Genomic DNA, 72,089 nt, shown 5'->3' on the forward strand with positions numbered 1-72,089 from the left:
CAGTTCGATCCAATAGGGATGTCCTTATTCCAGCTTCTTTCCTCATCTCCTCATTCCTTAACTTTCCATCTTGGTCTTCTGGATGGTGGATCTAAGAAATTTCTTCTCTGATGCTTGAAACCTTGATGATTCTCTTCTTGTGAGGGTACATGTTTCAATACCATAGGTCAATATTGGTGTGAAATAGCTATTAAACATCATCAGTTTGGACAGTTTTGGAATCAAGTCATCCCATAAAAGTGATCTTACTTGTTGGTAAAATCCATATCCTTATTGCACTCTGTTGATGATTTCATTTCTGACCAAATTATCACTAGAGATTACACTTCCAAGGTCAGGAAAACTGTCCACACACTCTAGATGGTTGTCTCTTAGTTTTACACTTGCTGGTTGTCCATCTCTGTTGACCGCCATCACCATTGTCTTGATCTTGCTGATGTTGAGGTTATATTTCTGGAACTGACATTTCCATTCATCGAGTCTGATCTGTACTTCCTCTTCAGTTTCGCCCCATATCATGATTTCATCTGCAATGGCAAATTTATTCAGTTCACTTGACTTCTTCTTGATGTTCTTCATTATAGTATCCATAACAGTGATGAATAGTAGTGGGGACAGTGCACTTCCTTGCTGAACTCCATTATTTGTCTCTAACCATAATGATCGTCCTTCCCCAATTTGTACACAGCTAGTACAGTCTTTGTACAACATCTGAATTTTTCTTATTCGTCCTTCAGGCACATTCTTTTTCCTCGGGCATTCCCAGATCTTATCTCTTACAATACTATCATAGGCTTCTTCCATATCCAGGAATACAATGACCAGGTTCTTGCACTTCTCCCAACACTTTTCCATCAACATGTGTGTGCTAAAAATTACATCTATTGTTTTTCTCCTCCGGCTGTGATTCTATTATAGTTCTCAGTCTCTTTTCTATAATCTTCTCAAGTATTTTCATCCCATGAGACAATAGGGTTATTCCTCTATAGATGGTGGGTTTTCCACAGTGAAAATAAATATCTATTCAGCTTCAAGAAAAATTGCTGAATGCTACACATACATAGTTAATACATAGTTAACAGTAGAAATTACTGCATACTTATATGTTGAAGTGTAGGTGGTGGTGGTGGTGGTGGCGGTGGTAATGCGTTTGTTGGTGAACATGTCAGCAAGGCCTTTACTGCTCATACTAAAATTATGTGAGGTGAGTGTGAATAAAAGCACTAAAAAATAAAATTTTAACAACAGTTAAAATACACTACCAGCCATTAAAATTGCTGCACCACAAAGATGACATGCTACAGACGCAAAATTTAACTGGCAGGAAAAAGATGCTGTGATATGCAAATGATTAGGTTTTCAGAGCATTCACTCAAGGTTGGCGCTTGTGGCAACACCTACAACGTGCTGACATGAGGAAAGTTTCCAACCAATTTCTCATACACAAACAGCAGTTGATCAGCACTACCTGGTGAAACATTGTTGTGATGCCTCGTGTAAGGAGGAGAAATGCGTACCATCACGTTTCTGACTTTGATAAAGGTCAGATTGTAGCCTATCATGATTGTGGTTTATCATATCATGACATTGCTGCCCGCATTGGTCAAGATCCAATGACTGTTAGCAGAATATGGAATCAGTGGGTTCAGGAGGGTAATACGGAACGCCATGCTCGATCCCAACAGCCTCATATCACTAGCAGTCGAGATAACAGGCATCTTATCTGCATGGCTGTAACAGATCGTGCAGCCACGTCTCGATCTCTCAGTCAACAGATGGGGACATTTGCAGGACAACAACCATCTGCATGAACAGTTTGACGATGTTTGCAGCAGCATGGACTATCAACTCTGAGACCATGGCTGCAGTTACCCTTGACGTTGCATCACAGACAGGAGCGCCTGCGATTGTACACTCAATGACGAACCTGGATGCCCGAATGGCTAAACGTTATTTTTTCTGATGAATCCAGGTTCTGTTTACAGCATCATGATGGTTGCATCTGTGTTTGGTGACATCGCAGTGAACGCACATTGGAAGCATGTATTCGTCATCACCATTCTGGCATATTACCCAGCATGATGGTATTGGGTGCCATTGGTTACACATCTCGGTCACCTCTTGTTCACATTGATGGCACTTTGAAGAGTGGACGTTACATTTCAGATATGTTACGACCAGTGGCTCTACCCTTCATTTGATCCCTGAAAAACCCTGCATTTCAGCAGGATAATGCACGACCGCACATTGCAGGTCCTGTACGGGCCTTACATGTCTCGGTCGCCTCTTGTTCGCATTGACGGCACTTTGAACAGTGGGCCTTACATTTCAAATATGTTACGACCTGTGGCTCTATCCTTCATTTGATCCCTGCAAAACCCTGCATTTCAGAAGGATAATGCACGACCGTACGTTGCAGCTCCTGTATGGGCCTTTCTGGATACAGAAAATGTTCAACTGCTGCCCTGGCCAGCACATTCTCCAGATCTCTCACAAATTGAAAACATCTGGTCAATGGTGGCCGAGCAACTGGCTCGTCACAATACGCCAGTCACTACTCTTGATGAACTGTGGTATCGTGTTGAAGCTGCATGGGCAGCTGTACCTGTACACACCATCCAAGCTCTGTTTGACTCAATGCCCAGGTGTATCAAGGCCGTTATTATGGCCAGAGGTGGTTGTTCTGGGTATTGATTTCTCAGGATCTATGCACCCAAATTGCATTAAAATGTAATCAGATGTCAGTTCTAGTATAATATATTTGTCCAATGAATACGTGTTTATCATCTGCATTTCTTCTCGGTGTAGCAATTTTAATGGTAAGTATTGTATAAAGGTGCCCCCCCCCCCCCCCCCACCACACACACACACACACGGAAATCATTTGTGTTAGATCTAAAACTTATAATAAAAAGTAAAAAAAAAAAGAGAAACAACTAAAAATTACAACAGGTGGCTGTGGGTTGCTCATTACTGGAACAAAAATTATGTCCCATCTGCCCTGCAATACACTAAAATTTCCAGTCTAAATGCTTAGGATAGAATACAGACACCACACAAAATTTTCAAAAACTTTTGCACACTTGTCTCATCTTCAACTGAAATAGAGGGTTGATCCCCAAATAGATGCTTCTACCCTCAGGAAGCCACTCTTCCTCCCACAGTTATGTGACTCCTTGACTCAACAGCAAAACTGCAGCATGCAGAAGGATGGCACATTTTGTCATGTCATGTACCCTATAGGCCTCCTTGGCTGCTTGGTCTGCTTGCTCATTTCCCCAGACTAGATTTCCATGTGCCCTGATACCCAACAGAAAGATACACATTTTCCTCCATATTGGAGGAGGAACAGGTGCATTTCTTGGACTTCTCTACAAATGGGACTTCTGGGGACAACTTCCCATCCTTATATAGTCCTCCCTCTCCCCACTTAATTATAAATACACAGGTGGTGATATCCTATCTGTCTGCTTTGAACAAGAGAACTGTTGCAACCTAGGCAGTGTTTTAAGTGTGGTTGTCTTTGCCATAACTCTTAATAATATAGTACTGAGGGTTACAAATCCTGTCCAGTGTTTTTCTTTCATGGACAGCTTCTCTGTCTTTTGTTCCTCCTCCAGTGTTGCAACCCATTAGCTGTAGCTATCTATCAGAAGGGCAGAGGAATGAGTGGAGGTTTTAATGTTCTAGCTGAGAAGCTTGTTTCTGTCCACTTTAAGAATTCACATTCTGTTTTAACTTTCCTGAGTTGAGAATAAGGGACACTATCATCAATTTTAAAGACACAGTTTGGTTTCTCTGCCTCACATTTGATTTTTAGCTTACTAGGTTACCACACCTTAGTGATCTAAAAGCCCAGTCATTAAAAGCATTGAATATTTTAAAATTTATTGACCATAATTCATGGGGAACCAATCGAATTTGCATGCTCCTGTGTTACTGAATATTCATGTGTGCTTGGTTTGATTATGAGTGCATGATTTATGGGTCTGCATTTTGAAAAATTTTGAACATTATACACTCCTGGAAATTGAAATAAGAACACCGTGAATTCATTGTCCCAGGAAGGGGAAACTTTATTGACACAATCCTGGGGTCAGATACATCACATGATCACACTGACAGAACCACAGGCACATAGACACAGGCAACAGAGCATGCACAATGTCGGCACTAGTACAGTGTATATCCACCTTTCGCAGCAATGCAGGCTGCTATTCTCCCATGGAGACGATCGTAGATATGCTGGATGTAGTCCTGTGGAACGGCTTGCCATGCCATTTCCACCTGGCGCCTCAGTTGGACCAGCGTTCGTGCTGGACGTGCAGACCGTGTGAGACGACGCTTCATCCAGTCCCAAACATGCTCAATGGGGGACAGATCCGGAGATCTCGCTGGCCAGGGTAGTTGACTTACACCTTCTAGAGCACGTTGGGTGGCACGGGATACATGCGCACGTGCATTGTCCTGTTGGAACAGCAAGTTCCCTTGCCGGTCTAGGAATGGTAGAACGATGGGTTCGATGACGGTTTGGATGTACCGTGCACTATTCAGTGTCCCCTCGACGATCACCAGTGGTGTACGGCCAGTGTAGGAGATCGCTCCCCACACCATGATGCCGGGTGTTGGCCCTGTGTGCCTCGGTCGTATGCAGTCCTGATTGTGGCGCTCACCTGCACGGCGCCAAACACGCATACGACCATCATTGGCACCAAGGCAGAAGCGACTCTCATCGCTGAAGACGACACGTCTCCATTCGTCCCTCCATTCACGCCTGTCGCGACACCACTGGAGGCGGGCTGCACGATGTTGGGGCGTGAGCGGAAGACGGCCTAACGGTGTGCGGGGCCGTAGCCTAGCTTCATGGAGACGGTTGCGAATGGTCCTCGCCGATACCCCAGGAGCAACAGTGTCCCTAATTTGCTGGGAAGTGGCGGTGCGGTCCCCTACGGCACTGCGTAGGATCCTACGGTCTTGGCGTGCATCCGTGCGTCGCTGCGGTCCGGTCCCAGGTCGACGGGCACGTGCACCTTCCGCCGACCACTGGCGACAACATCGATGTACTGTGGAGACCTCACGCCCCACGTGTTGAGCAATTCGGCGGTACGTCCACCCGGCCTCCCGCATGCCCACTATACGCCCTCGCTCAAAGTCCGTCAACTGCACATACGGTTCACGTCCACGCTGTCGCGGCATGCTACCAGTGTTAAAGACTACGATGGAGCTCCGTATGCCACGGCAAACTGGCTGACACTGACGGCGGCGGTGCACAAATGCTGCGCAGCTAGCGCCATTCGACGGCCAACACCGCGGTTCCTGGTGTGTCCGCTGTGCCGTGCGTGTGATCATTGCTTGTACAGCCCTCTCGCAGTGTCCGGAGCAAGTATGGTGGGTCTGACACACCGGTGTCAATGTGTTCTTTTTTCCATTTCCAGGAGTGTACTCCGTGAAGGAATTATGCTGGCCACTGGACCTTTAGAACCAGCCTCAAACTGAGCCTCTGCACTAGTGAGCCACTACTTAATGTCAGCCAGAAATCATCATGGTGTGATAAACCTATTAGACAATGTCACTGCCACAGATGCCTGCATACCACACTGTTGCTCAGTCACCAATGGACAGTCTTTTTACTAACTGACAGAATGCAATGGGATATGCATGAAGGAATGCCTTTTAGAGATGAACATGGCTCATTTTAGAATTTTACATGAAGATTGGAGTATATCTCAACCTTGGCTCTTGAGAAGGCTAAGAAATACTTTATATCTGGCAAATTTTAAGAAAGATTGCACTCCAGATTCGACATTTAAATCTATGTTTTATAATGTTTTAGACAGGCTTTGTGGTTTTATAATAATGTACATTGATGGCTTGAAGCAAAAGTTTTCCTATGGCTTCTCATCCGTGTATTCAGGATTAGCCTTCCTAATGAAATACCATATTTACTGGCACTGGGGTAGATGAGACATCTTCAAAGCAAAAAGTTTCTCATTTGCTCCAGTTCCTTATTGCTCTGTTGGCATTGCAACAGAGTAGTAGGACCACAGGCCTTCTTGATGTCCAAGAATATACCTATTAAGAGGTACCCATGTAGGAAAGCCTATTATACAGCCAACCCCAGGAGGACCAGGTATCAAAGGTGGAGTGATACTTCCTGAACCCAAACAGAAATTGACTAAAGACCTGTCTGGATTCTAACATCCAGAAAAGGCAGTGGTTAAACATTTGACCCAAGGTCATCTCCACACAGGTAGTGAGGATAGCACTATAACTACTTGAGCATGTACAGCTCCTTTCCATGTTTTAAGAGTGGAATTAAAATGGTTTGTCTGCATGAGTCAAGAAAGTGTGCTAAAAAGGGCAAGGTGGATTACTTTGCTTTGCCCCATGAGGTGCAGTTACATGCTGTAGTGGATCGTATCATGATCAGACGATGTGTCACATGCTGCAGATTATGAAAAATTCCAATCCTACATGCGAAAGGGGCAGCTGTACTCTTCATCATTGGTGAAACTGAAGTCTCAACTGCCTCTCAGAGACTTTCTGCAGCACCAGAAGCTTGGATTGTGATTGGCAATGGTGATAACTCTGGCAAAATATTCTGCCAGTGTCTGGGCAGTGTCTCATGGTATGGTCTGGAGATTCCATTCCACATTACAGTAGCCACCTCTCACCCCTCTCACAGACTTTCCTGATGGTTTCCCATACGCTTGTACTTGTAGTGGAATGGCTATGATATCTTCTTCCTCTCTCTGATGATTTGGTGGCATTTAGCCCTCACTACCTGAAAGGATGCAAGGTTGTCTACATGGAGCCATCTGCCTGCCCCTAATAGGAGAGTGGTACTTGTTGACCCACCAAGCAACAATTCACATTTTTAGTTGGCCTGAGGGCTGTGAAACGAATGTTTCAGTGGTGTGGTGGATTGTTACGGTAATGCAGTATTAAAACAGTGTCTCTGTCAACTGAGTGTCACTCCCATCTCTGCAGAAGGAACACTTTTATTGGCTGACATGAGCTGCTACTTGAGAGGCTTCACTAGACACTGCCAAGTGGTGCTATACATGCCACCAGAGGATGGTGAATTCAGGTCATCTCACTGCCTCCAATTATGATTAGTCCACATGTCTTTTTAAGCTGCCTCACTCAGAGCTCCATCTCAGATTGTCCTCAAATTACTTTCAGATTATCATTGGAGCACTCTCTGAATCACACTCAGCATACAGGTAGCACTGCAGTGAGATTTTACAAATGTAGCACAATGCCAGCAAGACTTTACAAACCTAGTTTGATGTTTCTGCTAGTGAATAGTGATGACCAGGACTAGTGGAGCAGAGAAATTGCAGAGAGACTACAGGATAAAAGCTATATGAACTTTATATTGAATATATTGCAAATAAATATATTTACTTTACAATCCTTCTATAATGTTTCAAGTATTTTAGAGTGTTCATGCACCTCATTACACTGACGGACACAACAAGCATTTCTGGTAATGATTTTGTGATGCGGGACTACTTTGACACGTGGAAGTTTTGTTATCTTTGCATAATTAACTAACCAGAAATCAATTTATGGTGCAGGAGCCTGCAAATACTATGATAAATGCAACAACCTTTCTCTTCAGAATGGTGTAATTTTAATGCAGACTCGTAATGGTCAAACATGAGTCATGATTCCCACATCTTTGCAGCAAAATATTTCAGAACTATTACACAGAGGATACTGGGGAGACATCAGAACTCAGCTCAACAGCTAGCACACCAGCACTGCATATGGCTCAGGCTTAACAAGCAGATGACCACCCACTGTCATGCAGGCACAGACAATCAGGCAGCACCACACCTCAATTTTTTCAATTGGCCTCAGCCTTTCAGTCCTCGGCAACATATGCACAGTGATCATGCTGGACCTTTCTGAATTATTGTCAATGTGCACAGTAGACATCAATTTGTAATTCCAATGAATTTGACAGCTATCACTACAACAATAAAAGCACGCACTTCTGTCTTTTGTTTACAATGTTTGGACAAAATATCATTTCAGACAATGGTCCACAGTTTTTTCATTGGAATTTCTGCAATTTTGCCAAGAGAATGAGGTTCATCATATCCAAATGGCAGCATTCTCTCCTCAGTCGAACAGTGAAGCCAAATGTTTCGTTCATGCTTTCATGGATTAGATCCTCAACCTTCATATTTTGCAATAGAGAGCAAAATGATTTGTTGTTGTTTTTCAGCAACTGCCACACAATACCTTTTCATAATCCTTTAGCAGCAGAATCTCTGATAGCCTGATTCAGATGCCAACTTCACAACAAAGTTCTTCATGAAAGACAATGTTTGATCATGCCTCACAATCGGAAATCTGCCATTGTCACTCAGATGATTGGTCGAGCTCTTTACGCCATTCATGTCAAATCAGGCACCCACCAATGGCACAAAAATCAACTATGTTTTTTGTGATTATTATGACACTGCCATAGAATTTCACATTTCAGAAATGCTTTTTGCATCCCAGATAGTTGCCCTGGGCAGCCCTTGCGACTGCCTGACATTCGGGCACATTTGACTCTGATGTAGAGGTTGACCTCTGCCTGCCCATGAAGCCGCTGCACAGAACATATAGTGTGAGCATTAATAAAACCAGCAAACTGCAGGGATGCATTCCTGATTGGAAATGGAGGAAAAAATGACCTATGAACACGTGGCTGGAAATGGACAGTACGCTGCATGCAATGACAACAAATCATCCCACTGCTAATGAGACAAATCAACCATTTCCCAGGGATTGTCTGTAGCCCACAGATGACAATTATGCAGATTGGTGATGCCAGTTCTGCCAAAGGTTGCTTTGTTGCTAAAGAGGACTGGTGACAGAAATCCCATAATTGTGATGGTCTGGTGCAAAATCCATCAAAAAAACCCTTCTTGTAGAGGGAAATCCACTGCTGATAATCCTTGCACTCACTGCAGGTGATATGGATAGTAGCAGTTGTCATATAGGATACACATAATCATGCTTTGGCATACACCATGTTGGCAGGCTACTTGCCTGGAGCTTGTACTACAGTTCCTCTCAATATCCTGTTGAATCCGGTTCTCCAAATCTGGTGTACACACAGTCCACCACCTCTCTGCAGTTCATCTGTCTGAAAGGATGCATGATCACACAAACACCCAAAAGGAGCTTTAAATGTTTTATTATGTGGCTTGTGTCTGTGAGGGCACTCGCTTTGATATAGCCATGCTGTCTCTTGACCATTACCTTATGCTTCACCTTACCGACATGAATACTGGACCATTCTGCTGATTACAATATGCTGCAACGATCACACAGCCTGCAACACTCACAGAACGCATGGCATGTGGTCAGAGAAACTTTCATTCATCAGTGTCATATAATGCAGCAATGATGCATTTGCAGATACATCTTCACAGAACCTTTTTCCCTCCATTTCCAGTCTAGATCGGTTCCTGCAGTTTGTCAGTTTTATTAATGTTCACCCTGCATATACAGACACACACACACACACACACACACACACACACACACACACACACACACACACACACTTGCACATCTGTAGTGTTTGCACTACCCTTGCAAACTTGGCAGTGAAGCCAGTTCTTAATAATGGAGATTTGGGTCTCTTAATACTTAATAAATGGTCTTTATTATGTGACTCACTGTATGGCAAATAATTTCAAGATTGTCAGGTAATATGTGTATATGATACCCACTAAGCATAATTTAGAGTTATGGTGAGACATAAACAGTAGGAAGAAAATTCTGTTTTGATAACTCACTTAAACGTTTCTGCAGTAATTCCAGAAACCTTTCGTGATATCAGAATAACTGCTGCAGATTTATTCCCAACACATGAGGGTATCTGATTCAGGTGCAACTCATTACATAATGCTGTTTCATCTTTCACAGCACATGTGCAACCAGATATTGTCTTAAATATTGAGAAGTTTTCTATTACTTCTGGAATCTGGTACCTGCAATGACGTATTTAAGAAGCAAATAAATGTTTGAACACTGTACACTTGTGTGTTACAAACAAATTAACAAGGTAAATGAAAACTTAAATAAAAATAAGTAACTTCACACAAGAATGACAGTAAAATTACATACAACAATAATATCCAAATAACAGGACCTAATTAAAAAATATAATAACCACAATCCCAATAACAATCAACTTCCTCATTCATTGACATAATCCTTCAGTATGTATCTAATCTGTTATCTCACAAACAAAAATTACTTTAAAATCAAATAAACTGCTGCCTGATAAGTAGTTATTACTATTTTAGAACCCTATTCAGAGAAAATACTATAGCTAAGAGTTATGAAACTGTAACTACAAAATATTCCCAACATGTTTATTCTGTGAGATGTCAAAAGCATTTGATTGCACAGTTCACTGTGTTTTCATAGAAAAGCTCAAATATCATGGCATCACACAACTGGCTGGTGAATGGTTTTCATCCTGTCTAACCAAAAAATGCAGAGTATTGCATTAAGAAATGCAGAGAGTGTATCTATGAAGCAGCTTCGTAGTTTGTTTTTGAAAAGATAATATATCTGATCCAATAAGTCTCTCCTGACCCAGAGTTCTGGGCAACTTTTCTAAAAACTCCCCATTTCCTGAACCTCACCAGTTCTTTTCCTTCAATCCTCTTCTCTCCCCCTCAACCCTTCTGCCAGAAGAAGCAGACACTGGCTCCAAAAGCTTGCAAATTTCCTTAACATTTATATGTGTGTTCCCCTGTTGCTGCTGGGTGAATAGATTTTTGTGTATCCAATTTCTCTATAGTTTATTTAATAAACTTCGGGAAGTGATTCCTCACAACAAAGGGAACAAAAACTTTCACAACAAGATATGCCTGAAAATGGATAATGAGTCTGCAGTGAAGGAATTAGTACTGATACATTACGTTACACATTACATTGTAATAATTTATAATTTAATTAATGCAATTTGCCACCACTGATGGCACTGAGGAACAGTATTATTCTCCAAGTTTCAGGTTGTGTGGTTCCAGTTAAGTCAAGAACATCTTCATCTACATCTACTCTCCACAACCCACCATGAAGTGCATGGCAGAGAGTACACCCCTTTGTACCAGTTATTAGGGATTTTTCCTGTTCCATTCATGTATGGAGTGTGGGAAGAATGTCTGTTTAAAAGTCTCTGTGTGTGCTGTAATTAATCTAATCTTGTCCTCATGATCACTATGGGAGAAATATGGAAAGGTTTCAGTATAGTCCTAGAGTCATAATTTAAAACTGCTCCTTGAAACTTTGCAAGTAGTCTTTCCAGAATATGCTATGTGTATTGCCAAGAGGTTGGTTGGTTGGTTTGGGGTAGGGGACCACACAACATGCTCATTGGTCCCATTGATTTAGAGAAGGATAGTGAAGGAAATCAGCCATGTTGTTTCAAAGGAACCATCCCAGAATTTGCTTGAAGTGATTTAGGGAAATCACAGAAAACCTAAATCAGGCTCGCTGGATGCAGATTTGAATTGTTGTCCTGCTGAATGTGAGTCCAATATGCTAACCACTGCACCATCTTGCTCAGTGTATCTTCAAGAGTGTGCCAGTTCAGTTTCTCCAGCATCTTTGTGATACTTTCCCATGGTTCACACAAAACTGCAACTTTACTGCTGCCCTTTACTGTATATGTGCAAAATGGTGCATTATACATTCCAAGAGCAAGCCAAGATGGTTTTCATTTATGGTCAAGTCAAGAGAGGGTTTGTCAAGCCACTTACCCTGGAAAAGACTTTTTATCCATTTTTTGCCATGTGTGTGGCCATGAGTCCTTTCAGAGATATGAATTACATGGACAGCTGGTGGAAGTTTGTGCATCAGCTTAGGAACACAACATTGATACCAACTCCAGTACGAACACCATGCATGTGGATTGCCAGTCTGGAGTAATCCAAAGAGCAGTCTTGTGCAACCTGTGTGAAAATGATACTGTCTTGCAATACATGTAGGGATAAATGGTGGTAAATTTTCCTCCACAAGAAAGATTCTGTCACTAGCAAATGTGACAGATAACAATCAAAATGGAATTTCTGTCATAAGTTCTTTTTACTGATGCAGTAACCTTTGGGAGGGATGTCATCTTAAACATAACCAGTCATCATCCATGTTCCACAGAAAATTCTTGGAAATGGTTAAACTGCCACATCATTAACAGTTTAGAATCAGTGTTTGAAAAGGGATTATTGGTGACCAACAACCTGAACATTTGTTTTACCACAACACCTTAAAGGAAATTTGTATATGGAATTCCTTCCTCTTTTCATGGAGAATGTGTCTTTGGCAAGGTAAAATGGCTGATGCATGATGGAGCACCACCCCACTTCCACATCACCATCTGTCAACACTTCAACAACACCCTCCCCAGGATGAGGAAATCACGTGCCTGGCCACCCCGATCACTGGAATTAAGCCCTTATGATTTTTACTTATAGAGGTATCTGAAAAGTGTAGTGTACATTGAACCAGTTGTTGATGTGCAAAACCCTTGAACAGTGTGTCCATGTAGCCAGCATCAGCAACCACATATAACAATCAAAAGAGTGAGACAGTCCATAATGTGATATGTGAATGCTTCAGTTGCTTCCCATGTGTAAAATTTGAACATGTTTTGTACCATGGAAGAAATTAATACCATGTTAAGTATTGCAGCCCAAGGTGTTAACTTTGAACATTTTCTGCACCATGGAAGAATTTAATACCATGTAATGTACCAGTACTGATGACTTTATTGCTGACCCTTTTCTGGTCATACTACATTGATATGAATATCTTTGTTCCATTTGCTGTCAGAAATCATCTCCCGAAATTTTTCCCTTTACTTAATAAATAAATACATGACAGGGTGACTCTTCTTTTACAACAGTCTCAAACTTCGGATGCCATGCCCTTATTGTGTTCCAGTCAAAAAGAAACAATCTGTACAAAATGTTGCCTCAATAAAATAACTGTGATGCAATGACCATGAAGTTCTGACATGTTTATCCAGAAGGCCACCCGTTTTTAGATAACATTTTTGTTAGTTATTTCATTTGCAATCACTTGAAGACTCCAGTAACAGAAATTAACATGAGTTTCATTATTTTAATCAACATTATTTTCTTTGTTTCCTGTGGTTTGTGATTTCCTACTCAATAGTTAATACAACAATACACCGAATGTTTTCGGTGTGATTTATGTTGTGTGAATTTTCATAAATATTATTAGATAAATTTATACATTTATTATTATATGTGCACTATTATTATTATTTAATGAATTTATTTTATAACATCTGTATTTTTATAATGTCATAGGATTGGCTTAGGCCTATGTATTTTGCAATTAAAGATGAAGTTGTGTTCTATGGATGGTGTTCTATGGACGATTTTTCAATTAGTTTCAAACAATTTATGCCTCTGGTGCAAGGGGCTTCTGAAATTCCTGGATTTATAAACAAGCACCAGCTTCTTCCATTAGTTCCTTATACAAACTAAAATTTTTTTTTCTGTCTCTCTTTGTAGGATATGATTCCAAACTACCCTGAAACCACACAGCTTTAACGTTTTTTTGTACAATTTAGTTTACAACAGAGGAATGTGCAACATTTTTCTTTTAGTGTTTCAAAAAGATTCAATTTTTTCCTAAAAATGTTCAAATTCCTACCAGAAGAGCTGACCATGACAGTGATAAGTTATTCATATTCTATGACAAATGGAAAAGTTTACAGAAAAATTGACTAGAACTGCAGACATATATATAATGTTTTGGAGCACAATGAAAAAAGAAGAATATAACAGTTTCCTAATGTTCTAACCCCAAAAAGAATAGCGGGCCTCCATCTTTTGTGCTTATCACTATGGAAAAACATTTTGCCATGAATGATTCAACATCAAGCAATGAGATCAACATCAAGCAATGAGAGCAGTGATGCTAGTGACACCACACAAATATTATCAGCCAATGTTCAGCAAAAATCAATTGCTGCAGCAATAGTTCCAACAAGGCAAGTACTTTATTTTATTCATCATACTTTTTTTTGGAAAGCCTGTGCCTATGTCATTCATGATTTAACTTTCAAATTAGATACACTGGACAGAAAATAAAATGAAATGATCATGTGGCATTGCTGGGTGGGAGGACATGTTCGGGAAGTTTGGCCGCTGGGTGTAAGTCTTATATCAGGAGACACCACATTGGGTGACTTGTGCATCAGTGATGATGTGATGATGATGATGATGATGATGATGTTATAGTTCTGGGTGGAGATTTTAATTTGTTGGATATAGAGTGGGAGACTCAAACGTTTATAATGGGTGGCAGGGACAAAGAATCCAGTGAAATCTTTTTAAGTGGATTATCTGAAAACTACCTTGAGCAGTTAAACAGAGAACCGACTCGTGGCGATAACATATTAGACCTTCTGGTGACAAATAGACCCGAACTATTTGAAACAGATAATGCAGAACAGGGAATCAGTGATCACAAAGCAGTTACTGCATCGATGATTTCAGTCGTAAATAGAAATATTAAAAAATATAGTGACAAAAAGCAGATTTCAGAGTACCTGACAGCTCGAAACAAAAGTTTGTCTCAAGTCCAAAAAGAATAGCGGGCCTCCATCTTTTGTGCTTATCACTATGGAAAAACATTTTGCCATGAATGATTCAACATCAAGCAATGAGATCAACATCAAGCAATGAGAGCAGTGATGCTAGTGACACCACACAAATATTATCAGCCAATGTTCAGCAAAAATCAATTGCTGCAGCAATAGTTCCAACAAGGCAAGTACTTTATTTTATTCATCATACTTTTTTTTGGAAAGCCTGTGCCTATGTCATTCATGATTTAACTTTCAAATTAGATACACTGGACAGAAAATAAAATGAAATGATCATGTGGCATTGCTGGGTGGGAGGACATGTTCGGGAAGTTTGGCCGCTGGGTGTAAGTCTTATATCAGGAGACACCACATTGGGTGACTTGTGCATCAGTGATGATGTGATGATGATGATGATGATGATGATGTTATAGTTCTGGGTGGAGATTTTAATTTGCTGGATATAGAGTGGGAGACTCAAACGTTTATAATGGGTGGCAGGGACAAAGAATCCAGTGAAATCTTTTTAAGTGGATTATCTGAAAACTACTTTGAGCAGTTAAACAGAGAACCGACTCGTGGCGATAACATATTAGACCTTCTGGTGACAAATAGACCCGAACTATTTGAAACAGATAATGCAGAACAGGGAATCAGTGATCACAAAGCAGTTACTGCATCGATGATTTCAGTCGTAAATAGAAATATTAAAAAATATAGTGACAAAAAGCAGATTTCAGAGTACCTGACAGCTCGACACAAAAGTTTGTCTCAAGTACAGGTAGTGTTGAGGATCAGTGGACAAAGTTCAAAACCATCGTACAATATGCATTAGATGAGTATGTGCCAAGCAAGATCATAAGAGATGGAAAAGAGCCACTGCGGTACAACAACCGAGTTTGAAAACTGCTGCGGAAGCAAAGGGAACTTCACAGCAAACATAAACATAGCCAAAGCCTTGCAGACAAACAAAAATTATTTGAAGCGAAATGTAGTGTGAGGGGGGCTTTGTGAGAGGCATTCAATGAATTTGAAGGTAAAGTTCTATGTACTGACTTGGCAGAAAATCCTAAGAAATTTTGGTCTTATGTCAAAGTGGTAGGTGGATAAAACCAAAATGTCCAGACATTCTGTGAGCAAAATGGTACTGAAACAGAGGATAACAGACTAAAGGCCTAAATGCTAAATGTCTTTTTCGAAAGCTATTTCACAGAGGAAGACTGCACTGTAGTTCCCTCTCTAGATTGTCATACAGATGAAAAAGTGGTAGATATCGAAATAGATGACAGAGGGATAGAGAAACAATTAAAATCGCTCCAAAGAGGAAAGGCCGCTGGACTTGATTGGTATACCAGTTCGATTTTACACAGAGTACGCAAAGGAACTTACCCCCTTCTTGCAGCATGGTACTGTAGGTCTCTAGAAGAGTGTAGCATTCCAAGAGATTGGAAAGGCCACAGGTCATCCTCGTTTTTAAGAAGGGACGTCGAACAGATGTACAGAACTATAGACCTATATCTCTAACGTCAATCAGTTGTAGAATTTTGGAACATGTATTATGTTCGAGTATAATGACTTTTGTAGAGACTAGAAATCTACTCTGTAGGAATCAGCATGGGTTTCGAAAAAGACGATCATGTGAAACCCAGCTCACGCTATTCATCCACGAGACTCAGAGGGCCATATACACGGGTTCCCAGGTAGATGCCATGTTTCTTGACTTCTGCAAGGTGTTTGATACAGTTCCCCACAGTCGTTTAATGAACAAAGTAAGAGCATATGGACTATCAGACCAATTGTGTGATTGGGTTGAAGAGTTCCTAGATAACAGAATGCAGCAAGTCATTCTCAATGGAGAGAAGTCTTCTGAAGTAAGAGTGATTTCAGGTGTGCCACATGGGAGTGTCGTAGGACCGTTGCTATTCACAATATACATAAATGACCTTGTGGATAACATAAGAAGTTCACTGAGGCTTTTTGCAGATAATGCTGTGGTATACTGAGAGGTTGTAACAATTGAAAATTGTACTGAAATGCAGGGGGTCTGCAATGAATTGACACATGGTGCAGGGAATGGCAATTGAATCTCAATGTAGACAAGTGTAATGTGCTGCAAATACATAGAAAGAAAGATCCTTTATCATTTACCTACAATATAGCAGGTCAGCAACTGGAAGCAGTTAATTCCATAAATTATCTGGGAGTAGGCATTAGGAGTGATGTAAAATGCAATGATAATATAAAGTTGATCATCTGTAAAGCAGATGCCAGACTGAGATTCATTGGAAGAATCCTAAGTAAATGCAATCCAAAAACAAAGGAAGTAGGTTAGAGTACACTTGTTCGACCACTGCCCACTGCTTGAATATTGCTTACAAGTGTGGGATCTGTACCAGATAGGGTTGATAGAAGAGAATGAGAAGATCCAACGAAGAGCAGCGCACATCATTACAGGATCATTTAGTAATCACAAAAGTGTTACGGAGATGATAGATGAACTCCAGTGGAAGACTTTGCAGGAGAGACGCTCAGTAGCTCGGTACAGGCTTTTGTTGAAGTTTCAAGAACATACCTTCACCGAGGAGTCAAGCAGTATATTGCTCCCTCCTATGTATATCTCGTGAAGAGACCATGAGCATGAAATCAGAGAGATTAGAGCCCACACAGAGGCATACCATCAATCTTTCTTTCCATGAACAATACGAGACTGGAATAGAAGGGAGAACCGATAGAGGTACTCGAAGTACCCTCCATCACACACAATCACGTTGCTTGTGGAGTATGGATGTAGATGTATATGTAGATGTAGATGATGAGTCAACACCCAGTCCATGGGTGGAGAAAATCCCCAACCCAGCCAAGAATCAAACTTGGGCCCGTTACATGGTAGGCAAGCACATCACCACTCAGCTAAGCAGGTGGACTGCACTGGACAAATCATGTTATACAGACAACCAATTTACAAAATCATCAACAGCAAAAAAAAAAAAAAAAACTTCAAAAAGATAGAACAAAATCTTAAGACGCTCCACCATTTCCAAAACTCATAGGCAATGGATTTAATGGAGGAACCAAAATTTTTGTATACCACAAAAAGATACAACAAAAATTCTCAATAACAAACTAGACAGCAAATCAGTTAATTTTTTCCATTGTTCCTCCTGCATATGATAACTGTAGTAATTCCCATAAAAATGTGCACTGCACAGTAGACCTTACTCAACATCCACAACACAATAGGAACATAATCGATAATTCAATAGCATAGTAAAATAGATTTTATAATTGACAACTTTATGTTTCTAATGTAATCCTCAGAAAATGTAACACCTCTGACTATACACAAGCTCTTTCTGGAACAATACTGCCATAAAAACAAATAGTGTAAGTGATGATTTGCTTGTATGTGTAAGATTCTTTGCAATGGAGGAGGCACAATATTTGTAAGCAGAAAACAAAAATACTATCTCCAATATTAGCATAAAAAACAGTCCAAGATTCATTTGTCCAATTTTCTGATGGCACTGTAACCTCAAAAAGACATGACAAACAGGAAGTCACACGTGGAAACATCACATAAAATATTAATGCACACAAATACACTTGAAAATAAGAACAAATTCTTGAAATGCATTGTGCTAAGCATAAAAAAATAAGTAACTGATGCAGATTTCCATTTTTAAATCCAGGCACTTTTCACTACTTTTTACTACCAGTCTGTCTCGAGTTGCTGTTAGGTGAAGTATCAGTGATAGAAATGAGCTTTACATAGTAATGACAAAAGATCTGGTAGTAAGTCATACTTATTTCCAAAGTATTGGAAATCTTTTTTAGAAAAATGAGATATGCAAAAAAATTTATAAGTTAACCTTAATTACTGCCAAGAAATTACTGTAATGGAAAGATCCTTCCAGTAATCACAGGTAATGAACACATTAACAAACTGGGAATAACAGTACCACATTAAGGCAAGGAGCAATTTCTGAGAGACCATATAATCACAACATTATTAGGAAGAGAGTAAACCATGTGTTTACACATAATGCATAAGTAATCTACAACTGACAAAATTCATGACAGAATGAGACACAGATTAGTTAAATGATGCCTGCACAGATCTAAGAAAAACATTTAACTGTGACATTTAGCACATCCAAGGCCATTATTGTATTTTTGAGTTAAAATTTTGAAACAATTTTGATTCACTTATAGGGCAACTTCTGGCCCAGGCATGACTATTTTCAAAAGCTTAAGGGAAAACTGAACAAAACTCATCAAAATGTTTATGTGGCTAACAGCAATCAAGTGGCTCATGATGTGCGCTCTACTGCTGGATTTCTTGAACACTACCTCTCCACAGGGAAACAACAGCAAGATTATTACCTTACCTTTTGAGTTATCTGGTGGCATTCAGAAGAATAGGATGCCATTTGGAATATTAGGAATGTAAGTAATACAAGATGGGTGACCATGGCTGTTTTCAAATTCAAACTACACATCTTTCAAGGTCAATTTCAGTTATTACATAGGGAGAGGAACTCCATAAAAAAGAATACATAATTTTCTTGGTTGAATGTACACATGAGCCTTTTGTAAATGAAGCCCTTTCAGCATCTTATCATCATTTCCTATTCATGGATCAACTGAAACATTATCAGAATACTGATCTAAAAATCACTAAGGCTAATATGAAAAAAATTCTTATGATGCCTGGCAGTTAGTTTCTTAAACTCTAGCTACCATCTTATTGATGTTCCAAGAGTGATTAAGCAAGTGTGGTACCAGTTATGCTGAAAGCAGATGAAGAGAAAGAAGAAATAAAATCAACTTAAGTGGTCAATCTGCACCAAAGTGATTTTTCTTCATTTACAAACAATGTTTCCATCTTTTGTTACTATTGGTAGGAGATTTTTTTATCAGCACTAACTTTATTGACAAAGACCTGCGAAAATGCAAGGATGACACTGTTAAAAAGGGTTAAAATGTCAAAAGCAAAAAATCAGAGTAAAATTGTGCGCAGAAAGAGGAATCAAACTCATTGACGATTAAAATAACTTTTTTACAAAAAAATGGAACTTACATAATTTGCTTTAATGAGCATTGCTGGATATTATAAAAAATATCCAACAGTTGCTGAATCCTTTCTTAGGAAAAAACAATGTTCAATCTCTGTTCACTCACATCATGTTCTGGTACAATAGAATTCATAAACAGATACGCTTTCCTCTATATGTACATTATCAATGACGGCAGTTTTTTTAATTTCTTTCATTTTTCAGCAAATGTTTGAAAATATGTTTTTAGGATATTTTGCTCTAACTACTTTATAACAAGTGCTGCTGTGGTACTATATATTCCCATACATTTCTTAATTAGAAAAGTGCAAATGATACAAGAAAAGCAAAGTATACCTCTTTTCAATGGAGTTAATCAATGAATGTACTATTATCAACATTATAAAAAGGATAGTTTCTTCATCTGCTACATTCTATCCTGGATTTTCCATTGCATGTACTATTTTCCAACTTCAAGGTTTGTTGGAGTCACATAACACAAATTGCAACCAACCGCAGTAAAATAATGTCATAATAATTTGTAATAAAATAGCCCCTTAGGCATACTTTGCAACCCCTAAAGAAACTACATTTATTTTATGCTTAATTAACTGTTTAATGCTACAATGCACCTATACCAATAATTAGTCTGTTTGGGACAACTTATGTAAAATATCAGTCTGCTATTGTATTCTGCACTCAGTAACGAGTTTGTGAACCTGTGAGGAATATTATGCTTTCAATAATCACAAAATAATTGATGTAAACATGCTATATCAATGAGTACAAAGTGTATTTTGCAGCTTACAAATTTATTTTCTGCAAATCAGCTAGCTATTTTTGATAAACATATTATTTGAAATTCATACACATGGAATACTTTTCATTCTTGTTTTTGACTTTAATTAACTGAAATGTAATATGTATAGTTATTTTTTGAAAACTTTTAAGCTACTTTGGAATTCTTAACAAAATTATGTCCATGTCCATACAAAATTGTAAGGCATTATTTTCGTTATTTTTCTATGAATATGAATTAATTTTGTTACACACTTTTAATTGTCATTTCTTAAAATTTGTAAATTCTGATTGTCAATGATTGTTGTAAATCATATAAATACCAGCTGTTTGCGTACAGAAGCAGGGTCTTTGTTACCAATGATAAACCTCACAGCTTGTAGAACTTTGTTTACATATTTTTTGCTGCCGAACATCTTGTGTGCAAATACAGCAATTTTTGTGAAAAATCTGTACCTGGGATTTATTTCACATATTACATGGTGAGGTTTGTACAGCAACACAGCAGAAGAGCTCAGGAGTATTTGTAGTGAACCTATGCTTCAAGAATGAAGATCTACAAATTATGCAAATTTCACAAACACTTTTGGTAACAACATTTGGTCTCTAAATTAATGAACAGTTCAGCATTTTTCAGTTCAATCAAGTCATTGAGATAGTTGCATCTCATCTGGTGGAGGCCCATTTCTTAAATTCTCGCAGTTCACATTGTTACTGCGATCATGAAACTTTTGGCATAAATCTTCAACTTTTGTAAGCCGGTGAATATTTTTAGTATCAGCAATCCATATAATACGCATCCCGCACCATGCTACTTCTTCACCATTTGCAGTTCCATTTTAATATGGTGGAGGAGCTGGGATGTGTACAAGTCTGCACAGAGTGCCAATGTGTGTCAAGTTTCAAGTACAATAATAGACTGCAAAAAGTGCTGTGCTTGACTTTGGACGAGGATGGACTCATTTGGCAAAAACTATATGTGCAAAAGCATGGACCATCCCCAACACTACATATTTTGTCAGATGAGTACATTTATTGATTTTCTTTTCTTTCACTAGTTTCTGTGTTTAAATAATTTGATAGTAGGAAGTAATTTAATTGTTCACACCATATAGTCAGTTAGAGAATACTATGTGTGACAGTTTTGAACGAATTTTTAGAAAAATGTTTTTGTGAGATTTGTTTGATGGAGAGTTTAACCAATATGAGTTAAAGTAGTTCAGATCAAATAGGCATGATGATCAGATATGGATGTCAGCTACACACATTGAATCCAGCTTAAATTTTCCAGATTAGAATCATGGAAATACATCCACCATTTCAAGGTTTTAAGCAGATAGGACAACCAGTTAATTTAATTGGACAGCTTTCTCAGCTACTAGATAATAAATTATCAGATTAAAATAAGAAAAAGGACAATAATATTAAAAGTGTTGGTAAAAATGTGGACATAAAATTTTAAGAGAATAGATGTAACATCTGAAAAACTAAATAACAGCTTAAAGTCAACTAAGGAGGACTATTGTTGACCTAAATAAAAATATTAGATGCTGCCAATGAGTAAGTAGATAATGCAGAATTAGAAGTTGATTGTTTGAAGAAATTCACAGACGTTGAATTGAAATTGATTAAAGATTGAGTGGATGCAGTGGAAGAACAAGTAAATGAGACTGAAAATGTTGTCATTGGTAAGTCAGGTAGGAGAAAACCTAAGTTCAAAGCGATGCAAGACTATATGGAGACAGAGTAATTATACTGAGGAAAAATTAAAATTAAAATAAATGTTATGTGAAGGAAAGTTGCTACTCTCCATATAGTGGACATGCTGAGTCGCAGATAGGCACAACAAAAAGACACTCTCACAATTAAATCTTTTGACCTCTGGCCTTCATCAACATCAGACACACACACACACACACACACACACACACACGACTGCAGTCTCACACAACTGAAACCGCATTGCAAGCAGGAGCATCAGTGCAAGATGGGAGTGGCTACTGGGTAAGGGTAAGGAGGAGGCTGGGGCAGGGAGGGGGAGGGATAGTATGGTGGGGGTAGAGGACAGTGAAGTGCTGCAGGTTAAACAGTGGTCAGGGGAGAGGTGGGGAGGGGGGGAGGGGGGGGGTCAAGTAGCTGAAAAGGAGAGGAATAAAATGACTGGGTTTGGTGGCGGAACAACGCCTGTGTAGTGCTGGAATGGGAAAAGGGAAGGGGCTGGATGCTCCTTACGTTTCGTCCAGGACTGCGCTGGCGCTGCTCCACTGCTCGGCAAGACTCAGCGGAGCAGCGCCTCTGAGGAAGTCCAGCGCAGTCCCGGACGAAACGTAAGGAGCAGAAAAGTTCTTGGACCACGACCTCACATCCCGGAAAGTATATCAACAGCTATATATATATTCTTTACTTTGATCCTTGTGACTTCTCGCCAATTTTAGTGACTTTTCACCTTTCTCTATTGTCGACTCCCTCAGATTTCATCTTGTTTGCCCCTTTTGCATCCAATTCATTCTTTTTGTGAATTTTCACATGTATTTGGGGGCATTACTGCGAAATTTTTCAGACGTAATTCTACATTATTTACGTAATTTTTTGCATTTTTCCACCACCGTGGATTCTTGTTCCTTCCATCTGCGTCAGTACAGAAAAGTTTCCTTATCGCGAACCAGATCCCAGTCCCACATACTGTTCCTAATTTGTTGCTTGGCTCATGGAATCTCCCCTAATGCCCTTACCATCAAATTACCTATCTCTGGCTGCCACCCCTCCTTCTACAGTGACCTTGACCTCTTCAAAATCTGCCAATCCTTAGCTCTCATCAACATAGTCCTGCAAAACCATATCATCAAGCCCAAAACCTTCTTGCAGTACCTTCTCTCCATCCACAAAATTCTCCTGCTATGCAATCCCAAATTCCTGGAACCCATAACACACAATGAAACTCTAGCCCTACAAGAACTTGAGCAACACGCACAATGCCACCTCAAAAAGCTCTCCATCCTGCTCACTTCCTATTCCTGCCTTGCAGTACCACTGTTCACCACCTCTACAACAATCTCCAAACCTCCATCACGTCCCCCCATAACTGACAAACCCTGTCCTGCAGACCTACTACACGTACCCCACCCTCTAAAACTCCCTCCCACCAACACACACAACCCAGGACCTAAATGGACTCGCAACACAGTCATGAACCTTTCCTCCAGAAGCCTTAGTCCCACAGAAATATCAGTCCTTTCCAAAGGCCCCACCTTTTTGCCCCACACCAAAATCCAATAATGCAGGACTTGTTAAGACCTTCTCTCCTTCTCCCAGCCCCTACAGTGGAAACACTTTTTCACCATCAACCCTACCAATTAGACTCAACCAAAGACCAATACAGAACCTTGCCTAACTCAGTTCACTCTTCGATCCAACCATGATCCACCCCCAATACCCCCAAACCACTCCCTGTTAACTTTCCATAATTTCTTAATCTCGAACCTTCCCTCACTATCATTCCCCAAATCCCTCAACACGCAGACTAACCTTACATCTGCAGAAAGAACCACAGTCCACCATCTAAAAACTGATCCTGACCTTATAATCCTACCTGCGGACAAAGGCTCCACCACTGTTGCTTTGAGCTGCAAAGATTACCTGGCGGAAGGACTTGACCAGCTGTCAGATACTTCCACCTAAAGCCTTGCCACAGTGACCCCATTCCAGTAATCCAGCAGGATCTCCAGTCACTACGCAAATCCTTAAGTCCATCCCAGAACCTCTCCCTGGAGTCCATCTCTCTACTCAGTCCTACCACTCGCACTTCTACCCTAGATACGCTTCCTGAAGTCCATAAACCTAACCACCCAGGATGCTCCATTGTGGCTGGTTACTGTGCTCCCACTGAGAGAATCTCTGCTCTTGTAGGCCAACACCTTCAGCCTATTACCCAGAACCTACCCTCCTATATAAAAGATACCAACCATTTACTCCACCGACTCTCCACAGTTCCTGTCCCTTTACAACACGGTGCCCTGCTCGTCACTATTGATGCCACCCCGTACACTAGCATTACTAATGGCCATGGCCTGACCGCTATTGAACACTACCTTTCCCAATGTCGAATGGATTCCAAACCAACAACCTCCTTCCTAGTCACCATGAACAACTATATTCTCTCCCGCAATTACTACTCCTTTGAAGGCATTTCCTACAAACAAATCTGGGGTACAGCTATGAGCACCTGCATGGCACCTTCCTATGCTAACCTATTCATGGTCCATCTAAAGAAATCCTTCCTAAACACCCAGAATCCTAAACCCCTCACCTGGTTCAGATTCATTGATGACATCTTTGCTATCTGGATTGAAGGTGAGGACACCCTATCCACATTCCTCCAGAGCCTCAACAACTTCTCCTCCATTTGCTTCACCTGGTCCTAGTCAATCCAGAAAGCCACCTTCCTAGATGTTGACCTCCACCTCAAAGACTGCTACATCAGTACCACCATCCATATCAAACCTACTAACTGCCAGCAATACCTCCACTTTGACAGATGCCACCCATTCCATACCAAGAAGTCCCTCCGTACAGCCTAGCCACCAGTGGTCGTCACATCTGCAGTGATGACCAGTCCCTCTCAAAATATACCGTGGGTCTCTCTGAAGCATTCACTGACCATTATTATCCTCCCAATCTTATAAAAAAGCAAATCTCCCATGCCTTATCTTTCCAGTCTCCCACCACCTCCCAAAGTCCCACCGTCTGGCCACAGAGGAGCATTCCTCTCATAACTTAGTACTAACAAGGACTGGAGCAACTGAATTACATTCTCTGCCAGGGTTTAGATTACCTCTCGTTGTGCCCTGAAATGAGAAATGTCCTCCCCACTATCCTTTCCAATCCTCCCACAGTGGTATTCTGCCATACACTGAAACTACACAATATACTTGTCCATCCCTTACACAACCCCTGCTCCCAATCCCTTACCTCATGTCTCATACCCATGTAATAGACCTAGATGCGAGACCTGTCCCATACATCCACCCACCACCACCTACTGCAGTCCGGTCACTAATATCACCTATCCCATCAAAGGCAGGGCAACCTGTGAAACCAATCATGTGGTCTACATGCTAACAAGGGAACATCCCCATAGCACCCCCCTCAGATCTAGTTATAAGTTGGCACAGTGGATAGGCCTTGAAAAACTGAACACAGATCGATCGAGAAAACAGGAAGAAGTTGTGTGGAACTGTGAAAAAATAAGCAAAATATACAAACTGGGTCATCCATGCGTAAGATAGGCAATATTAAGGGCACTGTGAGGCGAGGAGCTCTGTGGTCCCGTGGTTAGCGTGAACAGCTGCGGAACGAGAGGTCCTTGGTTCAAATCTTCCCTCGACCGAAAATTTTAACTTTTTATTTTCAGTTTACGTGAAAAACTTTTATGTTTTCATCACTTTTTTTGGAGTGATTATTACATCCACAAGAAAACCTAAATCGGGCAAGGTAGAAGAAACTTTTCACCCATTTGCCAAGTGTACTAGTTAGGTGGGTCGACAACATATTCCTGTCATGTGACGCACATGCTGTCACCAGTGTCATATACAAAATATCAGACGTGTTTTCCTGTGGAGGAATCGGTTGACCTATGACCTTGCGATCAAATGTTTTCGGTTCCCATTGGAGAGACACGTCCTTTCGTCAACTAATCACACGGTTTTGCGGTGCGGTCGCAAAACACAGACACTAAACTTATTACAGTGAACAGAGACGTCAATGAATGCACGGACAGATCATAACTTTGCGAAAATAAAGGTAGCAAAATTTTCAGTGGAGGGCAGATTTGAACCAAGGACCTCTCGCTCCGCAGCTGTTCACGCTAACCACGGGACCACGGCGCTCCTCTCCTGACATTGCTCTTAATATTGCCTATCTTACGCATGGACGACCCAGTTTGTATATTTTGCTTATTTTTTCATAGTTCCACACAACTTCTTCCTGTTTTCTCGATTCATCTGTGTTCAGTTTTTCAAGGCCTATCCATTGTGCCAACTTATAACTAAATCTGAGGGGGGTGCGATGGGGATGTTCCCTTGTAAGCTGCAACCAGTGTGCTGCATTCTATGTAGGCATGACAACCAACAAGTTGTCTGTGCACATGAATGATGACCAACAAACTGTGGCCAAGAAGGAAGTGGACCACCCTGTTGCTGACTATGCTGCCAAACATGATATCCTTCATTTCACTGCCTGCATCACAGCATGTGCCAAATGGATCCTTCCCACCAACACCAAGTTTTCTGGATTGCATGGGTGGGAACTTTCCCTGCATTACATCCTAAGTTCCCATAACCCTCCTGGCCTCTAAGTTCATTAGTCACCCTCCTCACCCATCCAGCCCCTTCCCTGTTCCCATTCCAGCACTACACAGCTGTCATTCCACCACCACACCCAATCATTTTATTTCTCACCTTTCTCGCAACTGCCCCCGCACCCCCTCCCCCCTGACCACCATCTGCAGCACTTCACTGTCCACCACCCCCACCATACTATTCCTCTCCCTCCCTGCCCCAACCTCATCCTTACCCCCACCCAGTCACCACTCCCATCATGCACTGGTGCTGCTGTTCGCAGTGCAGTTTAAGTTGCCTGAGACTGCAGTCATGTGTGTGTGTGTGTGTGTGTGTGTGTGTGTGTGTGTGTGTGTGTGTGTGTGTGACTAAGGCCCATGGTCAAAAGCTTTAATTGTGAGAGTCCTTTTGTTGTGCTTATCCTTATCTCAGCATCTCCGCTATATGGTGAGTAGCAACTATCCTTCTCCTAACATTGTTACAGTCCATCCTGGATTTTCCATTGTTTAAAATTAAAATCAGTGCTCCTTGCAGAACAGATTTCTTCTATTAACAATAAAGTTGATACTGTTGGTCAAGATCTTCAGTTAGCTCCAAAGTAGACAATTTGGAAACAAATATGTTTAGTAACGCCTATAGTAGTGCAGCATGTTTGTAAATAATTGTAATAATGTTACATTGAAATTTTTCTGGGAGATTTTAAATTGCATCCTATGAGTTTTATATACCAGTGCAAGGACAGCTTCCCATATGTTATGCCAGAACTGCTTAAAATTAAATTAACGGAAAATTTTCTGGAAGAAAGAACTTTGTCCTGGTCTAATCAGCATGTTAACCCAGAAATGACTTTTGCCAATTTTGAAACATTAAACTTGAACAAATTTTGGTCAGAAGGTAAATGGACCAGAATAAGACAGAATTTATAAATGGTAGCTGATACCATGCAGGCAATATGAGGATGCCTGAATTTTGCGAGAGACAGCTAGGGATATTAGAGCACCTAGACAAGCCAGTGGATGAGCTCATAAAATTGAGGCAATGAAATGGTGCTTGCCTACCCATGTTTACAAGGATCTGGTCAACAGACCAGATGCTTCAGTAGAAGAATTTCTTAAATATGTTGACAAACTGGATCATGCCTGGGAAAATAATGGCAGGTCAAGTCAACAACATACCAACAACGGAAATAGGCATAATAATAATAACAATAATAATAATAGAGGAAACAACAGTTATGGTAATAACCATGACAATCAGAATAGAAATAATGACAATATTAATAACATTCACAGAAACACCCACAGTAATAATAGTCACATGAGAAATGACAATAGATCAAATGACAACAGGAATAACAACCAGGAAAACAGGTAACCACCTCATTGGGAGCCTGTCAGTTTGACTGAGAAGAATTTCCAGAAACCAGGCTAATAGTAGAGGAGGTAGACATAGTTCAGATTACAGATAGAACTCCAGACATGGTAGTGATTACCAAGTACACACAGTTAACTTTGGGAGTGAATTTTGGGTCTTCATGCTACAAGAGATGAGCAAAGATGACAGAAAGGTAGAAAATCAGTTTTAACTTAATGGTGATGAGCTGAATTGTTGTTCTGATGATCAGTGTGTGTTAAGTAATGAAGCTATGTTTAATGATTTTGATGAATGTGGTTTAGTGAATTTGTTGTTTGATGATGCAATGTCATCCTTATATGAGGCAGAATTTGGTAATACTGTACCTAAGGAGGATAATGATTTTATAATTGATTCTATCTGTATGCCTGCTGGCACAAATAAAAGTGATACTGATGATGATTCAACTCCACCAGTGCTGGTCCCAAACCCAGGGCATCACCTTGCAAGTGGTGAGGAAGGAAGAGGGGGAGGAGTAACAACCTCGTTAAAAAACCTGTGTCCATCTTGTTCTGGATGGTAGTACCCTGTAAGGGCCCCTCACCAGGGGGTAACAGGTGAAGACGGATAATGGTTGGAAAGCGGAAGAGGATTTTGCACATCCCAACAGTGGAAAAGCAGAACAACTGTCTTTGTATCTTACTTCCCGTAGCATCTGTACTTCAGAGGGGCGGCTACAAACAACGTCTGTTCTCCATGTTAGCAGTGGCCTAAACATATTCTGGCAGCAGCTTTAAAATGCCTTTGGGAGTGGCGACCCCATCATAGTAATAGCCTATATATGAAATGGTACTTCAAAAACAACCTCAGAAAAGGTTAGGGTGTTTCCTGCAGGCAACACACAGTTCTTGGGGTGCTGGAGGAACTGTGAGAAGTGGGCTACTAGGTGCCAACACAATGAAGGTGGGTATCATAAATGTGATGACCCTTACTGGGAAGGCGGAAGAGTTGCTACACTTAATGGAAAAGCACAACACAGAACTGATGGGACTTAGTTAAGTTAGATGGAAGGGAAAAGAAAGGAGGAAAATGAGGAAAGGCTACACACACTACTGGACTGGTGGACAGGAAGCGAAAAATAGAGTAGGTATCATAGTAAAACCAAACCTATATGAATAAGTGGAAGCAGTAGAATACACAAATGATAGGGTGACGAGGATTCCGCTGAGGACAAGGAATGTAGTGAAGGACTTCATCCAAGTATATGCACCACAAACAGGAAATAAAGAAGAGAACATAGAGGATTTTCTAGAGGTATAATTACAGATGTGGAAGCAATAGTAATGGATGACCTAAATGCACAGGTAGGCAAAGAAAGGCTAGGGAAAAAGGAGATAATTGGCCCATATGAATATGGGAGGAAAAATGAGGATGGAGAGAAACTGGTTGATTTCTGTGAAAGAAACAGGCTGATCGTGGAAAACACATGGTTCCGTAAAAAAAAAATAGCCAAAAGATAACGAGATATGGATTGGGTGATAGATGGACGAAGACAGTCATTGATTACTTTCTGGTAGAAAAGAAAAATCAGAGACAGTTGATGGATGTAACTGCACTCCCAGGAGAGACTTTTGATGAAGAGTTGTGGTGGCAAAGATGAGTTTCGATGAATTGAAAGACATAAAGGAAGAAAGGGAAAGGAAAATAAAAGTGTGGAAACTAAAGGATGGCATGGTACAAGAAAAGTTTAAGGAGTTACTTAAGCGTAAAATACGTAACACCGAGTATGGCAATGTGGAAGAGGAATGGGGTAAGTTCAAAGAAGCATTTATAAGCTCTGCTGAGAAAACCTGTAGCAGTGTGTCCAGAAGGGTAAAGGAAAATGAGATACCGCGGTGGAATGAGTGGGTGAAGGAGGCAGTAAAAAAAAAGAAGAAAGCCTGGCATGAGTGGAACAGAGACCGGACAGCTGAAAGTAAAAGGAAATACCAGGATAGTAAAAATAAGTGTAAGAAAATGGTAGCAGAAGAAAAGAGGAAAATCTGGGAGAAATTCACCTGAGAGTTGGAAAATGATGTTACCAGTGGTAATAGGATGATATATGGAATTACAAAGAGTATGAAGAAGGAAAATACATACACAAAGGTAGTGAAAGGGGATAGCAGAGAGCTATTAATGCAACCAGAGGAGATAAGGAAAAGATGGAAAGAGTACTTTGATAAATTACTAAATGTGAAGAACGGCAATGGAAAGGGAATAGAAATACGGCAGGAGGGCAGGGATCTGGAAGAAGAGGAGGATATAACGATTTTAGAAGTGGAACTAGCTCTGAGAAGAATGAAAACAGGAAAGGCACCTGGGATAGATGATATTACTGTGGATATGATAAAGGCAGCTGGACCAGTTGGGCTACAGTAGCTATATAGACTAATAAGATGCATTTGGACCCAAAAATGTGTACCTGAAGAATGGGGAAAGGGAATAATAATCCCAGTTTTCAAGAAGGGTGACAGGAAAGTATGTGACAACTATTGAGGGATCACACTCATATCCCAAGTAGCAAAAATAATGGAGAGGATACTGGAAAGAAGAGTGAGAGAAAAAAATAGAAGGGCAGTTAGAAGAGGAGCAGTATGGCTTTCTCCATGATAGATCAACAGTGGACCCAATCTTTAGTATGAGACAGTTGATGGATAGACATTGGGAGTATGGGAAAGATTTGGTGATGACATTCCTCAACCTAGTGAAAGCATATGACAGTGTTCCCAGGGAAAGGGTATGGAAAACCTTGAAGAGAAAGGGAGTTGGAAAGCAAATGCTTGAAGTCATCCAGGCAATGTATGAAAAAAGCTCTAGTTGTGTGCAGACACCAGCTGGAAGAACTGAATGGTTTAAGAATGTTACGGGACTAAGACAAGGAAGTGTGATATCACCACTACTATTTATAAGGGTGATGAATCAAATAGTCAAAGAGATGAAAGAAGCCCATAGAGGAAGGGAGATGAATCTGTTACTATTTGCAGATGATGATTTGGTGTGGGGAACAAGCAGTAAGGAGGTACAAAAACAAATAGTCATCCTAAATGGTAAGATCGAGAAAAATGGAATGAAATTTAGTATGGAGAAAAGCAAGACCATGGTGGTATAGAGAGGGCAAGGGACAACTTCATATTAAAATACAGGATATTGAAATGTGGACAACTGTAAGTATTTGGGAAGTGTATTAATGGGGAATTCTCATTTGGAGCCAGAAATTAGCAAAATAATACAACAGAGTAGTACATTTTACCAGAGTGTGAGGGGCTTGGTGTGGGGAAGGGAAGTGCCAATAAGGTGCAAGCTGGGCATGTGAAGAGGATGGGAGAGGGAATAATATCAAGAAAAATTATGGAGTTCAAGATTGAGGGGAAGAAGAATGGTGGAAAGACTGAGTAAAGTGGTGAAGTACCATTGATACCCCAACCCGACCAGATGTTGGATAGAGGGTAAATGAAGATGATGATAGTGACTGCTGATGATTCAGTTGTAGAGAGTTTTGAAGTAGAAGCAGATGTTCATATTGATGCTATTGATACTATTGATAATTTTGATGATGATTTTAGTAGAAGTGACGATACTGTTGATGTTGATGCTGCTGAATTGCTCTGTGATGAATTAAATGCTATGATTTTTGTTAAAGTGCTGGATGATGAAGTAAGTAGTAAGATTACAGGATTTGATGATGATGCTTTAATCTTAGTGGAGAAGGTACATGAGAGTCAACTAATCCCCATTCTTGTCAGTGAGATCTTGATCAGGTGTAGCAATAAAGATGAACAAACTAGGAAGATTAGTAACAAGATACTTGAAGTTTTGAACAGACAAAATGATGAAACTTCTTGGCAGATTAAAACTGTGTGCCGGACCGAGACTCGAACTCGGGACCTTTGCCTTTCATGGGCAAGTGCTCTACCAACTGAGCTACCCAAGCATGAGTCACACCCCCTCCTCACAGCTTTACTTCTGCTGTACCTCGTCTCCTACCTTCCAAACTTTACAGAAGCTCTACTGTGAACCTTGCAGAGCAAGCACTCCTGAAAGAAAGGATATTGCAGAGACATGGCTTAGCCACAGCCTGGGGGATGTTTCCAGAATGAGATTTTCACTCTGCAGCGGAGTGTGCACTGATATGAAAGTTCCTGGCAGATTAAAACTGTGTGCCGGACCGAGACTCGAACTCGGGACCTTTGCCTTTCGTGGGCAAGTGCTCTACCAACTGAGCTACCCAAGCACGACTCACGCCCCGTCCTCACACCTTTACTTCAGCCTGGGGGATGTTTCCATAATGAGATTTTCACACTGGAGATGAGATACTGGCAGAAGTAAAGCTGTAAGGATGGGGCGTGAGTTGTACTTGATTCAGCTCTGTTGTTAGAGCACTTGCCCGCGAAAGGCAAAGGTCCCGAGTTCGACTCTCGGTCCAGCGCACAGTTTTAATCTGCCAAGAAGTTTCATATCAGCGCACACTCTTCTGCAGAGTGAAAATCTCATTCTGGAAATATTCCTGAGGCTGTGGCTAAGCCATGTCTCTGCAATATCCTTTTTTCAGGAGTGCTAGTTCTGCAAGGTTCGCAGGAGAGCTTCTGTAAAGTTTGGAAGGTAGGAGACGAGGTACTGGCAGAAGTAAAGCTGTGAGTCATGCTTGGGTAGCTCAGTTGGTAGAGCACTTGCCTGTGAAAGGCAAAGGTCCAGAGATCGAGTCTCGGTCTGGCACACAGTTTTAATCTGCCAGGAAGTTACCTATCAGCGCACACTCTGCTGCAGGGTGAAAATCTCATTCTAGATCAAATGATGTTGAAGTTAGCTGTAATACAGTTTGTGATACAGATTTTAATTTTGATGCTAATTTTAAGCACATACAGACAACTTATACTTTGGATATAGATAGAGGCTTTCACTTAGTCAACACACATCCATATTTTTTTGATTTGTCAGCTTTAGAAGATATACAGTCTAGTTGTGAGTAGCAATTGAGTGTGTTACAGCCTACAGCAGCTAGTGAACTATAGTCGAACACTGATTTAAAATTTAAGGAGATTGAAGATGATTTACTAGCAGAAGATGAAAACATTGATAAGCATGAAATACCTGATAGTCCACATACTGAGTTTTCTATTGGTACTTGGGAAGGAATTTGTTTAGTAGACACTGGTAGTCCTGTTTGTGGCACTTCTGGTAAGTTAAGAGATAGAGTGAGGAACACAGTGTATTGTACAGAATTTTCTTATCATTGGTGTTAGAACTACAGGAGCTACAGGAAAATTTAATAAACTGATTAGCAGACAAGCTCTGATTTAGTTCACAGTTGATAATTTTACGTTTGAACAAGGTTGTCTAGTGGTAGCTGATCTGAAAGAATACATTTTGCTAGGGATGGACAGGATAGTGAAAGCTAATGTCAGTTTTGACTGGAGAAATATCACGTTATTGTTTGTAGAACTGAAATCTGGAATTTATGAAGGAACTAAATTACACACGAGATTTATTAAAAACTCTAGCAATCAACAGAGAGGTGTTGAAGTTTTTGATGATACAAACTACACTGAGGAGAATGATGGGTTTTATGATAACCAGCTGGTTAGTGACAGCTTTTCACAGTTAGTTTCAGATAAAATACACACACCAGATAATCTTAGCAGTACAGAAGGAGATTTTTGTGGGATTACTGTGAAATCTTTAGTGAGAAGCCAGGTAGAGTGAAAGACTATCTGTGTAGACTGAAATTGAGACAACATGATCCTTTTTTCATCAAACCTTATGATTTCCCTTTTGCAAAAGCAAAATAGTTGAAAGAGAATTATGCAGAAATGGAGGATAGTAAAGAGGAGCAGCAGCCTCTATAACAACCCACTGGTTGTTTCCAAGAGAGATAGAGAAGTAAGATAGTCCTTGATTCTCAACACTTAAGTAAATTCTTAGAAAGAGAAACAGATCATCCTAAAACCATGGAAGAACTTTTGAACAAATTCCATGACATTAAATACATTACTACCCTCGAACTGAAATCAGGTTTTCACCAAATTATTTTAGAACCCAACTGTAGGCAATACGCAGCATTTCTGTACAATGGGAAGAGTTTTCAGTACTGTGTTGTACCTTTTGGGCTAAATATATCTGTTGCTTTGGACTTAGTCTTAGGTAGTGATTTACTTTCAAAATTGATCATTTATGTAGATGACATTTTGGTTACTAGTAAAATGTGGGTAGAACATGTAGAAATTTTGAGGAAGGTTGTAGAAAAGTTTATACATGGAGGCATGACCCTTAAATTAGAAAGGTGCAAATTTGGTGTGAAATAGTTAAATTTCTGGGGCACACAATTAGTGAAGAAGGAAGTCTGCCCAATAAAAACAAACCTTTGGCCTTTGCAGAATTTACAAAAGCAAATACAAAGAAAAAACTTGGATCGTTCTACAGTTTATGTAATTTTTACAGGAAGTACATCAGAACACAAGCACTTAATGACCATGTCTTCATGAGTTGTTAAAGCAAAATAGTATCTGGGAAAGGATTAAAGAGTGTCAGTAAGCATTTGATGAAATTAAGAAACAGCTATGCAATAGTGAAATAATACAATGACCTGATTTGTCACAGCCATTTTGTTTAATGACTGATGGAACTGATTATGGCTTAGGTGTACACTTGCTTAAGAGAGAAATTAATGGAAAGATAGAACATCATTCAATTCATTTTGCTAGTAGGGGTTTACAGGACACGAAGTAATAGTTTACACAATGGTACCTCAGCAGAATTACCAGGTGGGTGGTTTATTTGCAACAGTTTGATTATACCATACAGTACATAAAAGGTGAAAAAACTGCCATAGTGGTGCTTTATCTAGATTACCAGTGGGAAAGTGAACATGTAAATGAGAACATTCAGGAAAACAGAAATTTCAAAATAATGTATATTCAGGGAATTAAGGGAAAAAGAGAAACTGCAAAAATTTGTGTACAGTTAAGATGAAATCAGAACCAAGACAATGAATGGAATTTGGTAAAAAGTTATTTAGGAAAGAAAGGTCATGACAAAGTAAAACAATAATCCCAGGTTCATAAAGGAATTTTATTTTGGAGACACAGGTTGGATATCTGAGCAGCACATTGACACTTTGATCATATATATACACTAAAGTTTCTGACATTGTAATAAAATGAAATGTATTCAAAAGATTCAGGAGAATGTTTATTTCAACAACATTGCTAGGAGAGTTAGAAAATGTTTAGCAACACATAACATATGTCAGAGAGTGAAAGTTAGTAATAAAAAACACGAAGATTTTATGCATATTATTATTCCTAAAGGTAAGTCAGAATTAGTAGGCATAGATTTATTTGGACAACAACTCTGCACTAAAGAAAGATACACCTGTTTGTTTGTTGCTGTAGATTTATTTTCAAAACAACTATATACTCTGAAGAAAGCTATAAGCAAAAAGATAATACTGTTTCACAAAAGATTATTTTCAGAAAGAAGGCAGCTACATGCTACCTTATCTGACAATAGAAGTCAATTTATATAAAATGTACAGAAAGAGTTTGTTAGCGATGAAAATATAAAACATGTTCTTATACCATTTATTTATCATCCAGTAACCCATCTGAAAGATATGTGAAAGATATTGGCAGACTTTGCAGAACATGTTTTGCAAAAAACCATACTAACTGGTACTGATACTTACTCAGTTTGAAGATATATTAAATAGCCTATAACACACTACCACAGGTTTTACACCATATGAGATACATTTCAACAAGAAGCCAGCAAATGCACTTTATGAATTAATTAGTTATCCAATATGTACAGATTTATCTGCAGATGAAACAGAAGAGACTGTTAAGAAAAACATGGAGTTTTATCATAGTAAAAGAAAACAAAAACATGATAGGAAACTGAACATGACTCATTTCAAAGTAGGAGATCTTATCTTAACTAAAAGCTATGAAAAATCTAAGGCATCATGAAAGAGGTGAAGAAATTTTTTGACATCTACATTGGAGCATTTGAGATCATGGAGATTCCACATCCAAATTCATACAGATTGATATACCCCAAATCATATAAATTATTTGGGCTATGAAATATCACTAAATTGAAGCCTTATTATCAATAACAACAAACCCTCAGGGAGGTACACATATTTTGTGTACCATGCTTGTGGCTTACACAAGGTTCCCCAGCCAAAGTGACATTTGCTTCACAAGAACACTACCAATGTCACATTGTTTGTTCACTGTTTACTTACACACCTATCAACTAATGACAATTTTAACATGCATCATTTCACTGAACAAATTTCATCACACATATCTATGTGATTGAAACTTGGGATAAGCTGACATTTATCTACATTTTATCAGTTTACTTGTGAGCATTTTACCAGTTGATTGCCATTGCTATAGATGAATCATTCAACTTTCAATAGCAGACCGTAAGGTGGCTACACACTGTTTGGGCACCGTGCGAGTGGCGAATGTGAGGACCCCTAGCTAATGCAGCATTTGCTTCACAAAAACACTATTTATGCCACCTTTTTGAACACATTTCTTTACACAAACACCTATCTGACTGAAGTCTGAGAAGAAATAGTTGAGAATTTCCAACACTTTATCAGTTTGCTTATGAAGATTTTACTAACTGAGTACTAACTGCTGCTTATTTTGACTTGGTGACACATTTATTTTAATACATGTGATTTTAGTGATGAGCTGAGAGAGGTGCTCACTACTTTTGTGTATACTAATTTTACAATCTAATGCTTCATGATGATATGATTTTCTACACTAATACATGGTATAATTACACTATGCTTATGCAAGTTTGTGCTCATCTGCAAATTAATGAAGAAAAATTTTGCTATGAGGCACTGGGTCACAGTTCTTGGAAGATAGTTTTGCAGCTGTGGTCCTGATATACTTATCTGCAGTGAATTCTGTGCTACACACACTGCTTGCTTATGATGCTTACATATATTGAATACCTATCTACAACACTATAACACACATATATACAAACTTTCGATTTAGATTTGCTTCTGTTACTATTATTTTCCTGAAGCTTATGAAAGAATACTGATGACTAACTTGGAAAGACACTATTATGCTTTAATGCTTATGCTTTTATACACACATATACTATGATGACATTGTACTATGATGATTTATTGATTATTACCTTACATACATCATGATGATATGAGATACGTTACAGTCAAATTAATGATTGTAGATCCTCAAGTTGAACCTGATTGAATGAAGTGAGTTTGTATCAAGGAGGTACAATGAGATATTGTAACAAGGAAAGAGAAAATTAGATTCTTACGTTAGACATCAAAGATTGATTTTACACTGACATAAAATAATCATGATACTTTGTTGATTTGAGGAGATACGAGTTACACAAGAGTTTTGTTGATTGAAGACGAGGTTGTATAAAGAATTGATTAAATGATACTACTTGCCATTGAGATTACACTTATATAAGAAATTACATGACGTATAAAGATATTCTAACCAGTGGTTACTTTTGTGAACATGCTAGAAATATTGTGCTTTCGATAATTACTAAGTGATTGATGTAAACATTACACAGTGACGAGCACAAAGTGTATTTAGCAGCTTACAAATTTATTTTAAGCAAATTGGCTAGTTATTTGTGATAAACATATTTGAAATTCATACACATGGTAGAAATACTTTACATTCTTTCTTTCAAATGTAATGAACTAAAATGCAATTTGTGCTGTTGTTTTCTGGAAACTTGTAAGTTATTTCAGAATTCTTAATGAAACTGTCTATGTCCACACAAAATTGTATTTTCTATGTACGTGAATTAATTTTGTTACACACTTTTAATTGTCAATTCTTAAAATTTGTAATTTCTGATTGTCAATGGTTGTTGTAAATCATATACACACATTGAAAAAAGTTTTGTATCACCCCAATTCCCAGAACTCCTGAAGACAGACATTGACTGTGGGTATTGAATCACAGACACAGTCCCTTTGACTGTTCAGAGATGTTACTAAACCTGCCCAAAGATGTAACCAACCACACATGCACAGCGCCTATTAGACGAAGGGGGTCTGACAGCCGATCATTTCCAATCATTCCACCAGGAAGAAGGTACACGGCTCGTGTTATCTGTAGTTCAACCATGCCTAGACATTCAATACTGCAGTTTGATCACATCCACATTGTTACTTTGTTTCAGGAAGGGCTCCCAACAAGGGAAGTGTCCAGGCATCTCGAAGTGAACCAAAGTGATGTTGTTCGAACATTGAGGAGATACAGAGAGATAGGAACTGTCGGTGACATGCCTCACTCAGGCCACACAAGGGCTACTACTGCAGTGGATGATGGCTACCTACAGATTATAGTTTGGAGGAACCCTGACAGAAACGCCATCAAGTTGAATAATGCTTTTTGTGCAGCCACAGGATGTCATGTAACAACTCAAACTGTGCACAATAGGCTGCATGACGCACAACTTCACTCCCAACATCCATGGCAAGGTCCATCTTTGCAGCCACGACACCATGCAGCACGGTACAGATGGGCCCAACAACATGCCAAATGTACTGCTCAGCATTGGCATCATGTTCTCTTCACCAATGAGTGTCGCATATGCCTTCAACCAGACAATCATCGGAGATGTGTTTGGAGGCAACCCGGTCAGGCTGAGTGCCTTAGACATACTGTCCAGAAAGTGTAGCAAGGTGGAGGTTTCCTGTTGTTTTAGGGTGGCCTTATTTGGAGCAGAAGTATGCCACTTGTGGTCATGGAAGTCGCTGTAATGGCTGTACGATACATGAATGCCTTCCTCTGAATGATAGTGCAACCATATCAACAGCATACTGGTGAGGCAGTCATCTTCATGGATGAAAATTCACACTCCATCATGCACATCTTGTGAATGACTTCCCTCAGGATAACGACATCACTCGAGTAGAGTTGCCAGCATGTTCTCCAGACATGAACCCTATTGAACATTCTTGGGATAGATTGAAAAGGACTGTTTATGGACAACATGAGCCACTAATCAATCTGAGGGATCTACACCGAGTCACTGTTGAGGAGTGAGACAATCTGGACCAACTGTGCCTTGATTAACTTGTGGATAGTATGCCATGATGAATACAGGCACACATCAATGCAAGAGGATGTGCTACTGGTTATTACAGGTACTGGTGTGTACAGCAATCTGGACCACCACCTCTGAAGGTCTCACTGTATTGTGGTACAACATGCAATGTGTGGTTTTCATTAGCAATAAAAAGGGCAAAAATGATGTTTATGTTGATTTCTATTCCAATTTTCTGTACAGGTCCCAGAAGTCTCGGAACCAAGGTGATGCAAAACTCTTTTTGATGTGTATAAATACCACCAGTTTGCATACAGGAGGAGGGCAGTTTGTTACCAACCATTAACAGTGTAGTGTCTAGGAAGCCTGCATACTCAGTTCATTAGACAAACAATCAAACAAGTCATATTAATGAGTTTTATTACAATAAGTAAAGAAACAATACTTAACTTAGGTAACTACACATGTGTCACAAGCAAACGGCAACTTACAAAACAATCAACCTTCTTCAGTATACACAATCCCAAGTCTGTGCTACATCAAGAGCACAAGCAAAGTGGCTAGTGTTGATGCTACTTATGAACTTGCTAATCTTGAAGCTGCTATTGAACTGGGTTGTCACCAGTTGGTCACAGCACTTATGTCCTCTTCATATAGGAGCCGCCGCTGAAGCGTTGTTGTCCTGGAGAGGGGTCAGTCAGCATGTGATTAGCTGACTTCTTCTCACAGCCTTCTCTTCCTTGTCATTCCCGACTGGCATGTCAGTGTAGTGATGCAAGGGTAGCAAATTTGCCATAAAAGTCAGTAAATCACTCAATGTACAGTATTTTTCAGTACAAGTATTTTGTTCATTCCAAGCAAGTGTCGATTCATGACGTCATCGTCCAGACGTGAGTTGACTGTAATCTCAATCCATTTTAGCAAACTAATAGTTTCTCTCAGGCGATAAATTTTATAAGTTATAAAATACAAGTTCTTGAAGTTCATTCAGAGTTGGAAATGTTTAATTAGTAATTACACACCATAATTTATCTGTTTCATATAAAGGTGTTTTGATTTTTGTGTGCATAAAAAAGTGTGAATTTAGGGGCAGCTTTTACTCTGAGACAAGTTATCACTTAGAGTGCAAAAGTGCGCGTGTACAGTTTTTTGACCTGTGTGGGGAATTTTCTTCTTTATGATTTTGACTTGGATGGACACAATTCCAGTTCCAGTTAGACTTTACATGAGATCACATTATTACAAAAGAGTCGTTTAGCCCATTAGGGAAAACTGAAACTTGTGCGCTCGATTTAAAATACGTTACATGCCAGTGCATAATCGAGCTGTCCTGTAAATCGCATACAATATTTGCCCATGCACTTGGACTTAATGCACTAAGTTGGAAGTTAATTTTGAGACAAGTACTGATTTCAACAAAAATGAACCAAAAGTTTATTTAAAATATCGAGGTTCAGTTCTAATTGAGACACATATCACCGTGTTGATTACGTTGTCTAGCAATACTTTAATGCACCTTAATTAACTTATCAGAATGATTTGTGATGCAGTAAGTCCCATTACACACACAAAATGTTACATGTGACTGCATGAGAGTATGAGAGTGTTTTTCTTTCCACAAATGCCGATAAACTGGCAGTTTCAAAAGTTAAATAACCAACTGTTGCGTAACTTCATTGTATCACTACAGAACTTATTATATTGTGTCTCTTCATCAAGAGATCTGAAGAAGGTGGGACAAACAAGAAGACGACAAAAAGAAGAGTCATTGGTAAAATATTTGGCGCTGCAATGTGGGGCCTGATAAGGATATACTAACAACTTAAGGCCCAAGGCACAAGCTTTGACCCATTGGAAATGATAAGTACTCACAGCTGAAAAGGATATACTAACAACTTCAGGCCCAAGGCACAAGCTTTGACCCATTGGAAATGATAAGTACTCACAGCTAACGTGAGATACTCGCAGTTATGAGTAGGATAGATGTGTTGTGTTGATATTGGTATTTTAACTGTATATAAAGATATGAGGAAAAATGTGTACCCGAATAAAGAGAGAGCGAGATAATTCAACCCAGAGTTTGGAAGTGATGTGTGAGGGGAGTGAAAGTGGATATAATCCTCATGAGGAGGTAACTCAGGAACCAATTACGGACCAGCAATCGAATAATTTGAGTGAGAAAAATCTCGGTGACGGAGTCACAAATGTAATAAATGTAGGACAGCAATCACATAATTTAAGTGATATGTCACTGGTGTGGAGGTGACAGTAGAAGCAGACCCGAGTACAATTAGAAACAGTAAGATACAGGAGTCAATAAATACCAAAGTTACACAGGAAAGTGTGAATCTTACATCAAATGTTACAGAGCTTAAAGATGATATGATTATTAAATTCATGACGAGTATGCAGTGTCAGTTAATTAAGAATATGCGATGTTTAGCTGAGAAGTTTGATGCTAAATTTTATTCCCTAAAACTGAAAAATTCGACACCCAAATGGGTTTACTCAGTGAAAAATTTGACAAGTTCGAGTCACTTAAAGATGGTAATAGTCAATTAAATGAGAAATTTGATAACTTAGAAGTAGAGTGGTAAGAACGATTAAATACCAAATTTAGTGAACTATAATTAAAAGTTTCCATGGATATGACTAAACTACATACCGAATTTATGGGTAAAATTAATGAGATGGAGAATAAATGTGAAACTATTTCAAAGGGGCATAGTGATTTGCCAGATAAAATCTGTAACTGTGACAGTAGTTACTTGAAGACCAATGTACAAATTGAGGATCTGTCTAGAAAGATGTCAGAATTCGAAAGGGCATAGATAAATATTTAAAGGACCAAACTAGATGATGATCTTTCTGAGTGGATAGAATTTAAAAGTAAGGAAATCGAAGAGAAAGTCAATACCACTCTCGAGTTGAAACAAGCTGAGGTAGTTAAGGAAAAACAGATGGCAAATGATGAACTTATCAAGTTATTTACTAGTGAGTTTCAGGCTATTAAAGGTAAAGTAACTGAAGAATTACGTGAGTGGCAAAGTGGAACAAATTCTAAATTGTCATAATTACAAGAAAAATCTTCACGAAATGTATTAACTAAAGACAACTATTCCAAAGACAGGCTTAGGAATAATAAATCCTGTAGTGAAGTAAAATGTAACTGTTGTGGGAATACACCTGATAAATTTTGTGACTGTTATGGAAATGAAAATGACACTTTTGTCCAAAGAGGGTACTTGTCATCTTTAAAGGCTGAGACAAGCATATTCAAAAGCAGACAGTTTCCTACCTTTTTGACTGAAAAAGATGACATCCATCCAAAAGTTTTCATCGACAATTTTAAGTGTATTTTTCCTTGCAGTTGGTCTGAACAAGATAGACTTCAGTTTATTGTATCCAAGATCACAGATGAAGCAGCAATGTGGGCTGCAGAAGTGAGCGATAACTGTAATACATGCACGAAGTTTGAACAACTTTTCTTAGCGAAATACTGGTAGAGTAGCAAACAAGAGAGTCTATGAAAGGAGGTGTATCAACCAGAATTTTATAATAGTAAATGAGGTTAATTAAGACAGCATTTTGAGAAATACATTAATAAAACAAGGTACTGGAGTGATCCTATTTGCCATAGGGAAGGGATAAAGTATTTTGAAAGGAAGATTACCTATTCATATACATGAGAAACTTATAAATGTCCCTGACTATGAGGTGTAACAGTTTCTGTCTGTAGTCAATTTGATCGATCTGATACTTGAAGATGCCTGAGTGTGGAATAATAATCAAATGTCTACCTCACAACATAATAATAGTAATAATAATAAAAATAATAATAATAATAACAATAATGACAACCGAGATAGAAATCCTAAACCTATACTACATGAAGGAGGACAGGAAAAATCTTATGGCTATTGTAAAGCCAATAATAATAATCAGTATAAATATAACACCTATTATACTAAAGAAACCTATGAAAATAATAATAATCAGGTGAATCAGATTAGTACAGGAAAACCCAATTGTAAGCGCAGACAGAATGATTCGAATAATCAGTATGGTAATTCATGCAGACGTGATATATATCCGGAAGACAATCCTGATAGTATACAACCTTGGAAAGACCCTTCGACACCTGAAGTTTGATGGGTAGATGCAAATGTAACTCAACAAACTCAACAACTGCAAGGACCGATACCACTTGGTAATGGAGCAGTAAAGTTGTGAAGGGAACAACCACCAAATTCCTACCATACTGTACGTATTGTTGAAGTACATGAACCACCGAATATGACATCTACTGAAAGATTAAACTAGAACCAGTCACCAGAAGCCTTGACTTTATGCCATAACAAACAACACAGCATGTAGAACTTTGTTTACATATTTTTTGCCACCAAACATCTTGTGTGTGAATAAAGCAATTTTGTGAAAAATTTAAGCCTGGATTTTATTTCACATATTACACAATGAGTTTTGCACAGCACCACAGCATAAGACCTCAGGAGTATTTGCAGTGAAGCTACACCTCTTGAATGAAGATCTACAAGTTATGTAAATTTCACGAACACTTTTGGTAACAACATTTTGTCTCTAAATTAATGAACAGTTCTGCATTTTTAAGTTCAATCAATTTGTTGTGATAGTTGCATCTCATCTGTTGGAGGCCCATTTTTTAAAATCTTATGGTTCACATTGTTATTGTGCCTGTGAAACTTTTGGCATAAACTTTCAACTTTTGCAAGTCTGCAAATATTTTAATTATCAGCAATCCAACTCCACCATAGCCGGTCCCCAGCCCAGTTGAGAAGGAAGGAGGGGGAGGAGTAACACCTCGTTAAAAAACCTTGGTTCACCTGGCCTGGGTGATAGTACCTCATGAGGGCCTCTTGCAAGGGATATGGTGAAGACCTCAACAGCAGTGAAGGCGGAGAAGATGGGCTTCGGTACGGCAGAGCTGGCAGAAGAGGCACCTTTTCTCTTTGGTTACAAAAAGAGTACAAGTAGTGACTGAACCCCAGAGGAGCGGCTACAGACAGCATCTGACTCATGGTGAGCGGCTGACTTTAGGCTGGGCATCCTACTGCCTATGTGGAAAGTAACAGGAAGCTACCACATTATATTCCCAAGCAGTACAAGGTATGTCTCTCCATGTGAAAGATTCCAGAGTTAAAACTTCCCCTCATTCGGTTCTCCGGGAGGGGAACACATTGAGAGTAGACATATTTGAAAGGAAGAAAGGGACAGTGAAGGGAGGAAAGATATGGATTGGAACATGGAATGTGAGGACACTTCTGCGAGCAGGAAAGCTAGAGAATGCAAAACAGGAGATGAAAAGGAACAGATTAGATGCCCTCTGTTTGTGTGAAATGAGATGGGGAGAGAATGGGGAGATAGAAAGTGGAGATTATAAACTCATTTACACAGGGTAAATCAAGAGTGATGAAAACGGAGTAGGAATATTGATAGGGCAAAAGTTCAAAAATGAGGTAATGAAGGTACAATATATTGATGGAAGACTGATGATGATACGGCTGAAGGGTAGTTCAAAAGATTTGGTATTAATACAGGTATATATGCCAACCAGCCAGCACAGAGATGAGGAAGTGGAAGAATATTATGAGAAAATACAAGAACTCATCAAGAAAGAAAATAGAAATGCCTGCATTATCATCATGGGGGACTGGAATGCAGTATGGGTGAAGGAAGAGATGAAGATACAGTAGGAAAATTTGGATTAGGAATAAGAAATGAGAGAGGTGAATGACTAATTAGTTTCTGTAAAGAAAATTCATTAGCAGTGGGTAACACATTATTTGAACACCACAAAAGGAGACATTACACATGGATATCAAATTTGAATACGGAAATATATCAGCTGGACTACATCCTGATACAAAAAAGGTTTAGGAACTGTTTGAAGTATGCTAAAGCTTATCCAGGAGCGGATATAAATTCAGACCACAACCTAGTGATGGGAGAAATACAAGTGAAGTTGAAAAAAGTCTGGAGAGGTAAAGCAAATGAAAGACTAAACATAGAAAGACTCAAAGAGGTAGGAAAGGCATCAGATTTGGAGAACAGACTTATGGAAAAATGGCAAAGAGGTAGTGTTGATGAAAGTGTTATTGAAAAGTGGCTAAAAATGAGGGAAGGACTCATCAACTCTGCCAAAGAAGTACTAGGAATTAGAGTATCCCAAAGCACCAGGAAAGAATGGATAACAGAAAACATGTTGAAAAAGATGGAAGAGCACAGAAAGTGGAAAAATGTAGAAACTGAAGAAGGCAAAAAGAGGTACAGGAAACTGAATAATGAATTAAGAAGATAAACTGAAGAAGCAAGAGAAAAATGGATGAAGCAGAAATGTGATGAAATAGAGAAAATGGAGAGAGAGAGGGAAAGTATGAAATGATGTATAGACTGGTTAGTGAGATAGTTTTTGAACGTAAAAGAAAGAGGAGTAACATGGAAATAGAAAGAGCGGATGGTACTCTAGCAGAAGAACCACAGGAGGTTTTGAACAGATGGCAAGAATATATTGAATGTCTGTATAAGGGGGGTGAAATGCAAAGCGAAATTAAGGTTGAAGAGGAGCAATATGTGCTGGAAGATGGAAAGGGATTTACCATCTTGGAAGCAGAAGTCAAAAAGGTGCTGAAGGAGATGAAGAATAGGATGGTATGTGGAATAGATGATTTGCCAGTCTGGGAAACAAGGCAAGGAAAGAAATAGTCTACCTCTGTAACAAGATATATGACAAAGGGGAATGGCCTGAGGACTTTGCTGCAACAGTCATGATACCAACAGAGAAAAAGAGAAACACTAAAAAATGTGAAGAGCACTGGACCATCAGTCTAATTTCTCATGCAGCTAAAGTCTTGCTGAGAGTGTTGAATAGAAGGTTATAAGGCAAGCTGGATAGAGGGATTGCAGAGGAGCAGTTCGGATTTAGAAGAGGACAAGGAACAAGAGATGCTATTGGCTTGCTAAGAACTATAGGGGAAAGATATATGGAAAAGGGTAGAAAAATCTTTGCTGTTTTTATAGATTTAGAAAAGGCTTTTGACAGAGTTCAGTGGAACAAGCTGATAGATATCTTGAAGAGGAAAGGAGTAGATTGGAAAGAGAGAGATGACTGATACAGAATCTATATTTACACCAGAAAGTAAGGATAAGGATTGGAAATGAAATGTCAGAAGGAAGCAGCACTGGATGAGGTGTTAGACAAGGTTGTTGCCTTTCCCCACTGTTGTTTGACATATACCTTGAAGAGATTATTGCGAAAAGCTTAGATGGGAAAAGAGGAATATGTATTGGTGGAAAGAGAATAGAATGTATAATATTTGCTGATGGCATGGTATTAGTGGCAGAAAGTGAGCGGACAGTGAATAACATGCTCAAAGATCTGAATGAAGCTTGTGTGGAATATGGGATGCAAATAAACACAGCAAAAACAAAGAGTATGGTCATCAGTACAAGACACAGATTGTCCAATATTAAAATAGGACAATCTACCATTAGCCAAGTAAGAGCATTTAAATATCTCAGAAGCACGATAACTGAAGACTTGAGATGTCACCAGGAGGTGAAAACTTGAATTGCCATAGTGAAGGAGGCATTCATCAGAAAGAGGAGACTCTTATGTGGCAGATTAGATAAAGGACTAAGGAAAAGGCTTGGAAAATGTTTTGTCTGGAGTGTGGCACTATATGGGGCAGGAACATGGACACTGAGGCGAGAGGGTGAAAAGAGGTTAGAAGCATTTGAGATGTGGATGTGGAGGAGAATGGAGAGAATAAGCTGGATGGAAAGAGTGAGTAATGAAAGAGTATTGGAAAGGGTTGGTGGGAGAAGATGTCTGCTGAAGGGTTTGTGAGAAAATAAAAAGGACTAGTTGGTACATTCATTGAGAAGGGAGGGCTTGCTAGTAGATGCTTTGGAAGGATTGGTTTGTGGGAGAAGACTGAGAGGAAGAAGGAGATACAAGATGATAGACGACATAAAGGGAAGAGGATGGCAGAAGACTGGACAGCCTGGAGAACTACCATGTGAAAACTGGCCTTTAGGCAGAACACTGATGATGATGATGATGATGATGATGATGATGATGAATCCATATAATACACACTCTACACCACACTGACTTCTTTACCATCAGCAGTTCCATTTTAAATTTTAATGTTTTCTTCACAGTCAATAGATACTATGTGACCAAATTTTATTAGCATGCCAATATAAAATGAGCACATATAATATAAAAACAACTGCTGTCACAAAAAGACAGAACAGACCCATCAATGGAATTTCTCTTAGATTTCATATTAAATTCATTTCATATTCATATTAAATTCATAAAGCATAATAACTCTAAGTCTCTCAACAAAGTGACTCAAAGAGACTGAAACTTATGTTCAGTCACAAGAATGGCAGGGCAGTACAACTGACCTTAGCAGTTTCATGCCCTCCCCCCCCCCCCCCCCCCCCCTCTCACAATATCTCTTGTTGACACCTAGTATACATTATCACATCTTTCTTCATATACAACATTCTAGATGCTACAATCAAGGTAATTAAGTAGTTTCATATAACACACACACACACACGGAGAGGGAGTGACAGACAGACAGACTAACCATTCTCCTTATGCTGTGGCCAAAATTGAGTAAGTTGTTGTCTCGGCAATGGTGGGTGGTGGAGATATGTGAGAGAAGTGGGGTCAGGGAGAGGGAAGAAAAGCAATTGAAGATCTGGAAAATCCTATTAGATGTGGAACGTATAGGTGTGGACAGGGGAAGCAGCTTACACTAATGCAGGAAAGAAAGGAGCACAATGGAGGACACCTTTAAAAATTAGTACACCGTGCAAGAAAAGTCATAATGGTAACACAACTGTAGTCTCCAGAGAATGACATTTTTTCCACTTAGAAAAATACTTATTCTCAGTTTACTGCAGTTGTCCCCGAATGCCATAGTTGCTTAATTTTTGTATCAGCATTTCATGGTCAGTGGTGTCAAATGCCTTTGAAAGATCCAGAAACATTGTTGATCATCATGGACAACTAATCAGCTTTTGCAGAAGTTATGACACAGTATCAGAACCAAAACAAACAACCAAAGAAATTAGGATCATCAGTGAACATAATATCAACATCTTTAGAACAATGTTAAGTAAGGAAACCTGGAATGAAACCCTAGAGGCCCAGAGTGTAAATGAAAAATATGATGCATTTATTTCAACAATTAAGTACCATTTTAACGTAGCATTTCCCAAAGTAAAGAGACAAGAAAGGCAGCAACATCAAACACAGTGGATTACCAGTGAAATACTAGAACAGCGAAGGAAGCTTCAGGACGTGAGACGGATAGGCGAAGCTGAAAAATATAAAATGTTAAAAAAGAAGTATAGAAAAACAATAAGAGAAGCGAAAGCAAGAACAATTGACACCACTACAGCGAACTCAAAAAACAAGGCAAAGGCAGCTTGGAATGCAATCAATGCTGAAAGAAAGGAAAAAGATGGGTCAAACAAAGAAGAAGGTATTAGGTCAATTAAAATAGACAACACAGTGGTCACAGATGGTATGGAAATAGCAAACATACTGAATAATAACTATATCAGTGTAGTCAAAAACCTAAAATTGGAAAGAAATAGTCAAAAACAGAAAGGTATTAAGGTACCAAAAAGATCATGCAGTACTATGTTCTTAAGAACAGTCACAGAAGATGAATTGCGGAAAACTATACAGAAACTGAAGTCCAAGAAATCAGCTGGTGATGATGAAATATCAAATTATGTAATAAAGATGGTATGTGAGGAGATAATAACACCACTGCTGAACATAGCAAACTGTTCTTTCAGAGATGCAATTTTTCCAGAAAAACTGAAGATAACGAAGGTAGTGCCAGTGTACGTTTCACTGATATCAGGTTTCTCAAAAATCCTAGAAATGCTTATGTATACCAGATTAGTTAACTATTTGGACAAACATAACATTTTCATGCCCTCACAACATGGTTTCAGAAAGGGTAAATCTACAGAATCAGCAATTGTCAGTCTAACAGAATACATTTTACAGTCCTTAGATGAGAGAAAGGTTGTCTCTGCAACCACGTGAATGGATAAAATCATACTTGTACAACCGCAAGCAGTATGTATCATTAGGAAACTCGTACCAATCAAAAACCAAATCCATCAAATATGGAGTGCCGCAGGGTTCGGTAATGGGGCCATTGTTATTTAATGTATTTGTTAATGATATAGGTGTTGAGGGGGAAGAAAAGAAAATATTGTATGCTGATGACATGACAATACTAAATAGAGACCAAAATATGGAACAGCTTGAGAGAAGAGCATACATATCTGCAAATGTCACAGCTCAATGGCTGTTGGAAAATGAACTGGTTATAAATCTAAAAAAGACTATGTATGCAGTGTTTAAAAACAAGGAAAAGGCTGTAGACATGGATTTATAGGTTGATGGAACAAGGCTGGAAGAAGTAGAATCTGCTAGATTCTTAGGTATTCTTGTGGATAATGAACTGAAATGGAAAAAACATATTAATAATGTCTGTAAGAAACTGAGCTCTGTCATATTCTTAATGATGCAGCTATCACAGTATTCAGACAAGAACCTTCTGTGTACAGTGTATCATGGACTTTTCGAACCATACTTACAGTATGGAGTGACTGTGTGGAGAAACTCAAATAAACAAGAGACAAAACGAGTGTTCACAGTACAAAAGAAGGCAATTAGGATCATTTTAAGAAGAAAGACCTCTGAAACATGCAGAAACTGTTTCAAGAATTCAGGTATTAACTTTTTCATCGTTGTATATATACAAAACAATAATGTACATCACAAAAGTCAGTGAGGACTGGATTACAAATGCTAGTGTACACACCCACAATACAAGAAAGAAGAATGAAGTACGAAGCATACCCCACCGACTGGCAATGCTAGAAAAAGGACCCCAGTACTGTGGGGTCAGACTACTAAGAAGTCTGCCCAAAAACCTGTAAGATAGTGTACTTCACAATGACTTTCCAAAGCAACTTAAAGACTATCTCATTGAAAAAAGAGTTTTAAAGTGTTGCAGAATACTTATGCCATTAAATTTGTATATATTGTTACTCATTATCAGTGATGTAAAAATGTAAGCTAAAGGTGTAGAAAAATAAGTGATAAAGAATGTTAATACTTTGACATGTCCTATATTACACGTACAATTACTGTACACAATGTAATCTTACAGGATCAAATAAAATTCAATTCAATTCACTTACGATGTGACGTGAAAGAGTTTGTCAAGTGAGATTGCACTTGAGTCCAAAGATGGCACCATGTCCCCATGCTTGTCAGAATATGATACTATGTTCCAGTCTTGTTTTGGTGGCACATTACAATAAGCTGGTATCTCTGTATCAAGTTGGGATGCCCAGGCTGAGGCAGCTTCTCCATTACCAACTTTTGCCTGTGCTCTCACAACTGAGACCACCAAACATAAAAATGTCACTTGTACACCCATTATTCTCAGTGCCAACACAGATTACTAGAAATAAACAGGTAAGTGTATTAAAATGAAGCACAGATAATAAAAAACTGTACAACTTAAAAGTCCAGTTTACTTGTTTTACAAATTCAGTTTATTGCACACATTAACACCAACACATCTGTACTGCATACATGCAGAGTAGTTATAGTCAACAGACATGCAGATGAAAACAAGAAGACAAACCTGTGCTGAACCTTTTGCGTTCCTTCTTTCATTGGAAGAAAGAGGCAGATAAAAATTAAAACAAGGAATAGGAAGATATGTTAGTGCTTAAATAAACAAAAGTTATCTTGAACTGTAGACTAGGAGGGGTAATAGGTGTAGGAAAGGAGTCAGAAGTAACGGTAGTTGTGACCATGATTCAGCATCTAAAATATGTATTCCAATCACAAATACTAGTCCATTGTTAACTTCTAACAACTTATTTTGTACATATGTTTCCTGTATTCTATCAGCATTAATTTTCCATATCTTCAGCACCTACATACACTGTTTATATTTCCTTTAAGGCTACTTTACCCATTAAGAACTGCTTTCACAATAGCTACAAATCAGTTTACACCTTCATGTCTGCAAAACTTGCACCAATTTCTCCAGTTTCAGCAGTAGGTAATAAATATTCTTTTCTATAATACTATGAAAAGGACAGATTGCTACTCACCATACAGCAAAAACGTTGACTCACAGACAGACACAACAGAAATAATGCTATATGTTTAAGCTTTCAGCTAAAAGGCCTTCTTCTGAAGTAGAAAACACAAACACATTTACACAAGCATGATTCTCACACACATGAACATCAATGATCAAGAGTGGTCACAAGTGTGTCAGATGCACTTGCATGAAGGTGTTCGTGTTTTCTACGTTAGAAGAAGCCATAAGCTTCAATGTATAGCATTCATTTTGTTGTGCCTGTCTGTGACTCACCACACATTTCATATAGTGAGTAGCAATCTATCCTTTTAATAAAATTATCATTATTGCATCCTGTATTTTCCATTCTTTAACATTTCTTTTCTGTCGGGCATAATGTTAATACTTTCAGCTCATGATGAACTTCAAACTCACTGTAGTCATATAATTTGCTACTATGTTTGGCCTGATTCCCATTACATAAAGGAGACAAAGAAAAGCTATTTACTGGAATAAAATCAAACAATGGAAATTCAGGATCCAATAACAACACACGCACAGGCACTATCCCCAAGGCCTAGTCCATAAACAGATCTCCAGTGCCATTTCCTCTCACATCCGAAATCATCCCACCACCCCAAAAAACCAGCCACAAAGGAGTGTCCCCTTCATCTCCCAGTATCACCACATCTTTCACCAGGTCTTTGATTACCTACCATTGTGCACTGAAGTGAGGGACGTCATATCCAACATACTTCTCACGCCTCCTAAAGTGGTATTCCATCACCCACTCAACCTCCACAACTTCTTAGTCCATCCCTATGTCACTCCCATGCCCAACCCCTTGCCACAAGGATCATATCACTGTGGAATACCCAGGTGTAAAACTTGCCCAATCCACCAACCCTGCACTTCCTATTCCAGTCCTGTCACAGGTTTATCCTACCACAACAGGGGCCAGGCCACCTATGAAAGCAGCCATGTCATTTACCAACTCTGCCGCAATCGTTGCACAGCTTTTTATTTTGGTATGGTAACCAAACAGCTGTCCACCAGGATGAAAGGCCATCACCAAACTGTGACCAAGACCAAAGTAGACCATCCTGTGGCACAAAATGTATCTGAACATAACACACTTGATTTCAATGGCTGCTTCACTAACCAAGCCATCTGGATCCTTCCCTCCACCAACAGTTTTTCTGAACTGCACAGATGAGAGTTATTCTTACAACACATTCTCCACTCCTATAATTATCCTGGCTTTAACCTACAGTAACTTATTGTCCCCACACCCTCCACCCAACAGTTTCTACCCCCTCTGTCCTATCATCTCCTTCCCATTCTCATCTCCCACCCCGTTTATATGTAGCCCTCTGCCAATGCATCCACTCATCTTTCCCTGCTCCCCTTTTTTTTGTTCTTTTTTCCCCACCTCCCTGACCCACAACCTCCCGACACTGCACCTGTTGGCTGTCTAGTCCCTGCACACTCCACCAGAAGTGTTCATCTCTCTCCCCACCAGTATACTGCTATCCCTTCCCCTTCCCCTTCCCCTCCCCCACCCCATCCAGATTTCTGCTTGCATCACACACGATGTTGAATTCTGACCTGAGATGTTGGAGTTGGCAGTCGTGTGTGTGTGTGTGTGTGTGTGTGTGTGTGTGTGTGTGTGTGTGTGTGTACGCGCACACTTGTCTCTCTGTTGTCTGCAGCTTGATGTGTCTACTTTACAGTAAGTAGCAATTCATCTTTTCCTATGCTATTGATTTCCTGCCTGGAATTTCCATTGTTTGATTTAAAATTTAGTATGAAAGTTGTAAGTCACTGTCCTTACCCACCCAGCCCCTTCCCTGTTCCCATTCCATCACTACACAGCCCTCATTCCATGATAACACCAGTCTTTTTACTTCTCTCCTTTTCTGCTACACCCCCACCCAGTCACCACTCCCATCATGCACTGGTGCTGCTGCTCGCAGTGGGGCCTCAGTTGCCTGAGACAGCAGTCATGGCCATGTATGTGTGTGAGAGTTGCGTTTGCATGAGTGTGTATGTGTGTCTGTTGTCTACTTTTGACAAAGGCCTTACTGACTGACAGCTTTATTTGTGACAGTCTTTTTGTTGTGTCTATCTGCGACTCAGTACCTCCAGTATATGTTGAGTAGCAACTTTCCTTTTCATAATATTGCTACAGTCCATCCTAGCTTTTCATTTTTGAATGAAAGGATATAAATGATATGTTTCACTGATGCATTGTATCCTCAATGAAAGCAAGGAAGAAATGCACAACATGTTGAATGGCACGAACAGTTTAATGAGCACACACACTGGTGCAGTGTGTGTGTCTGTCAGTAGTGGTTTATCTTGTAGTCAAGTCAAAGTAGATACTCCGTGTGAATTGGTATGGGTGGAGGTTATACTTAACAGCCGCTAAGTTAATAATTGGCTCCACCTACCGACGCCTGACTCCAATGATATAGCTACTGAACAGTTCAGAGAAAATTTTAGTCTCGTAACAAATAAATACCCCACCCATGCGGTTATAGTTGGAGGGGACCTCAACCTTCCCTCGATATGTTGGCAAAAATACTTGTTCAAAACCGGTGGTAGGCAGAAAACATCTTCTGAGATTGTCCTAAATGCTTTCTCCGAAAATTATTTCGAGCAGTTAGTCCACGAACCCACGCGAATTGTAAATGGTTGCGAAAACACACTTGACCTCTTAGCCACAAACAATCCAGAGCTAATAGAGAGCATCATGACTCATACAGGGATTAGTGATCACAAGGTCATTGTAGCTAGGCTCAATACCATTTCTTCCAAATCCACCAGAAACAAACGCAAAATAATTTTATATAAAAAAGCAGACAAAGTGTCACTAGAAGCCTTCCTAAGACACAATCTCCATTCCTTCTGAACTGACTATGCAAATGTAGACGAGATGTGGCTCAAATTCAAAGATACGGTAGCAACAGCAATTGAGAGATTCATACCTCATAAATTGGTAAGAGATGGAACTGATCCCCCATGGTACACAAAACAGGTCCAAACGCTGTTGCAGAGGCAACGGAAAAAGCATGCGAAGTTCAGAAGAACGCGAAATCCCGAAGATTGGCTAAAATTTACAGATGCGCGAAATTTGGCATGGACTTCAATGCAAGACGCCTTTCATAAGTTCCACAATGAAACATTGTCTCGAAATTTGGTAGAAAATCCAAAGAAATTCTGGTCGTATGTAAAGTACACAAGCGGCAAGACGCAGTCAATACCTTCGCTGCGCAGTGCCGATGGTACTGTTAGCGATGACTGTGCCACTAAAGCAGAGTTATTGAACGCAGTTTTCCGAATTTCCTTCACCAGGGAAGACGAATGGAATATTCCAGAATTTGAAACACGAACAGCAGCTAGCATGAGTTTCTTAGAAGTAGATACCTTAGGAGTTGAGAAGCAACTCAAATCGCTTGATACGGGCAAGTCTTCAGGTCCAGATTGTATATTGATTAGGTTCCTTTCAGATTACGCTGATACAATAGCTCCCTACTTAGCAATCATATACAACTGCTCGCTCACCGATAGATCTGTACCTACAGACTGGAAAATTGTGCAGGTCCCACCAGTGTTTAAAAAGGGTAGTAGGAGTAATCGATCGAACTACAGACGTATGTCATTGACGTCGGTTTGCAGTAGGGTTTTGGAGCATATACTGTATTCAAACATTATGAATTATCTCAAAGGGAATGATCTATTGATACGTAATCAGCATGGTTTCAGAAAACATCGTTCTCGTGCAACGGCGCTAGCTCTTTATTCGCATGAAGTAATGGCCGCTATCGACACGGGATCTCAAGTTGATTCCATATTTCTAGATTTCCAGAAAGCTTTTGACACCATTCCTCACAAGCGACTTCTAATCAAGCTGTGGGCCTATGGGGTATCGTCTCAGTTGTGCAACTGGATTCGTGATTTCCTGTGGGGAAGGTCGCAGTTTGTAGTAATAGACAGCAAATCGTCGAGTAAAACTGAAGCGATATCAGGTGTTCCCCAGGGAAGCGTCCTGGGACCTCTGCTGTTCCTGAACTATATAAATGACCTGTGTGACAATCTGAGCAGTTCTTTTAGGTTGTTCGCAGATGATGCTGTAATTTACCGTCTAGTAAGGTCATCCGAAGACCAGTATCAGTTGCAAAGCGATTTAGAAAAGATTGCTGTACGGTGTGGTAGGTGGCAGTTGCTAAATAACGAAAAGTGTGAGGTGATCCACATACGTTCCAAAAGAAATCCGTTGGAATTCGATTACTCGATAAATAGTACAATTCTCAAGGCTGTCAATTCAACTAAGTACCTGGGTGTAAAAATTACGAACAACTTCAGTTGGAAAGACCACATAGATAATACAGGGTGATTCAAAAAGAATACCACAACTTTAAAAATGTGTATTTAATGAAAGAAACATAATATAACCTTCTGTTCTACATCATTACAAAGAGTATTTAAAAAGTTTTTTTTTTCACTCAAAAACAAGTTCAGAGATGTTCAATATGGCCCCCTCCAGACACTCGAGCAATATTAAAACCCGATACTCCAACTCGTTCCACACTCTCTGTAGCATATCAGGCGTAACAGTTTGGATAGCTGCTGTTATTTCTCGTTTCAAATCATCAATGGTGGCTGGGAGAGGTGGCCAAAACACCATATCCTTAACATACCCCCATAAGAAAAAATCGCAGGGGGTAAGATCAGGGCTTCTTGGAGGCCAGTGATGAAGGGCTCTGTCACGGGCTGCCTGGCGGCCGATCCATCACCTCAGGTAGTTGACGTTCAGGTAGTTACAGACAGATAAGTGCCAATGTGGTGGCAGCACCACCTATCAGGAGGTTTAACACCATACTTCGTTCGAAATGCACGCTGAACAACTGTCGTCGATTCACTTCTGCCGTACTCAATAACACAAAAAGCTTTCTGTTGAGCGGTCGCCATCTTAGCATCAACTGACGCTGACGCCTAGTCAACAGCGCCTCAAGCGAACAAATGTGCAACTAAATGAAACTTTATAGCTCCCTTAATTCGCCAACAGATAGTGCTTAGCTCTGCCTTTTGTCGTTGCAGAGTTTTAAATTCCTAAAGTTGTGGTATTCTTTTTGAATCACCCTGTATTGTGGGGAAGGCAAGCCAAAGGTTGCGATTCATTGGCAGGACACTTAGAAGATGCAACAAGTCCACTAAAGAGACAGCTTACACTACACTTGTTCGTCCTCTGTTAGAATATTGCTGCGCGTTGTGGGATCCTTACCAGCTGGGATGGACAGAGGACACCGAAAGGGTGCAAAAAAGGGCAGCTCATTTTGTATTATCATGTAATAGGAGAGAGAGAGTGTGGCAGATATGATACGCGTGTTGGGATGGAAGTCATTAAAGCAAAGACGTTTTTTGTCGCGGCGAGATCTATTTACAAATGCGAAAATATTTTGTTGAGTCCAACCTACATAGGTAGGAATGATCATCAAAATAAAATAAGAGAAATCAGAGCTTGAACAGAAAGGTTTAGGTGTTCGTTTTTCCCGCGCACTGTTCAGGAGTGGAATGGTAGAGAGAGAGTATGATAGTGGTTCGATGAACCCTCTGCCAAGCACTTAAATGTGAATTGCAGAGTAATCATATAGATGTAGATGTAGATGTAGATGTAGATGTCTGAATTGAGAGCAAACCAAAGAAAGACACAAGTGATGAGAAGCCATAGAAACATGAACATCAAAATTGGGGGCCATGAAGTAGACAAAGCAAAGGAATTCTGCTACCTCAGCAGTAAAATGACAGCTAACAGATAAAGCAAGGTGTACATAAAAAGAAGACTATGCAGGAAAAGACAACACTGCTACCTAAAAGAGGTCTGGTAGAATCAAATATCAATCTTACTTTGAGGAAGAAATTTCTGAGAATGTACATTTGGAGCACAGAATTGTATGGTAGTGAAATGTGGTCAATGGAAAAAATGGAAAAGAAGAGAGCTGAATCATTTGACATGTGATGCTATTGAGAGATGTTGAAAATCATATGGGCTGATAAGATAAGAAATGATGAGGTTCTCTGCAGAATCAGTGAGCAAAGGAACATGTGGAAGACATTGACAGAAATAACAGTGAGGAATGATAGGACATGTGTTATTACATCAAGGAATAACTTGCATGGTACTAGAGGGAGCTGCAGGCTGTAAAACTGTTGAGAAAGACAGGGATTTGAATATATCCAACAAATAATTGAGGTCATTGGGAGCAAGTGCTACTGTGAGATGAAGAGGTTGGCAGAGAAGAGGAATTCAGAGAAGGCTGCATCAAACCACCCAGAAGACTGATGTCCCCCCAAAAAATCTGCCAGTAAGTGTACTGTCCAAAAAAGGCATGCTTATGACTCATGTCAGCTTGTATGAAGCCTGCCACCTGGGTTCAGAGGCAATCTTCAGTTACTACAGGTGGCTTGTAGCTTTGGTGAAGACAGCTAGCCTCACATGCAGGCTGAAAGCCGTGGTAGTGTTTTGCAGCATATTTGATGCTGATCATGGTCCACTTGTTCGGAGACAAGTGGAAGGCATAAACCAGAGGCTCAAACAATTATTTGATGATCTCAGATGCCGATCTTTCGACCTTTACTATTGGGTGTGGAACTGTAGGTTGGGCATGCCCTACACACATTAAGTGGTTACTAGGGTAGAAAAGTATGTGTGGCACACACATGTGGGTTTTTCAGGATGGAGAAGTATTTACACAGTTATTAGAGAAGGAGCACAAGCTCAGATTACAAAAAGATGGGGAAGGGAGTCAGCCACACCCTTTTCAAAGGAACAATCCTGCCTGGAGCAACTAAGAGAAATCACAGAAAACCTAGATCTAGGTTGCCAGACAGGGAGTTTAACTGCTTTCCTCCCCACTGTGAGTCAAGAGTAATAACCACTGTTCCATCTTGCCTGGTTGGAACTTTTTGACTCGGATAACTTGTGTCAGGGAATCAGCGATAACAAAGCCACTGTAGTACAACTGATTAGGAGAGTAAATAGGAATGTAGAAAGGTAGGAAGTTATTTCTGCTTTGTAAGTGTGACAAGAACAGATTTCAAATCAGCTGAGCAGTCCAAATGAAACATTCATACACGAGGCTGAAAATGTTTTGTATAAAAGGACAAAGTACAATATTCATCAGACAGACATTTGCTAAAAGAAGTTATGAGGCATGGAAAAGACCACCCATTGTTCAACAGCTGGGTTAGACCACTCCTCCAGAACCAAAGAGAGCTTCATGGCAGATTTAAATACAGCCAAAGCCTCCTAGACAAATAGAAACTGAACACAATCAAAATTAGCAAAGAGAGAACTAAGAATGAAGCATCCCATGAATTTGAAAGTAAAATTCTCTCTTCCAATTTGACAGGAAATCCTAAGACATTCAAGTATTTTGTTAAATCAGTGAATGGATCAAAGCCATCTCTACAGATCATAATGATATCAAAACAGACGATGACAGAGAGAAGGCCAAAACATTACATTACTTTTTCAAAAATTGTCTCATTGAGGAAGATCATACTGTTGGTTCTCCAATTACTACAAAACACCAGAATGACAGACTGCAAAATAAATAACTGCAAGATAGAAAATCAACTATAATTACTCAAATGAGGAAAGGTAAATGTGCCAGGTGGTACACTTACATAATTCTACATGAAGTATGCAAAAGAATTGTTCCTCTTCTTGCAGCAGACTACCATAGGTTGCTGGAGAAGTTATGCGTGTTCATAGTGACTGGGAATATGTGTAAGTTATTTCCATTTTTAAGAAATATCATTCAACAGAGGCACATAACAATAGGCCCATACACCCGATGTCTGTTTGTTGTTACATTTTAAACACATTTGATGCCATTATTTTATTTTACACCAACAGTCACCTGGCTGCACTGGAAATGCTGACATGGATAGAACTGCTAAATTCTGATATTTCAGTGATTAAATGGTGCTGTCTAAGTGATAGATGTTTAATTTTAGTGCATCTGTGGCTGTAGACATGTTAGTATATATGTGTTTACATTAATCAGCTGTCAAATAGTGACAGCAGTTAGAGTTGTAAGGACAACAAAGTTAAGTACTTACTGTAGTATTGCCATAAATAACAGTCTGTATTTTATGAAGTGTTACAGAAATTCAATCCACAAATATGGAACAAGGATACCTATCAAAATCCATATCATGTACATTATCAGTGGTGAATGAATAAGTGAATATTATTTATTTACATAGAATATTTTTATCAATTTAGAGGATGAAAATAACAAATTGTGTTACTATGTTTTACTAAAAGCTTTGTTCACTTTATACTTGTGTACTGAACACAACTTAATCTGATGTCAGTCTCTGCTCTACTAGTAGTTCACTCACATACACAAAACATCATATTTTACAGTAAATATCTAGCAACGTAATATTCAGCTCTACAGTAGCATTAGTAAACAATATACACAGGTTCCTCCTATAAATTATGTACTGGTCTCATATGTCAACTGTTTTTAATAAATAAAACTGTGAAAAGACACATAATTGCAATTTTTTATTTAGCATCATAAGTGTGAAAACTGCCACAGAGTAGTGAGGAACAGTCACAGTGTGAAAACTGTGTACACTTTTCTCATATTGGCTACTGCGAAGTCACCAGCTTGGATGAATATGTGGCCAGCCATTGGCACTGAATTCATCATCATAAGTCATTGCGCTCATTGCTGAGCATCGTGATCCCATGAACCAAGCTTCTCCATCCCAGATGGTTACCATCTTCTCTTGGTGCCTCCTGAAGCGGTAGACTGGAGATCTTCTTGATTTGATCTCTCCATTTGCTTGCTGCTCTTCCTCTTGGTCTCGTGCCCTTGATCTTTCCTTGCAAGATTATTTTCTCTAGATTTTCTCCATCTCTTCTGACAATCAGGCTAAAGAACTGGAGAGTTTTTTTGGTGACTCAAGAAGAACGGCATCTGGAGATATCGAGTTGTTCAATAACGGACTGATTTGTTCTTCTGTCAGTCCGTTTTATGCATAGCATCCTACACCAGCACCAAAGCTCAAACACATCAATGCGCTGTTTGTCTCTGGCCTTGAGTGTCCATGTTTTGCAACCATAAAAGAAGACAGAAAACACGAGTGTTTACTAGCCTGCTAGTTGATGCTGAATTGGTTGTGCATACTGTTCCATGAATACAGAGAAAGAGCAGCTAATCTTGAAATTCAATGTTGATTTGGCCACAGCACAGGCAGAATTAAAACAGCTGAGAGCTGTAAATGGCAGAAGTGAAATTAGGAACGAGGTAGGTGACTGGACTGTATTCAAACCAGTCAGATCAGGCAAAAGATACTCCTAGTCTGCCAACTTCAGTCTAGATGTCTCCAATACTTACACTGCTCTAGAGATTGTAGACAAAAATGTGTAGTTCAAGAACACTCTGACAACACAGAGAGAAAAATGCGAGTTAAGGTTATTAGCCAGATGGGTAAAAAATCAAGAAGATCCTTCTGCTAGGAAGTCGTTCTGATAGGGAACTGTCTGAATTAGAACAGAACTCTATCGGTAGTGATTATCAGATAACTAGTGTTTTTAAGCCATGTGCATGGCTCAGCAATGTTACCTATGATTTTCAAACTGTGGAAAATCCAGGATGAAATGTAACTATATTAGAGAAGGAAAGTTGCTACTCACCGTATAGTGGAGATTCTGAGTTGCGATAGGCACAACAAAAAGATTCACACAATTATAGCTTTTGGTTATTACGGCTTTTGTCAGAAATAGACACACACACACACACACACACACACACACACACACACACAGGCAAATGCAACTTGCAAATACGTCTGCTGTCTCAGACAAATGAAACCACACACAGTTTTTTGCTGAAAGCTAAGAGTGTAACAGTCTTTTTGTTGTGCCTGTCAGCTACTCAACGTATCACCTTTACAGCGAATAGCAATCTATCCTTTTCTTAATATTGCTGATATTCCAACCTGGGGTTTCCACTGTTTGAAAACACACACACTTCCACACAAGCACAGCTCACACTCACATGACCAGGTGTTTGAGCTCTAGTGCCCTGAGGCAGTGGCCTATGTGTGTGAGTTGTGCTTTTGCGAATGTGGGTATGTTCACTATTGCAGAAGAAGTACTTTGTCCAATAGCTTTAATATTTTAGCAGTCTGTCTCATTGTGCCTGTCTGTGAACCAGCACCTGTGTATGGTGAGTAGCAATCTATCCTTTCCACAATGTTTTCAAAGAATAAAAATCATAATACATATGAACATTCCCACTAAAATATGAGCAGCTCATTTTATAAGTAAACTTATCCTCTTCTATAAATATGGAACACTGAAAACCCTGAATGCATTCCTACAGATGTGTTGTGGGTAATGCTGCTTGCACAGAACAATATAACAAACGGTGTTATGTCTAGTCCCTAAGGCTAATAGTTTAATAGTGTTTTATTTGTTTGATGGTAAAGCAAATATAACATTGGACAGTACCAACAAAATGGAGGACAAAATGGTCCACTGATAAGAAAAAGTTATGTTCTCATATAGTATCATGCCAAGTGCTGTCATATTAAAGGCAGGCCAAAATTCCCATATTAATTCCCTCCTGGATTGTGACATCTCCTGTCTTGAAGCAGGGGACTGTTGAAGAACTCCAAAACTGGCTACTCTTTGCCAACACCTGATTATTGAGCAGGTGAATGCAAGATGACCTCAGATGGCAGTATATCTCCATCACTCCAGGAGGTCCATGAATCTGCCCTTCTCAGTCTTGTGCAATAACCCTGAACACCCAATTTTGGAGAGAGGAGAGCATGGCCACTCTCAACCAGGTGGGCAGCAACGTTTAATCTCTCAACTACATCCTCCTTGTCCAAAGCTACATGATCACCTAACCTTATCTGAAGTCTTCTACCTGTATGTCCCAAGTAGCAGCCATCACAGTCTGGACATTTTATCCTATACACACCTGATTTGTGGTAAGAAAAGAAAACCTTTATGTTTTGTTCTTGTAAACTGATCCTGTCTTTGTACTAAACATGCCACAGTATCCTCCTGGAGAGATGGAGATATACTGACATCTGAGGTCATCTGGCATTCACCTGCTCAATGCGCAGGTGTTGGTGAAGAGCAGCCAGTGTTAGTGAAGAGCAGACAGTTTGGGAGCTCTTAAACAGTCTCCTGCTTCAAGACAGGAGACGTCACAATCCAGGAGGGAATTAATATGGAAATTTTGGCCTGCCTTTAATACGACAACACTAGGCATAACATGAGAACATTACTTCGTTTTATCAGAAGATCATTTTGTCTTCCATTTTGTTAGTACTGTCCGATGTTATATTTGCTTTACCATCAAAAAAATAAAACTCTGTTCAACCATTAGCCTCAGTGGCTAGATATAAGGCAATTTGTTGTATCATACTTTGTAAGCAGTGTATCACAAATGGAGCTACACCATATGTTACGTAGTATACGTATATGTCATGTGAGTAGAGGATGTTTGTATGTTTTTATTAAAATACCTGGTTAAATTACCCTTGTTGATCTTCAGTATTTTACTATGATGTTAACAGAAAAGCATCACCTATCCCATCCATGGTAGGGCTACCTGTGAAACCAGTCATGTGTGATCTACATGCTACGCTGCAACTTCTGTGCTGCATTCTATGTAGGCATGACAACCAACAAGCCATCTGCCCGCATGACCATCCACCAACAAATTGTGACCAAGAAACAGCTGGACCATCCAGTTGCTGAGCATTCTGCCCAACACAACATTCTTGATTTTAATGACTGATTCACAGCCTGTGCCATCTGGATACTTCCTAGCAACACTAGCTTTTCTGAATTTTGCATGTGGGAACTCTCCCTGCAACATATCCTACAGTCCCATAACCCTCTTGGTGTCAACATTGGTTATTCATTGTCCTTCACTCACCTATCCACTTTCCTGTTCCCACTCAAGCACGAGAAAGCACTCTACTCCATCAATAAACCCATAGACTTTTTACTTCTCACCTTCTCCGTCCGTTGCACCCTGCCCCCCCCCCCCCCCCCTCACCTACTTCCCCAGCCCCTCCCGACCAGCCTGACCATCATCCAACCAAGCTGCCCTACCCTCTCTCCAGCTCTTCCTTGTATGCTCCCACAAGCAGCACCTTAATATCCCCCACCCCTATCCTGCTATCCCATCCCCTCCCTACCCCATCTTCCTGCTTACCATAGTCAGCCAAATTGTTGCTCACATCTCACCTTGGCAGCCAGAGACAGTGGTCAAAATGGGGAGTCTTTCGGGAAAACCTGGCAGTGGATGAAATGATTGAGAGATACTATGGATATCACCCTATAAAGCAATTTGTCAGACAAGCCCATATGCTTTGGATATAAATTTTGGGCTTTATGTGGTACTGATAGTTACTGTTACAATTTCTTATTGTATTATGAGAAGGACCAGAATGATGACAATGCAAACTTTCCACTGGGTTCCAAAGTAGTATTGAAAATGTTGTTCATTATTGATGAACTGAACAGTTACAATATTTTTTCGACACTTACTTTACTAGTCATAACCTATTCATTCATCTGAAGGAACTGTGATTCCATGCAGGTGGAACTATAAGAGAAAGCAGAAGAAGGAAGTGCCCCCTACCATCAGATAATGTTATGAAAAAGAAAGAAAGGGGATATTTTAAGCTCAACTTTTATAGAAAGAAGGAAGTTTCGATCAGTAAATGGAATGACAAGTGTGTCACATTAGCAACTAATTTCGACACTGTGTTTCCTACCGTAGAAGTCCAACATTGGAATTCATCCGAAAAAGAAAATGTCAGTGTTCCACAACCACATGCATTGAATATATACAAGAATTTCATTGGGGGCGGGGGGGGGGGGGGGGGGGGGGGGGGGTGTCAATCTTCACACTTGACTAATAGAGAAACATATATTGCAGTGTGTGGTAAAAAGTGGTTCTGATGACTTTTTACAAGGGTGGTAAATATGACTCGTGAATGCATTCTTGGCTTTCAAGAGATGCAATGAAGGAACTTTCAGTGAAAGAACACAGGTTATGAAAGCATACCTGAAGAAAGGTCTCAAAATGAGGTAGCTAAGGGAAGACCAACAAAACTCATTTCACCTTTCAGGAGCAATGTACCGGGTATGGGTATGATCAGAAACTGCACGCCATCCAGAAGCATAAAAAGCAAAGACAGTGCCAGTATGAGAACTGCAAAGGATAGCTGAAAACATATTTTGGGAAGTGTAATGTTACCGTCAGAACGGAATGCTGTTCCAAATATCATATCAGGTCTTAACGTAATTTCAGTTTTGGAGAATTTTTTAGTTAAAAGATTTGTAAATGTTACTTATTGTAAAATAAATAATTGTTTTTAAATGTTATTTTGAGTTTATTACTAGCAATTTCTTTATCCCTTATCATTTTCCTTAGTAAGCAATGTAATAACAAAACAATAGCCAAGTGCCAAGCATCCACAAATAAGGACGGCCAAAAATTATACATTTTGGCAACAAGTGAACAAAAATTTCTTCATAGTTCCACAAATTGGGTTGCCAGGACACAGTTTTTCAGAACTACAGAATATATATGTACTAAAAATAAATAGGGTGCTAATGGGTTAGCAGGCCTACAACCACCTAAAATACTGAACTTCCAAAAATAGATTATAGAAATCCCATATTTTATGACTGCAAAAGGATTTGATTTTCTACTTCCAAAATACTTGTGTCTGATGGGGTTCAAGATCATTCACTAACAGCATTTTCACCTCTTCTTTGGTTCTGGAATATGTGGCTCATAAGGTTCTTCCTCAGGATTCTTACTGTCATTGACTTGAGGATCTGGTTTCATTTCTGGTTCTACTTTAGGATACAGAATGTCTTTGTATTCATCTTTGAAATAGATCCTGATGTTCATAATACATTAATTTTTTATTGGAATTATTGCACCAGGAAACCCAACTGATCCATTTCTTTTGGAAAAGATGCAGTGGACAAACTCATTTCCATCAATGCCCACTTTGCAATGTACCCTAGCTTTATAGCTAGCGATGAACTCAAAGTGGAGATATTTCATTATGTGAGGTACTTTGTTTGCATTACTGTTCTTCAAGACATTTAGTCATTCCTATGCATTCACAGCAACTTCACCTTTTTCATTTCTAGCAGCAAAAGCGGAGTTAACATGTGTTGTATGTGTGGGTTTTTGTTGTTATAGTAACATCAGCTGTCAGCCAGCATTTAGGGTTCTGCCAACTGCAAATTGGTAACATCTGCAGGCATTTATAAATCTCTTACAAAAAGAGACCACTTGTCTTGTTTGGCATTGTGGTATTCACGAAAGTTTCTTCTTCTATACAAAGCTACTATGAGCTTCTTAAAATGCCTATAAGATTTAGGAGATACTATTTTGTTAAGCACAGTATACACAGCTGTGACATTTCTCATGACAACAAGAGATCCTTTTTCAGAAGACTGATATCAGCTGCTTTTAATTATATTAGTGACACCTGTTTCATTCAAACAACTTTCAAATTGGTATGAGCATGTACAGAATGAAATAAATTACTACAATATACTTGTACAAACAAATTAAAACAGATATTTTACACATTACTGAACATTTCTGCTTGTATTGAAAATTCTATTTTTCCAACAAGAGGTCCCTTTTCACTTTCCATCTTAGATATTGCTTCTTCCTACATATATCTTGTGAAAAGGCCATGAAGGTATAATTTCTGAGCTCACAAAGAGGCTTACAGTTATTCTTCCCACAAACCATTTGTGATCAGAACAGGAAAAAGGGGGACATGACAGAGGTACACAAAGCACACTGTAAGATGGCTTATGGAGTATGGATGTAGGTGTAGACATTGGTTCTGTGTTTGAGTTCTGGTCCAGTACTTATTTATAATCTGTCAGGAAGTTTCAGACATACTGCAGACTGAAAGATTCATTCTGTAGACAGTAACCAAAGCTGTGGCTTTCTTCCTGGAGTGCTAGTCCAGCAGGACAACTTCTGAGAAGTTTGGAGGATAGGAGACAGGTACAGTGGAAGTTAAGCTCTGAGGTACAGTTTTGAGTCATGCTTGGATAGCTCAGCCTTTAAGATTATTGCCGTCAAAAGGCAATGTTTTGGACTGAAGTCCCAGTATAACACACAGTTTTCATCTGCCATGAATTTTGAGGAATGGTGTTAGTAACATCTTCTACAAAGCACTAAATCAAACTGATAATGAGGTGGTCATAATTGGTCAACATGGAGAAAGACATACATACTTTTAACATGGATACTGATCTAGGATATATTGCACTTTTAGACTGGACACCAGTTTTGTAGCTTACACTTGCTACTTCTCAGATATGAATCTGTAAATTGTTGGTGACAATGATTGCTTATACAGTGTAAATTGTGTTTGTTAAGGTTCTCCCAAAGTGCAGAGTTCCAAAAAACAGGGAAGAAGTCTGTGGCAGGTTCAAGTCTTGAGTCACTCTGTGAGACATGCTCATATATTCCAATTGGTGGTGCACTGCCTGCGAAAACAAGGATCTGGGTTTGAATATCAGAGTGACACACAGTTTTAACTCATTGTACATAACCAACAGATATATATTTTGTAAAGAGTACCAAAGTCCATCACATAAAAGTTAAAAAGCACACACACAAATTTCTTAGTCTAAGACTTGAAGACAATTTTACCATCCACTGTTTCCATTTGTCAGCTACAAGTGACGTGTCAGCATAGAGACTGAAGGAAAAGCAAAAGAATAGAAAAATCCTTTACAAAGAAGGGTCATTGAATAGGCTCTCTTTTGATGAACACAGATTGAAAGACTAATTTGTCTGGGGATAACTGATGCATTATGTAATGCAGTTTTAAGAAAGTAAGTGTGGAATGAACATGAGATGCCTCCAGAAGCTTCTTTCATGGAGTTGTTCTAGGATACTGTGACTCTCTGGTTAGTATGATAATACTATTCAAAATTAAGACAAGACAGTAAACTCACTGCCAGTGGGACCATGTTATCAAGCATGGAATGATATTTCCTGAGCTTACCACAAAGGAGCTTTCTAGACTCCAATATCCAGGCAAGATGATAGTTAACACTACTTTCTTCAGTGAGTTCTCTGTGCAGACACTGAAGACAAAATTACTGAACAATACAAAGTGGTACATCCCTGAATGGATATGAAGGAAAGAAAGAGAGAGTATAATATCAGCCAACATTAAGTTACTACTAGATAGTGTCGGAAGTTCCATGCGGCTTTTCGCGGATGGTGCTGTAGTATACACAGAAGTTGCAGCATTAGAAAACTGCAGTGAAATGCAGGTTGAAATTCATTGGGAGAGTCCTTCGAAAATGTAGTCCATCAACAAAGGAGGTGGCTTACAAAACACTCGTTTGACCTATACTTGAGTATTGTTCATCAGTGTGGGATTCGTTCAAAGAAGAGCAGCGCATTTCATCACAGGGTTATTTGGTAAGCGTGATAGTGTTACAGAGATGTTTAGCAAACTCAAGTGGCAGACTCTGCAAGAGAGGCGCTCTGATCGCAGTGTAGCTTGCTGTCCAGGTTTTGAGAGGGTGCGTTTCTGCATGAGGTATCAAATATGTTGCTTCCCCCTACTTATACCTCTCGAGGAGATCACGAATGTAAAATTAGAGAGATTCAAGCGTGCACAGAGGCTTTCCAGCAGTCTTTCTCCTCGCAAACCATCTGTGACTGGAACAGGAAAGGGAGGTAATGACAGTGGCACGTTTAGTGCCCTCCGCCACACACCGTGGGGTGGCTTGCAGAGTATAAATGTAGATGTAGATGTACAGATGGCGAACAATTTCAGACTCAGTAATGATGGAGAAGGAAACTGATTGTACCTTCTGTAAGGAAGCATCCCAGCATGCACCTCATGTGCTTAAGGAAAGCCTGAAAGACCTAAATCAGGATGGAACTAGAGGGATCTGAAAACTTCATCTCCCAGATATAAGTAGTACAGCTAATAGTTCTCTTTCTGGGACATGAAAAATAGCTCCACTTCTCATATTAAGTCCAAAATGTATATGAACATTTCCTTATCCAGCTGTCAGGTGTCACAAGTCATAATGAATCTTGGCATTGCCTGTTGCAGTGTAATGTGCTGTAGACAACTTAGAATCTAGATCTCAGGAGGTATGGTACATGGATGTGTCCAGACGATTGTAAATTTCATAATTAGTGAAAGTGATGTAAAACTATCCCTTGTACCACAGTGAAAGGCATTGTACTGGTGCTTGTGTGTCAATTCTGGACCTGGTTCGAAGATTGCCACTCTTCATCATTGCAGCTGTACAGCATCTTCAATCTCTCCCTGAAATCAGCTTGATAGTTCCCCATAGATGTATAGATTTTCTGATACAGCAACTTACATGTGTTTTTTATCTGGGGAACAGGGAGATATGGAAAGGTGCGCCACTACAGAATACTACACCTTGTCTTTTAAGCACTACTATAAGAGAAAAAAAGTTAGAAGTGGCTGCCAGAGGTAATGCTGTGTATAAACTGACAGGAACAACTTGGGGAACACAAGTAGAAACTGTGGGCACTTCTGCATTAGCTTTGTGCTAGTCTACCGCTGAATAAACATGCCCTGTATGGTGTAGATCTCACCATAGCACAGCAGTGGATATAGCTATGAACAACATGGTGATCATCACTGGTTACCTATAGCATACTCTTCTGGAGAAGTCATGTTGTCTCCCTGGAACTGCACCCCCTGACGTTCAATAATACGAGGTGCATTCAAGTTCTAAGGCCTCCGATTTTTTTTCGAATTAACTATTCACCCGAAATCGATGAAACTGGCGTTACTTCTCAATGTAATCGCCCTGCAGATGTACACATTTTTCACAACGCTGATGCCATGATTCCATGGCAGCGGCGAAGGCTTCTTTAGGGGTCTGTTTTGACCACTGGAAAATCGCTGAGGCAATAGCAGCACGGCTGGTGAATGTGCGGCCACGGAGAATGTCTTTCATTGTTGGAAAAAGCCAAAAGTCACTAGGAGCCAGGTCAGGTGAGTAGGGAGCATGAGGAATCACTTCAAAGTTGTTATCACGAAGAAACTGTTGCGTAAAGTTAGCTCGATGTGCGGGTGCGTTGTCTTGGTGAAACAGCACACGCGCAGCCCTTCCCGGACGTTTTTGTTGCAGTGCAGGAAGGAATTTGTTCTTCAAAACATTTTTGTAGGATGCACCTGTTACCGTAGTGCCCTTTGGAACGCAATGGGTAAGGATTACACCCTCGCTGTCCCAGAACATGGACACCATCATTTTTTCAGCACTGGTGGTTACCCGAAATTTTTTTGGTGGCAGTGAATCTGTGTGCTTCCATTGAGCTGACTGGCGCTTTGTTTCTGGATTGAAAAATGGCATCCACGTCTCATCCATTGTCAGGACCGACGAAAAGAAAGTCCCATTCATGCTGTCGTTGCGCGTCAACATTGCTTGGCAACATGCCACACGGGCAGCCATGTGGTCATCCATCAGCATTCATGGCACCCACCTGGATGACACTTTTCGCATTTTCAGGTTGTCATGCAGGATTGTGTGCACAGAACCCACAGGAATGCCAACTCTGGAGGCGATCTGTTCAAGAGTCATTCGGTGATCCCCCAAAACAATTCTCTCCTCTTTCTCGATCATGTCGTCAGACCGGCTTGTGCGAGCCCGAGGTTGTTTCGGTTTGTTGTCACATGATGTTCTGCCTTCATTAAACTGTCGCACCCACGAACGCACTTTCGACACATCCATAACTCCATCACCACATGTCTCCTTCAACTGTCGATGAATTTCAATTGGTTTCACACCACGCAAATTCAGAAAACGAATGATTGCATGCTGTTCAAGTAAGGAAAACGTCGCAATTTTAAGTATTTAAAACAGTTATCATTCTCGCCACTGGCGGTAAAATTCCATCTGCCGTACGGTGCTGCCATCTCTGGGACGTATTGACAATGAACGCGGCCTCATTTTAAAACAATGTGCATGTTTCTATCTCTTTCCAGTCTGGAGAAAAAAAATCTGAGGCCTTAGAACTTGAATGCACCTTGTATGTAAAGCAAAATAGATAAGACCAAAGTAACAATATCAGAAGCTTATCCTTTGTTTCCTTTGTTCAGTTACCAGCTAGAACATTCACAGTTATTCCAGCAACAGTAACAGTGTTCATTGTAAACATGCATCTAAAGAAGCAATGTACTGTAATCATGACTCAAGCATTTAAAGATATGGGTAAGTATAGTATTTCTAAAGTACAATTTAGTCAAGTAAATACCAAGTTAGCTATAGAAGATAAAGAGCAGTTATGTAGCATAATTCTGGAGGCTGTTTTCAAAGTAGCAGCTTTCTTTCCAGTTCACTTGTTTAAATTTAGCAGGCATAGTCACAAATAGTACTAAGCAGTGTAGTTACAGTTCATTAATAATACAAATATACAGATTAAATTTCTGGGGAGCAAAGACGAATGGATTAACTGGAAGTCATCCAACTGATTCTGTTCTGATGTCACAAAGAACAAAACTAATCTCCAGAGATGGGGTCTCCATATGAAGTCCGTGTTCTGACTTTATGGGGTTAAGCATATCTCAGCCTATTACTTGCAGTGTTGCCTCAGCCCAGTCTTGTGAAGCATGGAATACTTTGTCAACGTAATTTACTTGAGGTGGCCAAGCTCCTGATCTGTAGTTATTTAACATTTGCAATGTTTACACAATTTTTTTGGTTACATGGTGCATCCATGTGTTGCATGTTGTATGCTTATGACACAACGAATAAATACAAAGCACAGTCTTTACATGCTCTCCTACACAATACAGAGCCTGTCTGACTTTGCAGTGTAAAGGTTTTTAGGAGCTGGCCAGGACCCAAACCATCATAGTAGCACATGCCTGTTTCTTGTTGCTGATCAACACTTCTCAATCCAACAGAGAAGAAGCCTTTTTTGTTGACCTGAAGATTTTGGTGTGGATACATCAGGATCTCCACAGATTACAGTCATAATATGGTCCACCCAATCTCAGATTTGTCACTGCACAGTGCACAGTTTGGCTTAATGAACAACAATTATGATAATTTCCTTTTGAACCTATGTTCAGAGGTCATCTGACGCTATCTGATTCTCCAAGGCTCAATTCCTGATTTAGATGGCACCTGTACCTACAAAACATTATGTATCTTAAATTTTTCCACAAGGCACATCCACAGTAGTAGCAACAACATGCTTGTCAATGATAAGGGGAGAAATATGAACTAGAATATGCCACTGATAAAGATAGCTCCCCATTTCTCACTATATCTGCAATTACATGCTCATCTGACCCTTCAGACAAGACCAATATGAAACACCTTAGTACCCATTCTTTTAGCGTTGTTCTGTTCCTAGCTGCATGGTTCGCTGCTGGAGAAACTACTAAAGTACATACTACTTTGCTTCTCTTTGGCTGGCTGATTAGAGACAGCAATCACAGCTTATTTTATTTTTGAGACTCC

This window comes from Schistocerca cancellata, chromosome 8 (assembly GCF_023864275.1).
Source record: "Schistocerca cancellata isolate TAMUIC-IGC-003103 chromosome 8, iqSchCanc2.1, whole genome shotgun sequence".
Classification (NCBI taxonomy): Eukaryota; Metazoa; Arthropoda; class Insecta; order Orthoptera; family Acrididae; genus Schistocerca; species Schistocerca cancellata.